Source organism: Homo sapiens, chromosome 12 (assembly GCF_000001405.40).
Source record: "Homo sapiens chromosome 12, GRCh38.p14 Primary Assembly".
Lineage (NCBI taxonomy): Eukaryota > Metazoa > Chordata > Mammalia > Primates > Hominidae > Homo > Homo sapiens.
The window spans coordinates 41,980,651-42,041,598 of NC_000012.12; the positions used below are offsets into that span (position 1 = coordinate 41,980,651).

The 60,948-nt window shown below is 41.4% G+C and overlaps 1 long non-coding RNA gene across 1 annotated transcript, besides 2 other annotated features; it reads right to left on the minus strand.

The window, feature by feature from the left end:
* Positions 1-6,784: 6,784 nt before the first annotated feature.
* On the minus strand, positions 6,785-45,952 carry LOC105378247 (uncharacterized). The gene is made up of 4 exons (XR_944875.4): positions 45,787-45,952; positions 43,639-43,844; positions 8,239-8,530; positions 6,785-6,872 (listed from the first exon to the last, which is right to left on the minus strand). It is a non-coding gene; the product is annotated as an uncharacterized LOC105378247 (long non-coding RNA).
* Positions 36,221-36,270: an enhancer, noted in NCBI's record as "active region_6208". NCBI's record gives its function as "activates an Ori minimal core promoter by ATAC-STARR-seq in GM12878 lymphoblastoid cells {active_cell/tissue: GM12878}" and the evidence as "EXISTENCE:reporter gene assay evidence [ECO:0000049][PMID:35858748]".
* Positions 36,461-36,510: a silencer, noted in NCBI's record as "silent region_4356". NCBI's record gives its function as "represses an Ori minimal core promoter by ATAC-STARR-seq in GM12878 lymphoblastoid cells {active_cell/tissue: GM12878}" and the evidence as "EXISTENCE:reporter gene assay evidence [ECO:0000049][PMID:35858748]".
* Positions 45,953-60,948: the final 14,996 nt, after the last annotated feature.

Sequence of the window (60,948 nt, forward strand, 5' to 3'; positions counted from 1 at the left end):
AGTGAAGGAAACCACAGGGCCTTGACAGTCAAAATATAATTTCCATTAGAAAGCCCTTTAAAAAGTACTCAGGACTTTAAGATGCCAAACGGTATAGTGATGTCAGTTTAAACCAGGTCACAGAAGAAGCTGAAAATTGATTATCAACAGCAGACTGGACCTGCGCATTTCAAAAGTGTTATCAGCATTTAGAATAAGAAATTGTTAACACAACTTGGCATATGAGAAAAAAAACCCTGATGTTTAGATGGACTGAGTAACTTAATAAGGCTCATTTGGATGCAAAAATAAATGAGCATCAAGTTAACATTAACTTTTAATGCTTGCCATTTTATGTTAATTCATATTTTTAAATTATGGCTGATACTTTGCAATCAGTCTATGGCTAATTATATCTCCCACATGTAAATCTGATGGAGTGCTGGGACCAAAGAACAACAAAAAATATCCAACAAAGACTTTATAGATTCAGAACTGTCGCGTGCCTCTGTTAACTGGGAAAATCCAGCCTGCACAGAAAACCTCAAGCTCTGAACTTCAGTCACCATTGTTTTCCAAAGATCAAAGCTTAGCTTGCTTAACCATGAAAACCATATTGATGTATCCTGTTTGCAGATGTTTTTCCTGATGTTTTTCCTTGTAACTGATAGCTCTATCCTAAGACACAAGATTTAGGTGCTGAGTAGATGCAGACTGGACTTGTAGGAAATCTCCAAGCTAAAAATCATCTAAATAAAAAGGAATCAGGAGTCAAATACATTCTTTCACCTAAGAGTCTACATGCTTTTCAACTCCAGACACAAGGATTCTTCCAGTAACAAAAAGGATATCCAGATCCAGTTCTTTTCGTGAGGATGTATTCTAATGTACAGTCTTATCAGAAGCTTAGATTTTAGGAAAACAAAAAATAACAACTACCATTTAAAGAGAGTCTACCCTGAGCCAGCCACTTTGTAAATGCTGTTTTTCTTATTCTTCACAATAACCCCTCATGAGAAAACTGAAAGTCATCTGATCAAAGTTACAAAGCTAGTAAATGATCAAAGGAGAGTTTTCTAATTTAGGAGTTAAGTAGGTCTGGGTTGTTCAAATCCAGATGCATATAACAAATATTTATGTGTTCACTAATCACTACTGTAAGAATCCAACTTCTGTGTTCCATGAATGAAGACACTAAGGTCCAGAGAGGTTAAGCAACTTGTCTGAGTTTACACAGCCAAACTAGTGCCAAATCCGGGACCAGAGCCCAGATCTTCTCTCTGCTCAGCCATCATTTGTCCTCCACCTCAGGGCACAGATCTTTAAAGTACATGTGAGTCACTTGGGGATCTAGTTACAATGTAGGTTCTGATTCAATAGGCCTGGGAGGGGCCTGAAATTCTGAATTTCTACCAAACAAATAAAGTGACTATAGGGCCCAGGACCAATGCTGCACACCACACTCCCATCATCACTGGTAGAAATCAGAGACCTGGAGATGTGTTTCAGGATTTCAATTGGGAGAAATGATTATGTAAAATAATGTTTATGCACCACTAGAGTGACAAACTCCTCCCAATTTGCCTGGAATTTTTCCCAGTTTTAGCATTGAAAGTCCCACCTCCCGGGAAATCCCTCAATCCCTCAATCCCTGGCTAACTGGGATAGTCAATCACTGTATCCTCAATTGCTTTACATGCCATGTGTTAGTTAACACAGCATTAAATGTGGAAGAAAATATGCAACATGAGTTAGGAAGAGAGGAGGCAAAGAGTGAGAGGGCTTAAGAGACCGAAGGCAAGGTCGGCTGCATGAGTGTACATTGGTACAATTGCGCAGAGACCTGAACTCAGAAGGGCTCAAGGCTCCTTTAATGCTCTGCTACTGCTGTCTTGAAATTTGTAATGCTTTCATTGAGATATAATTTACATACCATAAAAATCACCCTTTAAAGTGTGTAATTCGTCTTTTTTTTACATATATTCACAAGGTTGTGCAACTATCACCACTATCTTATTTCAGAACCTTTTCATCACTCCAGATGGAAATCTTGCACCCATTAGCAGTCACTCCCCACTCCCCCATTCCCCCCAGACCCTGGAAACCGCTCATCTATTTTAGGCCTCTATAGATTTGCCAATTTGGGGGCATTTCACATAAAGGTAATCTCACAATATGTGGCCATTTGTATCTGGTTTCTGTCACTTAGCATAACGTTTTCAGGCGTCAAATGCCTTGTAGCATGTATCAGCATTTCATCATTACCTTTTGTTGCTGAATAATATTCCATTGTATGGATAAAATGTATAAAATATCCCGTTGCATAGCTATACTACATTGTGTTTGTTCATTCATCAGTTAATGGACATGAGGTTGTTTGTACTTTTTGGCTATTATAAATAATGATGTTATGAACATCCATGTATAGGTTTTTGTGTAAACATGTTTTCAATTCTCTCAGGTCTATACCTAGGAGTAGAATTGCTGGATCATATGGTAACTCAGTTTAAATTTTAAGGAACTGCCAGATTCTTTTCCAAAGTGGCCACATCATTTTGCATTCCAACGAGCACTGTATGAGGGCATGAAATTCTTAATAATCTTTGAACAAGGGGCCCCTCATTTTTCATTTAACCCTGGACCCAGCAAGTTAGGTAGCTGAGCTAAATAACTATAAAAGGAAGTACAAGCACCTCTGCCCCCAGGAGCCACAGTCCCTCCTTGTTTTCTACAGAGACACAAAAAAGCTGGGGTATGGGACAAACAGGAAGAAACCCACCCATTTCTGACATATCTATCAGATACCCTGGAGGAACTAAGTCAAGGTTATTCTCAGAGGAGACCTACTAAGATTTCAATTCACCCACTGCACTAAGCCTCCCCTGCTTCCCCACCCCACCCAAGCCTTTCCCTCTCTCACTCCTTCAGCTTGGATTCCTTCAAGTGCAAAGGAAACAAGTCTTTCATTATTCATTCAACCACCATCTGTGATTTGCCTGCCAGGAACTGAGCTAGATGCTTGGGCTGCTGCAGTGAGCAACTCAGAGCCCAAGGATTCATAAAGCTTGTATTTATAAAAGGCTTGAATTCAAAGGACTTGTTTGGTTTACCACATCAATTAAAATTCGTTCACATTAAATTAACATTCTGTGTATTAATCAACAAATACAATGGATACAAAACCAATTTCTGATGGAAAAAAAAAAAGGTATGGAGTTCCTTAAGCCAGAAAGAGGGCAGCCTGTTAAAGGGTAACAGAAAGTAAAAGGTAGAGAAACAGAACTTTGAAACATTTTATAAATTTGCCAAGGGGTAGCCCTGTTTGCTTACATCTGGGCAGGGCTAAAAGCCACTCTGCTCAGTTTTTTTTGTCTTGCCAATGCCTAGAGGCAGTTCTGCCTGGCTTGATTTATGAAGGAGATTGGAGCATATTTATTTCAACACTGCCTCTTTCCCTGAGGATTTGTTAATTGAGGTATCACCTTTCAAGAATCATTGAGTAAAACTAATATGTTACATTGTATGTTTCTGATTTCCACCAGAGCAATTATTTCACAATGTGTATGAAAGGGAAGACCTCACTCCTGAGTATGTCAAATAGAAAGCAGCTCATTCAGGACCAAACTAGAAGTTGATTTCCCTAATTTACACACCGGAATTAGACTTTGTTTCATTTCTTTATCTTATTTCTAGAAATGAAATTATAAATTTCTTCTGACAGGTTGGCACAGATTATTTTTAAGTGCTCATAGTTCAGTTATCTTTGGGTTGTCTTTGGCCAGCATTCAGCAGAAGTCCATCAAATAACTTTGTAACACCCAAGATTGTACACTTAACCATTTTTAATATTTTAAGACAGTCACTTCGTATCTAGAAAGATTATAAAATAACCTAGTAATAAGTTTCTTGGACTCACAGAAATTTGGGTAAGTGAAAATGGTGGCCCTTAGGTATTTTTATGTTTCTAAAAGTCCAACAAAAATCAAATGATACATCTGCACAAGTGCCAACAACAACAACAAAAAGTTTATCTGCTTTTGGCGGCAATTGTACCAACTCACATTCATCAGACATCTGATTGACAATCACATGTTGTTATTTAATAAAATAAATATTATTTTTCGCTTAATAAAGACATTTTGTAGACAAAGTATTTTAAAGCCTGAGTACATGAGAGAAGTGTCAATTAAGAAACAGGTCCTTGGTATTGAAAAGTCTGGAGAAACCTAGAATAGATGATAAGACATCACAAAATTCTGTTCCTTTTGCACCCATTGCTTTTGAATGCAAAGCTATTTAGCAGGTTGTATTTCTACTTTCTTATCCCTGCACACAGGTCTCCCTCCACCCCATCACTCCCACCTATGAACTAAAACAAAACACACCAGAGAAGTGGGATTTTCAGGGCAGCTTCTCTTTGCAAATTAAACAATCAAAGTGACTTGTTGCCTGTCATCCCAGCCACCTGAGAACCTGAGACAGGAAGATTGCTTGAACCCAGGAGTTCAAGGCTGCAGTGAGCTACGATCACGCCACTGTATTCCCCACTGGGCAACAGAGTGAGATCCTGTCTCAAAACAAAAATTACTAGCATTGTTGGTATATTTTTGTGGCAACACCAGCCTAGAGTTAATCTTTGGATATTAGTGACGATCATTTTCTCTCTGCTCACTGGAGGGGCTTTTACCCAGCATGAAAGCCCACTAAAATCCACATGGGCATCCCTGCTCCAGAGAAGGTTTGAACAAGGACATCTCTGGTTAACATACCCCTTATGTATTCATTTGTTTGAAGAACAACCAGCTTATTCAATATCATGAAAATGGCCATACTGCCCAAAATACTTCATAGATTCAATGCTATCCCCATCAAACTACCATTGACATTCTTCACAGAATTAGAAAAAACTACTGTAAATTTCATATGGAACCAAAAAGAGAGCCCACATAGCCAAGACAATCCTAAGCAAAAAGGAAAAAAGCTGGAGGCATCACGCTACCTGACTTCAAACTATACTATAAGGCTACAGTAACGAAAACAGCATTGTACTGGTACCAAAACAGATATATATATAGACCAACGGAACAGAACAGAGGCCTCAGAAATAACGCCAAACAACTACAACCATCTGATTTTTGACAAGCCTGACAAAAAACAAGCAATGGGGAAAGGATTTCCTATTTAATAAATGGTGCTGGGAAAACTGGCTAGCCATATGCAGAAAACTGAAACTGGACCCCTTCCTTACACCTTATACAAAAATCAACTCAAGATGGATTAAAGATTTAAATGTAAGACCTAAAACCATAAAAACCCTAGAAGAAAACCTAGGCAATACCATTCAGGACAAAGGCATGGGCAAACACTTCATGACTAAAACACCAAAAGCAATGGCAACAAAAGTCAAAATTAACAAATGAGAGATCTAATTAAACTAAAGAGCTTCTGCACAGCAAAAGAAACTATCATCAGAGTGAACAGGCAACCTACAGAATGGGAGAGAAATCTTGCAGTCTATCCATCTGACAAAGGGCTAATATCCAGAATATACAAAGAACTTAAACAAATTTACAAGAAAAAAACAAACAACCCCATCAAAAAGTGGGCAAAGGATATGAACAGACACTTCTCAAAAGAAGACATTTATGCAGCCAAACAAACATATGAAAAAAAGCTCATCATCACTGGTCATTAGAGAAATGCAAATCAAAACCACAATGAGATACCATCTCACACCAGTTAGAATGGTGATCATTAAAAAGTCAGGAAACAACAGATGCTGGAGAGGATGTGGAGAAATAGGAACACTTTTACATTGTTGGAAGGAGTGTAAATTAGTTCAACCATTGTGGAAGACAGTGTGGCGATTCCTCAAGGATCTAGAACCAGAAATACCATTTGACTCAGCAATCCCATTACTGGGTATATACCCAAAGGATTATAAATCATTCTACTATAAAGACATATGCACATGCATGTTTATTCCGGCACTATTCACAATAGCAAAGACTTGGAACCAACCCAAATGCCCATCAATGATAGACTGGATAAAGAAAATGTGGCACGTATACACCATGGAATACTATGCAGGCATAAAAAAGGATGAGTTCATGTCCTTTGTAGGGACATGGATGAAGCTGGAAACCATCATTCTCAGCAGACTAACACAAGAACAGAAAACCAAACACCACATATTCTCACTTATAAGTGGAAGTTGAACAGTGAGAACACATGGACACAGGGAAGGGAACATCACACATGGAGCCTGTTGGAGGGTGGGGGCCTAGGAGAGGGATAGCATTAGAAGAAATACCTAATGTAGATGATGGGTTGATGGGTGCAGCAAACCACCATAGCACATGTATACCTATGTAACAAACCTGCACATTCTGCACATGTACCCCAGGACTTAAAGTACAATATAAATAAATAAATATTTTTTAAAAACTTCCTGAACGGAGTCTTTACCAAAAGACTTCCATCATTTGTTAGAAGTGAATTCTAGATCAAACCCAGTGTTACTCAAAATTAAATGTGAATGTGTATAGCAAAGTCAAAGAGAGATAGGAAAAAGGCAGGGATTGCCCATTCCCCCCACATAGAAGGCAAGTGAGCAATAGTTTCTTGTACTCTCTTTTAGTCAAGAGTGGATATAATCATAATGACAATAACAATAATGCACAAAACAAGTATTTCATTAATACTTTCTTTCCAAAAAAAAAAAAAATGAAATGCTTCATAGGATTCTCCACAAGCTAGGGTCGGCATCTCACAGGGGGACTTAAGCTAGCATAAACAAACTCACATGGTTAGCCTTGTCTGGACTGTGTTGGGAGTAAAACAGCTCTCCTCCATCCCAAGCAGGGGGACTCTGGCATATGTAGCTTCAGATACTGCAGAGCCAAACAGAATAGAACAAAATGGATGCTGTTTTTTGTACATTCTGTTTATTTCAGCTAGTAAATATACTTACTATGAGCCATAAATACATGTTATTCACATCCTACATTTTTAAAATTTTTTTCTTTATTCCATAGGCAATGAAAAGCCATGAAAATTTTCTGAACAAGCAAATGACATTGTCGAACTTGTGCGTAGGAAGACAACTCTGGTGGCTGTGGGAAGGATAAACAGGATGATGGAGAGACTGAGGGGTAGCCAGATAAGGAGCTCCTTGCTAAAGATGGTGCCAGGCCAAACCAGGGTAAAGACAGAATGCTCAAGGGGGTGATAGATAAAAGAAACATTGCAAAGAATAAAAATCTCTAGCAGTTAGCTCCAAAGCTGTTCAGTAACTTGTGTTTCTACTTTCTTAGCCCTGTTCACAGGTCTCCCTCCACCTCATCACTCCCACCTATGAACTCAAACCAAACACATCAGAGGGATGGGAGAGGGAGAAGCAGAAATGATGCTGAAAAACCAGCTAGAGGAGAAAGACATGTATGGATAAGCTCTAAAGTAAGAAGACATTCTGGGGTGATTTTACAGATGCCTGTGAACCCCTGCCCATGTGCTCCAGTGAATGGTGACTGACCATATGACCTGCTCAAATGGCTGGCTGTTACCTGCCTCCAGCCAAAAGGGGAGAAGAAAGCCCATGGGTACAGCACAGTAGAAAAAGCACAATGTTGGAGTTAATTGCCTGGGGTTTGAATACCTGTATCCACCCTTCTCTCCCCATCTCTGTGTGATCTGGGGCAAGCTATAATCCTCTCTGAGCCAGTGCTTCCTTGTCTGAAAATAAGGATAATACTCTCATTAGGATTGCTATGAAAATAGTCATATGCAGAACTGGCATTCCTCAGGGGCCTCATAATTAGTAATGGTTATTATCAGCCACACAAATGTTTCTGTACTGGGGCTCAGAGACAATGCATGACTTTTCCAGGTTTGCACAATATTATCATTATAAAACCAGAACTCCAAGTCATGGTGTCTATAGTATTTTTCCCCTAAGGCTGTACTTCCAAAAAAAACCAGGGACGAGAGACACTTCCTCCTACATAGCTTCATGTTCTCTGTGTCCTCTGCATACTTTCTTTTGAGATCCTGAACAATGTCCAAGGCAAACCACTAAAGACTTTCATTCCCACTATCAAACACTTTTTTGCTTCTACGGTGTCATTTCCTTTAGCCCATGTTAAACTTTTTGAATGACATAATTTACAGCATTGTTTTATGTACCTATTGTGACACAACAAACTGCCTCAGAAGTTACTAACTTGAAACAACAATTTGTTATTTTTCTCAATTCGGTACCTTGGCTGGGCTCAGGTGGATGGTTCTTCTGTTTCACATGGCATCAGCTGGGATCACCCTTGCAGCTGCCTTTAGCTGGGAGCTCAGCTGGAAAGTCCAAGATGGCTTCACTCATACATGTGGTGAGTCTGTGGGTGTGACTGGGATAGCTGGGCACTGTCTTGGCTTCTCTCTCTACATATCTTTCAGCTGTCTTGCTCAGTCTTCTTTACATAGCAGCTGGCTCCCAAGAAGTGAAGCAGAAGTTGCCAGGCCCAGGCTCAGAAATCCAGAAGGTCACCTTCACTGCATTCTGTTGGTCCAAGCAAGTCACAAGGTCAGGCCAGGTGCAAAGAGAGGAAAATAGAGCATATCTTTGGATGCGGACATCCTTCCACAAGGATAGGGAGAAATTGTTGGGAGGAAGTATTGGTGACCGTCTTTGAAAGTACCCACCAGAAATATTATTTGTAAAATCTGGGTTTCAGAGTCCATAGAAAACTACTCAATTATGACTTTTTAGAAAATATCTCATCCATTCACAAACAAAAGTTATTTTGTGTAAACATTCTAACAACTTTTACCCTTGATTTCCTCGGAAACATTTATTTGAGGATTGTAGTAGATTGGATAATGACCTTCAAAAAGACATCCAAACCCCTAGAATCTGTGAATGTGACCTTATTCGGAAAAAGAGTGAAGATGTAATTAAGAATCTTGAGAGAAGATCTAACTAGATTACCCAGGTGGATCCTAAACCCAACGACTAGTGTCCTAATAAGAGACAAAGAAGGAGAAAACACATAGAGGAGAGGTAACATGAAGATGGAGGCAGAGGCTGGAGTGATGCGGCCTTACATCAAGGAAGCCAGTGAATGCCTGGGGCCACTGGAAGCTGAAAAGGCAAAAATGGATTCTCCCTTACAGCCCCCAGAGGAAGTATGGTCCTGCCAACACCTTGATCCAAGACTTCTGTCCTCCAGCACTTTAAGAGAATACATTGCTGTTGTTTCAGGCCACCCAGTTTTCTGTAATTTGTTATGGCAGCCATGAGAAACTCATACAAGTACCTTCCCTCTTTACGATTAAGACTAAATGTTTGCCTACCATTTGGGGATTGTGATTTATAAGGCAATGGCTGTGACTCTTGGCTCCTATTTCTCCACACACTCAGCAGAGTTATCGAGTAAGGGCTTTACCAGAAAACTCACCTCTGTGGAGGTCCTGAGCCAATCCTGACAGGAACACATAAGATGTTAGAAGTCTCTGCCTCGCCAGATCCTTCTGAAAACATCTTGCTGCTCACAGTTACCTGAGCCACAGCCCCTCCCTACATCACCTTCGCTCATTCCTGGGTGGACTCAAGCTTTGGGATCAGACAGAGTTGAAGTTGCAACAGGATAACATACATGTAAATTCTCAGAGCTCTTGCTTCTTTCTCAGTAAAATGGAATGATATCACCTTCCTCACAGATCTACTTCAAAAATTAAAATTAAGTAAACCATCTGGCACATAGTAGGACCTCAAGAAATGGTGCCCATTATCACTACTACTTTTAAGCGGTACACAGTTGCTTATCTGTTTCATATACCTGATGCTCAGTGGGGCTGGAGCCATACTCTAAACCCCAATCTGATTAGCAAAGCCTCTGACCCCTTTCCTAACCTTTGCCAGCTAATTTGCCCCTCCCAAATCAGCTGCCCTCCATGACCCTCTGGCCTCAGCCTCCCAGGTAGCTGGAACTACAGGGATGCACTATCAAGTCTGGCTAATTTTTGTATTTTTAGTAGAGAGAGGGTTTCACCATGTTGCCCAGGCTGGTCTAGAACTCCTGGGCTCAAGTGATCCTCCTGCCTCAGCCTCTCAAAATGCTGGGATTACAGCCATAAACCACCATGCCCGGCCCGGCTTCTGATTCCGACCTTCCCCTTCACACAGGTTTTACTCTCCAACAAACTTTTCACACTCCTAACTCCAGCTCCTCCTCACTGGACCCAGCTGACATCTACCCTACCACAGTGGTTCTCAAAAATATGTAGTCCCAAAACCAGCAAGCATCATCAGCATCACCTGGGAACCTATTAAAAATGCAGATCTCAGACCCTAACCCTAATCCAGACCTACTGACTCAGAAACTCTGAGGTGGTCAGGCCCAGCATCTGTATGTATGTAACAAGCCCTCTAGGAGACTCTGACGCACGCATTCTAAGAACTGCAGCCCTACTATATTTCAGTAAGAGTTCACATTACCTGATTGCCTCTGCAGTAAATGAATCACCTGCCTGGGGTTCTGTAAGAGATGCTGCTACCCACCTCTGCAGACCACTCAAATAAAGAGGACTACATCGTTTGCTGGGCAGCAAGACCTTGCCAAAACCCAAGGCTGCTTTCTTTTTATTATTATTATTATTATACTTTAAGTTCTAGGGTACATGTGCACAACGTGCAGGTTTGTGACATATGTATACATGTGCCATGTTGGTGTGCTGCACCCAGTAACTCGTCATTTACATTAGGTATACCTCCTAATGCTTTCCCTCCCCCCTCCCCCACCCCACAACAGGCCCCGGTGTGTGATGTTCCCCTTCCTGTGTCCAAGTGTTGACACACTGGATAGGCCCAGTTTCTGTCTCTCCAAACCCAGACTCTCACCCGCCTAGCCACTCCACTGGAAGTAATGGAATCAATGCAGTAAAGTTAACAGCAAGGTCAAAATCAGAGTTTGAACTGTAAAGGTACAATATCTGACATTTATTTTGCCAACTGCTTTCTATAGCATCTCAAGTGTTTAACAAATAATACCTTCTAATATTTAATTTTTCAGGGCTCATGGTGTATTTGATGCTTCATAGGATGTGGATTCAGAGATCAATTTTATCCTGCTCTTAAATTCTGCATTTATCTTGCCAGGACCCCGTGAGCTAGGCTGTAAAAGCAAACCATGTTGACAAAATTCGGAGCCTACTGTAAGCACCCAACCGCTGGGGTATTCCTTGCACTGACCCACCCTGGAGCCAATCCTCAGCCTCTTTGGCCCCTCCTTGAAATAGTTCAAATAGATTCTGTTATTAAAGCTTCCTCCTTAATTACTGACATATGTGCAATTCAGGTTACTTTCTTGCAATTATGTTATTCAGCAATAATTGGATTTCTAGTTTTAATTGGACCCTAAATTAGCAATAGCTTTCATGAACACCATTACAGTGATTTCTAGCTATAGTTTTTGCTGCTTTTTGAGTACATTATATTTCAAACAGAATGAATCACCAGGAAAAGAAGTCACAGCTGCAGTGAACTCTTGCATGGGTTCCTATTAATGATTAAGAGTTGGGTGCTATTCTGTTGTAACTAAACATTTGCTACAACTATTACCCACTGAGCATTGCTGTGTCACAAGGCTGCCTCCTGCCCAGGATGAGAGCACATAATTGTGTTGGGATGAAGATCCAGCCACATGACTAGATATTTACTCAGCTAAACGGGGAAGAGAATCTTTTTCTTACCACCTGCTACTGCAGATAAACACTTGAAAATAAAACAAAAGAAAACCAAACTCTTCTTAAAAGCTGCTGAAATCAAAATTTTGCTGAAACTACCAAAAGCATAATCCCATTGCTATCTTCCTTTCCTAAAGGGACTATTTACTCAAATCAGTGCAACAAATATTTGCTGAGCATTGGCAATGTGCTGGTTATTGAAAAGGATGCTAAGCTAGTAAGAGACAACATAGTGATGTGGTTAAGAGCATGAGATTTGGAGTCAGGCCTCCTGGGTTAGAATTACAGCTCTGCTGCTTCTTGGCGGTATGACCTCCAGCAAATTACTTACTCTCTCCGTGGTTCTTTTTCCTTATTTGACAAATATACCGCAAAGTTCTTGTGTGGATTAAATGACTTCCTACATGTAAAGGACTTTTTAAAGCACCTGGCACATGGTAAGCACTTACTAATGCTCATTTTATTATTCTAGTTCAAGGTAACAAAGACGTCATCTGTCTTGTCCATCACTGTATTCCCTAGCCTCCAGAATAGTGACTGATTGATAGATGATAAGTGCTCAAGAGATGTCTTTTGTCTAATAGGGAAGCCCAACACTACAGGAAGTGCCCAAAGAAGGGGGGAATTTAAAGAAGAGAGGAATTAGATCTAGTTTGGGAGTGTATCAGTCAGGATCTTGGCAGGAAACAGAGCACATTCAAAGGGGATGATTAAAGAGCATTTCATGAAATAGCTACTTAAAAAGTTATGGGGGCAGATTAAGAGAAACAAACAAAAATGGTGAAGGATCACAGAGTCAGCAAGAACAGAGAACTATTACCACCCATCTTAGTCCATTTTCATGCTGCTATAAAGAACTGCAGTATTCTGGGTATTTTACAAAGGACAGAGGTTTAACTGACTCACAGTTCTGCATGGCTGGGAGGCCTCAGGAAACTTACAATCATGGTGGAAGGGGAAGCAAACATGTTCTTCACGTGATGGCAGGAAGGAGAAGTGTCTAGCAAAGAGGGAAAAGCCCTTTATAAAACCATCAGATCTCATGAGAACTCACTCACTATCATGAGAACAGCAGCATGGGGGTAATAGTCCCCATGATTCAATTACCTCCCACCAGCTTCCTCCCACAACATGTGGGGATTATGGGAACTACAGTTCAAAGTGAGATTAGGGTGGGGACATAGCCAAACCATATCACAGCCTCAGACTCACAGGGGCCCAAAAGAGCTGTGGAGAGAGCTCCTGACAGGAGCAATGGCCTTCAGCAACGAGTACAGTCTCTGCTGACCTCCAGCCACACAGGAGGGGAGCCAGGGGAATCAAGACCCTGACCTCTCTCTCATGTCCTCTGATCTTGTCCTGTTGGCCAAACCCAATGGGAAGCAATATATGTGATTCTTTATTTTTGCATTAAATAATAAAATCTAGACACAGGTATAGTAATGACCATAAATTTGAAGTGGAAATAAGTGAAAATGCTATTTTTATACATCTGCTAAACCAATAATGTAATATGGAAAAAAATCCATGGTTTTTATGGCCAAACAAAGTTTCTTGGGGTTTGTTGCCTATATTTATAGTTGAAGAAAATGCTAAATTTCAGCTAGAAGTTAATGAAAATAAAGATGTAGGGTTTTTGTCTCCTCCAAGTTCACGCACTCCTTGAATTAAGTACCCCTGGCCTAGTCCTGTTATGCCTGTTTTCATCTTCCCAATAGGCAGAGGCTACTGAAGGCAAAATTTACAGGGCTTTCCTAGAGGAGTGTTGATTCAGAAGGCCATTACTTTCCTCTTGAAGGGAGACTATGGTTGAGCTAATTAGATTTGTGGAGACTTTTCTGTGTCCCTGTAAAGCCTAATACATAGTATGAGTGAGGTGGTCATGGATAACTTATGAAGACCATCTCATTAGCCTATAATCATTGCTCATAACATTTATGTATTCAGCAAATATGTACTGAGCATCTACTATGTGTCAGACACTGTTCTAGATACTAGGGATACATCAGTGGACAAAAGAGATTTTTTAAAAAATTCCTTGCTCTCATGAAGCTTAGATTGTAGTTGGGGTGAGGGGGTGAAGGTTCAGACAACAAACAAAAATAAATAATATAAATGGTATCATATGTAAAGAGGTGACAAGTACTCTGAAAAAATATATAGAACATTTTAGGAAGTATAGAGGACCATGGGGAGGGTTGTAATTTTAAATGAGGTAATCAGAGTAAAATTTATTATTAATAAGAATGTGAAGTTTGGCCATGCATGGTGGCTCATGACTGTAATCCCAGCACTTTGGGAGGCCAAGGTGGGTAGATTGCTTGAGTCCAGGAGTTCAAGACCAGCCTGAACAACAGGGAAAAATTCCATCTCTACAAAAAATTAGCCGGGTGTGGTGGCACACACACCTGTACTCCCAGCCACTCAGAGGCTGAGGTGGATCACTTGAAGCCCAGGAGGTGGAGGTTGCAGTGAGTCATGATTGTGCCACTGCACTCCAGCCTGGGCAACAGAGAGAGACCCTCTCTCAAAAAAAAAAGCCAGGCGCAGTGGCTCACACCTGTAATCTCAGCACTTTGGGAGGCCAAGGTGAGGTGGGCAGGTCACCTGAGGTCAGGAGTTTGAGACCAGCCTGACCAACATGGAGAAATCCCGTCTTTACTAAAAATACAAAATTAGCCAGGCATGGTGGTGCATGCCTGTAATCCCAGCTACTTGGGAGGCTGAGGCAGGAGAATCACTTGAACCCAGGAGGCGGAGGTTGCAGTGAGCCAAGATTACACCATTGCACTCCAGCCTGGGTGACAAGAGTGAAGCTCTGGAAAAAAAAGGAAAGAAAGGGAGAGGGAGGGAGGGAGGGAGGAAAGAAATAGAGGAAGGGAGGAAGGAAGGAAGGAAGGAAGGAAGGAAGGAAGGAAGGAAGGAAGGAAGGAAGGAAGAAAGGAAGGAAGGAAGGAGGGAGGGAAGGAAAGAAGGAAGGAGGGAAGGAAGGAAGGAGGGAAGGAAGGAAGGAAGGAGGGAAAGAAGGAAAGTTAAGTTTAAGAAAAGACTTTAAGGAGGTAAGACCAATCACACTACCTTAACAAATTAGTTATCTCACCCAAAAGCAGCCACACATTCTTCTATGTCAGTAGGAGCAGCACAAGAATGGATTTAAGAATCCTTGTCCCTGTCTTCTCTTTGAAAGTTGACATTTTCTGGACATAGTTTCCTCATCTCTGAAAGAGGAGAGCTGGACTAGGTCAACAGTTATAGAACTATCACCAGCACACCCTAGGGTGGTGGGGTGCATCTGGGGTGTTGGAGAGAGATGATATGAGAGGCTAAGTAGACAAAGACTTGAGTCACTTCCCCAACTTCAACCTTTGATCTGTTTTATACAATGGGGCCGCAAGTCAGATTTTGTTTTTAAAAAAATTGTTTCCCTACAAACCAAAGGAAAAAAGTTTGAAAGCCATTAAGTAGTGATTGAAGAATTTTTCCTTTTAAATAATTGTCATGATCCAAAAGAAAAATCTTGACAATATTGTCTACTGCTGCCTGCATGTTCACTTCTCACAGCTTGCCATGACTTCACTACTTCTTTTGGTTTTATTTCATTGCTTTCCACACAGAGGTATTTACAGTGATGATCATGAGTTTCAAAACAAGTCTAATGAAACGTGCATTTTCTTAGGATTCTGAGTTCCCAGAACAAACAAGCATTGATTTTGGGAACCAAATTATACACCACCCGGTCGAGGAGGAGGCTGCCCAGGAGGGTAAAGCGTCCTGCGTCTCCTTGCCCTACCAGCACCATGCTACCCCAGCATCCCTACCTGCTCCACTAATGCATTCCCGATTAATTTTAATAAGGAAATATCTGATTATCCCCATTTAAAAGAGTCTTCCAACCTACACACACACACACACACACTCACACACACACACACACATGCTCACCCACAGGAGTTTTCTAATAAGCGATAGATCCTTGGTACAGGGTCCCCTTCAGTCAGATGTCAGACATAGCACAGCCACATAACTGATTATATTGCTCTCCCCATAAATATTCTACCACCAAGGAAGAGATTTATGATATTGTATCTTCAGTTCAATTTTCAGAACGATTTACAGCTCACATATATCCAAAAACTTATTACCAACTGCATTATTTGAAAACAAAGCGATAACCTGCTATCCTCCAAGAGGACCAAAGGAGGCTTCAGCGGCGCCTTCTATCTATCTCCACACTATCTCTGCCACTCCTATTACTATAATAAATATAACAAACATTTTAAGTGAAATTACAAAGCACACGGGCTACATGGTGGGTAGTAGTCTATTAAGTGAAAAGCCTTCAGAGGACCACATATTTGTCTTCAGACTGGGAACCTTGACAAGACTTTTCAAGAAACAGAGGGGCCTAAAGCAGAGATTGTGCCGAGAAACAATGAGCCCCTGGGAGCATATTCCTGCTGATAACAACCAGCTTTCGAAAATGCGACACCACATAGCACAGAGGCTGAGTTTACTCATTCTTAATGTGCTGCATCCACCTGACTTCATGGCTTAGGTTCCATCCCTAAGCAGACCCATGCAACCTTGCAGTGTGTTCCTATTAACCCCAGATGCACATCAGAAGCCCTGAGGGAACTTCAAAAGAATATACTGATTCCTAGCCCCATATTTAGTGATTCTGATTTAATCAGTCTCAGGTAGGGCCTGGACATCAGCATTTTTCCAAAGCAGAACTGCCCCCATCCCCAACCCATGATTCTACCACTAGAGCAGAGTTGAGAACCTCTGACACGATGGCTGTGAGCTTTCAACTCTGCAGCTGTGAAGTACAGCTAGCAGGCACGCACTTTGACAAGTTGTGTGAATGGATATACAGGTCCGGCTTGTTAACCTTAATGGCCCACACCAGTGCCTGGCACACTTTAATAACTCAAAAATATGGGTTGAATTAACTGGTGCATAAACACCAAGTTCTGGGAATGGTATTACATCTTAGTCATAAATAAATGGCAGCTAATATTGTTATTCAAAATGCCTTTTAAAACCTTTTAATTTATAGTTTTCTCCAACAAAAGTGTTTTATTTGACTCTTGTTTTTCCATCCTAAAGGCATTATTTACTTTCTGGACTAATCTTTTTAACATTATCACATACTATCACATGATAAGGAGAACTATGAAATTCAGTATAAGAAATGTACCAGCACCCAGCACTGGCACGCATCTTTCTACCCTGAAATGTTTTCCTATGTCCTGTTTCAGTGGTACATTGGAGAAGAAATGCACCTTATCTCCATTTGCCATTCCTCATGTATTGAGAACATACTTTTAACATACCATGACTAACTTCATACTTTCATGAACATTTATGTCCATAAATTCAACATTCTTGCAAAAACTGAGCAAATATCTGTTTGTAGAAGCAAAATCACAAGAAAAATGTCTGTGTGTCCATTTTCACTTTGGTTTCAACAGCATCAAAGTCCTTTGCCGTTCAAGCAGTAGGGAGACACTGGTCATATCTCTGCTGGAAATGAACCTCATGGTAACACAGTACAATCATTCTGGCCCATTTCATTGATTGGTGCCTGTAGCCACACAATCAATCCCCCTGGGGAAGTAGCTTTCATGATGTGCACTGGTAATGAAGGCAGGTGAAAGAGTTGGTGCCCCTGAGCTGCATTCCAGGGACCATCTTACATTATTGTTTTTGCGGATATATAATTGCAAGCTCAATTATACCAGAGAAGGGGAATTTTGAAGAAGTAGCCGGGGACCTTGCCCACACAATGAATGAACCCATTTCATTAAGATTCATCCCAAATTCCTCCTTCTTTCTCAGTCCAGATTCCTCTCCACTTCACTCAGGCAGCACTGTGATTCCCTTATATTAACCTTCCTTTCAAATCCAAGTACTTCATAGTCACGATTTAAAACTTTTGAGTTTCATTCAGATTTTGTCCCTTTGAAAGCCAGCTTCAGACTCCTCTTTAAAATTTGAATAACGTCTGCCCCCTCAGCCAATCAGGCTGGCCCCTGCCATATCCTTTTGAGGTGCCTGTCCCCCCAGGATTGCCTGTAATGCTTGCATCTTTGAAAAATATCTGTAATAAAAATTCAAATACATTCAAAAATGAACATAAATAAAACATAATTTCCTCCAAATGATTTATAAAATACTAAAACATTCACTTCCCTGTCTTCTGCCTGTCAAGAGCGCAGCGGCACGCATCCTTGGGGTGGCGGAGCTGCTTCCCTTTCCCCTTCAGAGGCCCTTCCTCGGCTCGAGCGAGGCGCTGCCTTGGCAACACAGAACACCCCAAAGCCTGCCAGCCTCCACAGCACCTCGCTCTCACTTTATCCATCAAAGCAGCGGCATGATCCTATCCATGGAGAGACGGGATAGCTCTATCGTTCCTCCTCAGGGGGCTCGAATTTTAGGGGAAGGGCTGAGATGGAAAAACCTGTCGGGACAGCAACAAGTGGGGTGCAGGGGAAAGACACAATCACCCCGTGGGGATTTTTCCTCTACCCCCAATCTGAGTGAAAGGCACTGTGGGAGAGTTTCACTCCTCTACCCACCTCAGCCTTCCCCACTCCCTGCCAGCCCCCAATTCCCTGCCTCTGTAACCATGGAGATGCCTGGAGTGGGTCCAAGGCCGGGAGTGGCACCCACAAAATCCCCTGAAGGGCATAAGAAAACACAGTTGCTGGGGCCCACTCCAGAGTTCCTAATTCAGTTGGTCGTGGTGGGCCTCAGAATCTGCATTTCTAACACATTCCCAGGTGATGCTGAGGCTGTGGGACTGGGAACCACACTTTAGGTACAACTCATCTAGGTTCTCAGGAACCAAGGCTCCCTTGATGGGACTCCAGTGGGAATGCCGTTGTGCTCAAAGACCTTTCTGCGGAATAGGATGTGATCATATACTATCCTGAGAGGATACTGATCATGTCATACTCCATAGAAAGACTCCAGAGCTATGTGATTTCCAGGGAATTCTCTACGTGCACACACTACACACACACACACACTTGCAGGAAGATGCAGGGCATGCTGGGAATAACTCAAATTAGGCACACAACTTATTGGCTTGAACAATTGACAGACTAGCGAAAGAATAAGTATAAAAATAAATAATTAGAGAACAATGTGAAAAGTGCTTTAGAGACAGTATCAAATGCTGTGAGAGTCCCTGGACTGAGACCAGAAGAGTTAGGAAAGATTTCAAAAAGGATGCAGCATTTGACCCAGGACTCAAAGGATGAACAGAAGTGGAAAGGATGAAGCAGGGAGTTCGGCAATCAAAGGACCAGATGTAAAACCAGCCAAGACAGCTGAAAGAGCCTGCTACTCACAGAAAACAAGGAACTTCATGTGTCTTCAAGGGAATGTTTGGAGATTCCTGTATATAAGGCCTTAAATACCAACCTGAGTTGAATCTTGAAATAGCTCAAAGATTTTCAGGTAAGATGTGTGTTTGCATGAGAGACCAGCTCATTATTCTTCTAAAACCAAATTTGGGCTCCAGTCCAGTTCACCGAAGCTGTCTGTGCCCTTCGAGGCCATCCTGGAGTTTGAGGAATGGTTGGCCACAGAAATCAAATAGGCTTAATACATTGGCTGGGAAATTGAGACATCAGAGACTATTCCACACCCTGCCATCTGAAGATACTGAAAGGGTAGGATCTGGCCGGGCACAATGGCTTACGCCTGTAATCCCAGCACTTTGGGAGGCTGAGGTAGGCGGATCACTTGAGGTCAGGGTTTCGAGACCAGCCTGGCCAACATGGTGAAACCCCGTCTCTACTAAAAATACAAAAAAATTAGCCAGCATGGTGGCGCACGCCTGTAGTCCCAGCTACTTGGGAGGCTGAGGCAGGAGGATCACTTGAACCCAGGAGGCAGAGTGTGCAGTGAGCCTAGATTTCACCACTACACTCCACCCTGAGTGACACAGTGAGATTCTGTCTCAAAAAATAAATAAATAAATAAAATCAAAGGGTCAGTTCTGTTCAAGACCCAAGAAGCTCACCTGGAGCTGACCCTGATGGGAGCCTTCAAAGCTTGGCCATGTGATCAGGAACCATGCAAGCCAGCCACCTGAGTGTCCTGCTGGTGATGATGAGGCCATGGAGACCGTGCTTGATGGGCAGCCACTGGACTGGACACACACGTGAGCCAAGTGCATAATAATGATAAAACGTAATAAGATCGCTACTGTACAGGTATAAATTTTGCAGTCACAAACTCAGATGTACAAAAATGGAACTTTAAAAAAATTGTGTCCCTAAAATCCTGGCCACCTTAGCTGTCAAAGTGCATTCCACCTGAAGCAGAAAACTTAGTCTAGTCAGTTTCAAGAAAACTTAATCCAAAGTTCTCACCCTCTGCTTTTAACTCTTTTTTTTTTCAGCCCACCAGAGATTCTTTCAGTCGCAGGACCTAAAGCAGCTGCCTGTTGGAATAGAGCGTCCTTTCTCCATCTCAATCTGCCCCAGTCACACGCTGTGTCCGCTACTAATATAACTAATATATACTAATATAACAGAGGTTCTCACTGTTCTGTCACTAACCACACTGTAGCTGCTGCTGAGCCATGCAGGCTCCGCCCTCCTCTCTGGGCGCCAGAACCATGCTGCTCACCTGGAGCCTTCTTGTCTGGATGGCAAGGCCTCCTGGGTCTCTGGCCACTCTCAGCCACTTCTTCACCCCTCCCAAGACTAGAGAAAACTTTCCTCACTCTTCCACACTACTTCAGGGGCCAGGAAACTTGATGATAATGGGCTGTAAACTCTTCTCTGCTCATGCAAACCACTCCACCATTTTTAATCTACTGGGAACTCCATTGGTGCAGGGGACCCTGGATCTAAGTGGCTTTCTGTTCTCTCAGACTTCACCTAGGAAGAAAATCACAAGCATCCCTGCCTTGGAACTTTCCTCTAGACTTACCTGGGCTTTCCATTGTCTAATCCCTGCCAAGGACTCATCCCAGGAGGTGTGGGATTCCTTCTCCAACACCCACCAGCTGTGGTGATAGCCCCTCCCTCTAATTCACCTCCTACTACCAACCAATTGAACTTTTCTGTCTTTCTAATCAGTAAAATTTGCCACTTAAAAAAAATAAACTTCAGGCCGGGCGCGGTGGCTCACGCCTGTAATCCCAGCACTTTGAGAGGCCTAGACAGGCGGATCATGAGGTCAGGAGATAGAGACCATCCTGGCTAACACGGTGAAACCCCACCTCTACTAAAAACACAACAAATTAGCCGGGCATGGTGGCGGGTGCCTGTAGTCCCAGCTACTCGGGAGGCTGAGGCAGGAGAACGGCATGAACCCAGGAGGCAGAGCTTGCAGTGAGCTGAGATCACACCACTGCAGTCCAGCCTGGGTGACAAAGCGAGACTCCGTCTCAAAAAAATAAATAAATAAATAAACTTCAGCTACTTCCAAATTATTTGGATCATATACCTTGATCATTCATTTGTTTATCAAATATGTATTGAGAATCTAGGTGTTAAGTATGTTCTAAGCACTTAGGAAGAAGCTCTACACTCATGAAGCTTACATGCTAGAGGGAAGAGATGAACTAGAAACAAAAAATATGATATTTATTATTACACAATTACAATTAGCATGTGTATGATAAGATTATAGAGCAGATGTATTGATTAAATTGTGTATTAGAAGATGGTATGTGCTGTGGGAAAAAAATCCCAATGCTAAAGGCTGAACTCAAACCAATAAATGAGATTCTATAGGTTGGGGGCCATGGCGTTGGTATTTTTTTAAAAGCTCCCCACTTTTAATGTGCAGCCAGACTTGAGAACCTCTGCCTTATGTCCATGAAAGCTATCACTATTGCTCTGTGGGAGTTCTTTTATTTATTCATTAATTCATTCAATAAACATTTAGTGAGCACCTACTATTTTCTGTCATTGCTCTAAACACTGGAGATAAATCAATGAAGGAAAGAAACAAAGTCCTTACTCTCATGCTGTTCACATACCAGAGGATTATTTTTTCCTTCAACATCTCATTTAATTCTCAAAACCTATGTATGCAGTGATCATTATTAGCCCTATTTCCCAGGTGAGGAAACTGAGCCTTGATCAAGTTCAGAAACTACTAAGTGACAGAGCCAGGACTCACACACAGGTCTGGAGGACTCAGGAGACCTCTCTCATAATAGCATTTCCCAGGGAAAGGCCTTTATTCATGCTTTTTTCATTTTATTTTCAGTGCTTCATGATGGGTCTGTTTCATGATGTAATTTAATGGATTAAATTTGAACAGCTGGAAATTGTGTAACTGATTACATTCAGCTTCCTTCACAAATTGCTAATTTGATTCACACCTGCTGATGTGACACCTGGAGGGAGTAGAAGTGGGTGGGTGGTTAGGCCTCTCCCACATATGTGCTAACTGATTGGGTAAAATAAAGGTTATTTTAAAATCTCAAATGGGCCATGACTTGTGATTAGGCAGACCACGTAGCTATCATTGGCTTACCTGTTGGAAACCTGGAAATTATTTTAATCAAAGCTAGTGAATTCTGAAATCAATTTTTATTAAATCCCTCTATATATGAGATCATATATTTATAGGACATTCTAACTTTTGATCAGCACTTCATATTCAGTACAACTGTGAGTTATTTTAAAGACACATTCTGTTATGAGCTCAACTGTGTCAGCCTTCTCTCCATAATTCACATGTTGAAGCTCTAACTTCCAGTACCTCAGAATGTGACTGTATTTGGAGATAAGGCCCTTCACTTAAAAGCCTCTAAGGCCCCAAATCTATCTCCAAATACAGTCACATTCTGATTCAGTTAAAATGATTAAGTCGCATTGTGATTAAGTTAAGGTGAGGCCATTAGGCTGGGTCCTAATCCAATCTGGCTGCTGACCTTATAAGAAGAGGAAATTTAGAAACACAGAGACACCAGTAATGTGTGTGCACAAAGACCATGTGAGGACACAGTGAGAAGGTGGCCATCTGCAAGCCAAGGAGAGAGGCATCAGGAGAAACCAGACCTGCTGACACCTTGGTCTTGAACTTCTGGCCACCAGAACTGTGAGAAAATAAATTTCTGTAGTTTAAGCCACCCAGTCTGTGGTATTTTGTTATGGCAGCCCCAGAAACTAACACACATGCATAATACATTTAATTCAACAAAAAATTACCACTCTATACCTGACATAAAACTGTCCTGTTGAGAGATCTCATGGCCCTGTATTCAAGGAATTTGCAGTCTTTTAGCGAGACATACACACGGATGAGACATTTAGAGAATAATAAGAGGTCCAAGGCCCAAATGAGCAGGAGAGGAAGTAAGTGCTACTCCAAAAGGGTCAAAGCCAAGATAGACTGGCATGGGTCACAAAAAGAATAGAGTTTGAAAAGCAGGGAAGTGTCAGGTAGGGAGGGGAGGTGGAATGAACAATAGTATGCATTTGATCCTGCAATCCCACTACTGAGTATCTACCCAAAGGAAAAATCAATATGTCAAAGGGATACCAGCACTTACATGTTTATCACAACACTATTCACAATATCTAGAATAGAGAATCAACTTAAGTGTCCATCAGTAGATGAATGGACAAAGAAAATATGGTATATATACACAATGGAATACGATTCGGCCATAAAAAAAAGAAATCATGTCATTTGTAGCAACAATGATGGAACTTGAGGTCATTATCTTAAGCAAAATAATCCAGGCACAAAAGACAAATATCACATATTTTACTTACATGTTGAAGGCAAAAGGTTGATCTCATGGAGGTAGAGAGTGGTAATACAGATAACAGAGACTGGGAAGGGCCAGCAGAGGGGCAGGGGAAAGGAGAGCACAGGAGAAGTGAAGTCGGTTAAAGGATATGAATATATAGTAACATAAAAGGAATCAATTCAATATTTGATGGCAGAGTAGGATGACTATACTTCACAAAATTATATTGCACTACAGTGAGGAACACCCTGAACACTCTGATGTGATCTCTATGCATTATATGCATGTAACACATTTTCTCATATACTCCATAAATTCTCACAAATAAAAAAAGAAAGAAAAGGGTGAGCTGAAAATAAAAAATAAAATATAGTTGAAGAGTATGTGTTTCGGAGCAGTCACTGCCACTTACTGGCTATGTGACCCTCAGCAATTGTCCTCACCCGGAATGTCAGGTGCACACTTGGTGGGGTGTGGTGAAGCTTCACCATGACAGTGCCACAGGAGCAATTCACTAGCATGCATTAAGCACTCCATAAATGTACTAGAATTATGGGACAACAGTGAGGAGAAACTCAGAAATCAAAGAAAGCCTGGGAAATAATGAAGGATAAGGGATGTCCTTGGTTGAAGATTTGAGACTAACCTAAATCCTCATGGTAAAAAGGATTTTTTTCTAAAAAGAATATTTTGCTTCCAAATTGACAATACATCAATATAATAATATTAAGCTGACATTTGCAGAGCACTCTGTGCCCAGGCACTGTTTTAAACACTTTGTGTGTATTAACTGTTATATACTCATTGCAGCACTAGTCACAATATCTAAGATATGGAATCAACCTAAGTGTCCATCAACAGATAAATCGTCAAAGGAGGTAGGTAGGTCTGATCATAATTATTCTCACTTTATAGATGAAGAAACTGAGCTGGAAAAAGTTGAAGTGACTGGCCAGAATTGCACAGTTAGTAATATTCAAGCACGGGCGATCCTGCCCCAGAGCCACCACTCCATCCACACATTCATACCCATATTCTCCTCACATCACATGCGACGTTCTGTACTGCCAAGCCCTTAGAACCCTCTTGATTTAGTAAGAAGGAAACTGAGGCACAGAGAGGGGTCTTGACTAAGTTACCCAAAATTGCATAGCAGGCAAGTGGCAAAGCCAGAACTTGGAATCCTGCTTGCAGCCCCATGCCCTTCTCTGCTCTTCCCTGACTCTCTTTTCAGAATATGTAAAACTGGGAACTTTCAGAAACTGTCTTATCTGGGGAGAATACATATTCTAAGAACTTCCCAAAGAATTCTGTTGCCTTTCACCAAACTCTGGGTACTTCCTACTTCTCCATGTGACTCGGTGAGCATTAGAACAAAAAAAAGAAAGAAAGAAAGAAAGAAGTTTTCAAAATATAAATTCTGCAATTACAGGAATTACAGGGAGAAAAAGAAATTTTAAATACAGTTTTTCTTATGTATGCATAATAAAAGCTAATGTTTACTAAGGCCTTGACATACACTGAGCACATTAAGTGCATATGTGCATATTTTCATTTAATTCTCACACCAACCCTCACAGATAGATGCCATTATTATGCCCATGGTAGAGATGGCATCGAGGTGAAATAACCTGTCCAGGTCTTAAAGGTTGCCAGTGGCAAAGCACGGAGACTCATGAGTGAAGCAGGTCTGTCAGACCTCAGTGCACACACTCCTCACTCCACACTTTACTACCTCAAACTCAGTCTCCTGTGTACTTCCTTCCACTCATGTATTCCACCTCCACTCTTTTCTTTTTCTTTTTTTTTTTTTTTGAGACAGAGTCTTACTGTGTCACCCAGGATAGAGTGCAGTGGCACAATCTCAGCTCTCTGCAACCTCTGCCTCCTGGTTCAAGCAATTCTCATGCCTCAATACTCATCCTGAGTAGCCGGGACCACAGATACGCCGCCACCACACCCAGCTAATTTTTTGTATTTTTAGTAGAGACGGGGTTTCACCATGTTGGCCAGGCTGGTTTTGAACTCCTGGATGGGCTCAGTGGCTCACGCCTGTAATCCCAGCACTTTGGGAGGCTGAGGCGGGTGGATCACTTGAGGCTAGGAGGGGATTACAGGTGTGAGCCATTGCGTCCAGCCCCACCTCCACTCTTGAATGCCTTCCCCCTCCCTGTCTAAATCCTAATCATGTTCAAAGCACCAGTTCCCATCTTCCCTGCCACACCTGCAATTCTGTACACCAGAACACAGGCATCAGAATCACCTAGAGTGGCTGGTAAAAATGAAGGCTCTTATGCCCCACCCCTAATTCAGTGGATTATAAGGTAGGAGAGTGGGGCTCAAGTCTGCATTTTAACAAGGTCACTGGGGGATGTTGAAGTCCATCAGTGTTTGAGCAACTGGCCCACATTACAGTGCATGAAATTTGTATACTAATTACATACTGACCCAGGAGGCATTTGGAGTCTGGCAAGAATTGTACTAGCTCCAAGTAGGTTCAGTCACAAAGACAGCTGTTTGGCATTTTCCATAAACGCAAGATTACAGATGCCCATTGTGCTCATAGGTTACCCAACCAAAGCTGGGTTATCCATCATATGGCTTCACTAGGGAACTAGTTGAGCCTTGGTACTACTAACTAAAGAAACATTAGGTACAGAACACAAAGAAAGAGAGAACATTGTGGCTTGTAAAACACTGAATTATCCTGGGGTTCATATTTACTACATATTTAGGAGTCAAAAAGTATCCATGCTCTTCTGGTGTTTCCACTTCAAACATAACGATGTGCAGTATAAGAAAGAAAAATGGATACCAGACATTAAATTAAGAAGCCACTTCTAAAAGCCAGGTGGCTAATTCAAATTAGAACACATTTTGTGTCTTTTCTGAATAACAAGGAGGAGCAGAAAAGACACATTTTCAATGACATTTATAAAGCATTGATTTCCTTTTCTCTCTAACCCAGGGATGCTTCATTCACTGCAGAGATAACACCCTGAATATGAACGTGATTAACAGTGATGATTTGGTAAGAGGTATGTTTAGAGCAAAGCAGCTTCTTCAGCGTTAACCAGCATTTATTGAGCACCTACTATCTATAGGGCATACAATGAAATGGAGGTTTGAAAAATATTTAGGTTCTAGCCATGGAGACCTAAGGGTAACAGTACCTAGGAAGGATGAAAGAATGATTACACTGAGTCCTAGAGCAGACCTGGAGTGCTTAAGGAACTTGTACATTTAGTCTACCCAAAAGAATCATAAAAACACTAGAACATAAGTTTTCCTTAACTGCCACATCAACTAGCAGGGTTTGGTGGGCAGGAACTACATTCCCCTGGCTGTCCTCCTAGCTCTCCAGAGCAACATATTTGAACAAACAGTTCCTGGCCCAGTCTATGGCTCTGGCTAATTTGAGAAAGAAAAAAAATTCCTTGCACCCCCTGTTATACTTTTAAAATCATTATCTATTTAAAAATATATATTGTTGAAAGGTATTATAAATTCAATGTGATCTTAAAATAAGTTGTATTAAACATAGCAGTATCTACATTCTACATATATCTAAAAATAGTTAAATTGTGTGAGGCTGGGTGCAGTGGTTGACACCTGTAATCCTAATATTTTGGGAGGCTGAGGTGGGAGGATCCCTTGAGGCCTGGAGTTCAAGACCAGCCTGGGCAACTTGTCTCTCCAAAAAAATTTTTAAGGCTGGACACAGTGTCACACGCTGGTAGCCCCAGCTACTTGGGAGGCTGAGGCAAAAGGATTCCTTGAGCCTAGGAACTTGAGGCTGCAGTGAGCCAAGACTGTGCTATTGGACTCCAGTCTGGGTGACAGAGAGTGACCCTGTCTCTAAAAAGTGTGGTTTATTCGGTCCACAGGCAATGCTTCGTGCACTTAGGAATCTGAAGAACACTTTAATACTTTCGGCCGGGCGCGGTGGCTCACGCCTGTAATCCCAGCACTTTGGGAGGCCAAGGCGGGAGCATCACAATGTCAGGAGATCAAGACCATCCTGGCCAACACAGTGAAACCCTGTCTCTACTAAAAATACAAAAAATTAGCTGGGCGTGGTGGCAGGCGCCTGTAGTCCCAGCTACTCGGGAGGCTGAGGCAGGAGAATGGCGTGAACCCGGAAGGCGGAGCTTGCAGTGAGCCGAGATGGCGCCACGGTAGTCCAGCCTGAGCGACAGAGCGAGACTCTGTCTCAAAAAAAACTTTCAAGGGCCCAGAGTAGAGACCTGCGTCTCACAAGCTGACATCTCTTGTTCCAGCCTTTAATCTCCAAGGTTTTCCTCCCAGACTCTACTTAACTAGGTCTGTGGAAAGAAGTCCCCAGTGCCCTGGTGAAAGCAGAGAGGTTAGACCAGTCAGGAAAAGGGAAACTAATGTTGGATTTCTTCAGATGGTTGACAGCAGCATTTTTGAAAGCTGTCGGTGTCTTCACCGGGTTGAGGATTGGAGACTGAGCCTGGACTGTCTCGGAGCAACCACTTGATTCTCTTTGAAGATGTGATTTCACCTCAGAAGACACCTTGACTGCCATAACATGGAGAGTTGTAAAAGGGTGAAGCAAAAAAAAAAAAAAAAGCCTTATCGGGCAGGTCATAAATGTCCAATTCTCTCTAAGGGAGGCAAGTATTGTCCTTAGGAATATTTACTTTATGAAACTGTAGGCAGCAGAGAAGTGGTTTGAATCAGATCATTCTTAAGGTTTATTCCTCAAAAGTCAAACATGATTTCAGTTTGGGGTCATCCACCAAGCATGAAGGTTGTGGATAACAGTATTATTAATATTCCATAAATTCTTTATACAGTACTCAGTGGAAAATCATCATTTGTAATATTTATCTGGTGCTTGAATGAGAACATGTGATAATATGACAATTCAATTTTCTACTTTGACATTTCAAATATGACCAAGTCATGATAATCAATCAGTAATACGTTTATCATCCACATGAAGCCAATTATGCACCAATAATCAGTGAAATTTTGAACTTGTAACCTAGACCTGTGTGCAGTAACCGACAGTGAAGGTGGAGACATTTGCTGTAATTGTGCTGTTATTGCTTCTAACAAAATGTTTTATACCCGAAAGGGCAGGCAGCGCTTTTAAACCCTCCATTCCAGTCTGGCTCTTTATTACAAATTGCCTTTTGAATCATAAGCTCTTTAGAAGGGCAATGTGAGGTGCAGTCATAGAAGATGGCATGAGTCCATGACTCTGGAGTCGACTAGACTCTGGTTCAAATCCTGGCTCTGCAGTTATTAAGCAAGTAACCTTGAGCAAGAGATTTAAGCTCTCTAAGCCTCAGTTTCTCCACCTATAAGGGGGGGATGGTCATAACTACCTTGCGGGGCTACGGAAAGGTTCACCGTCATGTAGGGCACATGGTGCACAATAAACAGTAACTATCATAACCAAAAGAATGTAACCAAAGCTTAAAAACTAAGATCATGTTTTTAAAAGAATAATTTTTAAACTTCTTATCTAGGCTGGGCACAGTGACTCACACCTGTAATCCCAGCACTTTGGGAGGCCAAGGCAGGCAGATCACCTGAGGTCAGGCGCTTGAGACCAGCCTAGCCAACATGGTGAAACCCCATCTCTACTAAAAATACAAAAACTAGCCGGGCATGGTGATGGGCACCTATAATCCCAGCTACTCGGGAGGCTGAGGCAGGAGAATCACTTGAACCCAGGAGGCGGAGGTTGCAGTGAGCCGAGATCATGCCATTGCACACTAGCCTGGGCAAAAAGAGCCAAACTCCATCTCAAACAAAAAAAAAACTTCCTATATAGATGAATTAATGTTAAGAGAAATATTTAAAACGTAGCACCCATTATAATCAAGTATCTTTTAAAATATTCTGATTACTAGACAACAATTATATGCACTATTTTAATAATATCGTAAAATGGTTGCACTTTGTTCTTTGTTTATTGCATTCTGAAATCCCATGTTAGAATTATAGGCATATAAACCAAGGCTATTAAGAATGCCTGGTAAAAGCACTTACTGATGCATCATTTAGCCTGTATTTTGTCTTTGGAAGAGAGAAATCCAAATGGCTGCTTCTTTCAAATGTCACCCAGATACATACTGTTCATTTGAGATCATCTAAATTATGGGTGTGTGTGTGTGCATTTTAACTCAACTTTCCATGGCACCCCACAGAAAGTTTCCATCCTCTGTGAGACAATTGAGAACACCATCTGGGACAATTGAGAATACCGTCTGGGACTCAGATGAATTATGATGTTGCCAATATACATGATATGCATCACTATAGGAGGCTTCCCATGAGCCTCTTCTCTGGTCCCAAACAGTGGGCCTCAGACCTCATGGGACTGCAGTTATTGCCAGAGATCCTTGAATCACTATGAGCACAGTCATTCACTGTGTGCAGACTACATACAGCATATTATCACACACAGATGTGTGTTTCAGATATCTATTACTGTGTAGCAACCCCCCCACCCATGAGAAGCCAAAAAAAAAAATGTATTCTTCTCTTCTAATTCTGTGGGTGGATTGGTGGTTCCACTGCTCCACATGGTACTGGCTGAAGTGCTAGGATGTCAACAGTCATCTGGGGGCTTGGCTGGGCTGGAACATTCAAGATGTCATGCTCGTACAATTGCCTATTTTTGGTTCTTGGTGGGAAGCTCAGCTGAGGCTGTCAACCACAACACCTATATGTGAAATTTCTATGTACATGGGGCTTCTCAGAGTGGCTAGGTTGCAAAAGATAGCACCCAAAACGGACGTATTTTTAAAAGGCAGAGAGAGGCAGCAAGGCTTCTTATGCCCTAGCCTTGGAAACCACACAGTGTCATTCTGTTGCTCAAAGCACTCACAGGACCAGCCTGTGATTCAAGCAGAGGGCAATTAGACCTCACTTCTCAATGAGAGTTCTGCTGTTTTCCATGTGTCTTTCAATGTGTAATTGACAAAATACAAATTTATTGAAGGGCATATTGGATTTTTAGTAAATGTCAATCATTAAATATTTTTTCAACCAACTCATAAAAGTGTAAAAGCAATTTAACAAGATGATTAAGCATTCACGCTGTGCAGTTAGATGGGTCTGAATTTAAATCCCTATACCTATTGGCTGTGTAAACAGGAGAACATCACTAAGCCTCAATTTCTCCACATCCAAATCAGCAATAGAAACAGACTTCCCAGTGCAGTTCTAAAGATTGCATTAAAAAAATGCGTGGTAGATGCTTAGCACTCAAGATAATTAGCTCTTGTAGTTGATGTGATGCCAGGAGGCTGCTCCTGCTGACCATTCTTCCTCCTCTACCTGCCTCCCTGACCCCATCCTTCCGCTCACTTCAACTGATGTTTACATAAACCAATGGGATGGCTACAATGCCCGACATGTGCTGTGGCTGGAAAGCGTCTATAGCTAGAAACTCACTGGAAAGATCTATTTTAGCACTTGCTTATGCATAATATTTAATAATGACAAACATAATTTAAGGGGCAAAATATTGATAGAAGAAAAGGGAAAAATTTAAAAAGTAGCCCTACTATAATCAAGTTTTTTTTGTTCGTTTGTTTGTTTGTTCATTTGTTTGAGATGGAGTCTCGCTCTGTCACCCAGGCTGAAGTGCGCTGGCACCATCTCGGCTCACTGCAACCTCCGCCTCCCAGGTTCAAGCAACTCTCCTGCCTCAGCCTCCCAAGTAGCTGGGACTACAGCTAATTTTTGGGGCTAATTTTTTGTATTTTAGTAGAGATGGGGTTTCACCGTGTTGCCCAGGCTGTTGGCGAACTCCTGAGCTCAGGCAATCCACCCACCTCGGACTCCCAAAGTGCTGGGATTATAGGCATGAGCCACCGCGCCCGGTCATAATCAAGTATTTTTTAAAAACTTTTCTTAAACCTCATTGCCTGACAAAGAAGTCAGGAGCTAATCCCTACTTAGTTTAGTAATCACAAGTGATGACTTAGTTCTGGCCTACTTGCCATGTTTCTTGGGACAAAACTGACTGAGCAGCAGAATCCAAGGACTATGGTGCATAAAGAGTTAAAAGTAGTATCTGAGTGCACAGCGGTTAGATCAGGTCTCAAGCCAAGGAAAGCAGGGCAACACAGAGCAAATAACCAGGAACCAAAAGAATCAGCCTGTGTGCTTAGGGTAACAAGCAAGAGCAGATTAATTAAATGGGGTAGTGGGGACAGGTAGGAAATCCAACTGGATGGAAGCCAAAGTTCAAATCTCAGAAGCATCAGAAGGTCACAGAAAGAATTCTGCAGCTTCCCTGGGGCTGTTCCCCTTACTGTCTGTTCCAAGCAACTCTTTCTCACCTGGACAGGAAAATGGCCCTGTGTAGCTTCTGATCCAAGTTCAGTCCAATCTAGCCCAAGTTTAGCCCAGTGAAGTTCGTGGTAACCTGAGAGCTTAATGCAGATTTTAAAGTGAGAATTTTGCTCAATTCAAATATTTTCTCAGAAGGAAGTTCTTTGGCCCTGGGCTATTCCAGTGACTATTTCATCAAGAGTGAACTGGCTCTGCCTACAAAATGTATGAGGTTTCTCCTCCATATATGGAAGCCAACAAGGGTTATCCACATGAGAGAAGCTGTGGAATCTTGCTCTGTCACCCAGGCTGGAATGCAATGCAGTGGCATGATCTTAGCTCACTGCAACCACCACCTCCTGGGTTCAAGCAATTCTCCTGTCTCAGCCTCCTGAGTAGCTAGGACTACAGGCACATGCCATCATGCCTGGCTAATTTTTGTATTTTTAGTAGAGACGAGGTTTCACCATATTGGTCAGGCTGGTCTCAAACTCCTGACATCAGGTGATCTGCCCACCTTGGCCTCCCAAAGTGCTGGGATTACAGGTGCAAGCCACCATGCCCAGCCTGAAATCTACTTTATAAAGTGTTTTGGAACCCCTGAGGGTGAAAATATTTATAAAAGTTAAATGAACAGGCCTCCCTCTGGGAGACACACCTCTGGCATGTCATGGTAAAGGTAAAATAGAGGTAAAATAAGGTTCTAACAAAGCTCTCCTGGTGTCCCCAACATAAAGCCTTTTTTAAATGCTGCTGGAAGGATCTGCCTACTTCTGCATTCCACACTGCAGTAGGTGCTGTTATATATTAAGACCCCAATGAACAAAGCATTTTCAGTAATGGTATTTCTCCCAGTCCTTTGTCTATACATACAAATTTGCTGAGCCGCCTGTATTTATCATCCCCATGTTTGGTGCTATATATTAATAATGTTGAACAACAGATTTATAGACAAGGCATTAGACACTGAAATTAGACTCACACTAAGACTTTCATATCTTACTGCACTATTTGTTATACTTTTGAGAGCAACTTTTATATGCCCACTCTTTCTTAATTTATAAGCTAGAAGAGAGAGCCATCATTTTATATTCCTGGTGGTACATTTTATATTCTGTCAGTACCACCAAACAAGAAACAGCTTGCTAGGACTCCAGGTCCCTTGGAGAATTCCTCCAAAGCATTGATAGTCAGGGAAGCCCTCTAGTCACTACTCTGACATGTATTGCTTATATATTGAATTTTTGCTTAAGCTCAAGAGATTGTAGTTGGATGATTGAATGGCTCAATGGAATCTCATTGCTTTTTGCCCCCTCTCTCTGAGGGAGATGCTTTTCCAAAAAGCCTCATTGGCTAGACTACATTTCCACTGAAAAGAAGGGTTTCCCTTCTCTAATCCATGATACAAGCCTGCTAGTAATCCTTTGACAATATTCAAATGGCTATCCCACACCTTCAGGTAGCCATTTACTGCTTAAAGCCATTGTATCACAGAAAACTTGGTTTATATCTGTTGGTTTCTATTTAAATTCCACTGACTCCACCCTGCCTACTACTTACATTTAAATATGCATTTAATTGGATGGGAGTTTAGTCAAGCAAAGGTGGCAGATCTGTACCCGTCAGGCCATGTGGAATTGACTGTCACTCATTAAAGTTATCCTTAAGATAAAGATTTAAATCTATTTCATTTCCTTACTCAGTATCACTAAAGTAAATAGGACTAAGACACGGGTATTAAAGGAGATTTCCCAGCCAAGAACATTGACAGCTGAAATATAATCAGTTTATAAGATTTATAATGCTATTGACTTTTCTTTTGCACCATAAATTTCACTGCTGACTCTGCCTGGGTTTTATTATAATATCATATCATATTAGGGAGATCAGCTTTGCTGTTGATGAATGAAAATCACTGATATGAAAAAAAATTCCCATTATCAGCTCATCACCTAATCATATTAGCATCTTTGTATCCTATTATCAACTTTTTTATATGAAATAACATTTCCTAATGACAGGGATTTCACTAATGCTATATGAGTGTTGCTAATATCATTTGAGGGTTCTCATCATGCATGTCCTACTTGAAGGCAGAGTATATTTGTTTTCTACACAGACTTTGAAAAATGCAAATAGTGTTTAGCAATTCAGGCAAAAAAATTATGTTTTGTGAAAAACTATCCTCTTGATTAGCATTGAAGGCCCTTCACAATTTTGTCCCAACCTTTGATTGATAGTGTGACTCACAAATTTGAAGAAAGTTATAACAGATAGAAAAAAAAAAAACACTGCAAACCTGCTGAATGCAAAGTAGAATATATTTAACTTATTTAGTTGTCACTCATAATAGTTTCAAAGTCAAAGCACAGTAAAGTTCAGCCAAATTAATTCTTATGTGACACCTTGAATGTTTTATACCAAGTGTTTGTCAATGTCATCAAGTAAGAGGGTTTTTTACCTACTTTTTAGCGAATGCCCAACTTTCTCAAAATGAATTGAAACTTGGTTTAAAAACAGCACCTTTGTGAAATTCATTTTTTAGAATGTGATCGAGTCATTGGAGTTGGTGGCTATATCTGCAAGATGCTGAACCAGCCAATCACCACAGCAATTCAGTTTGACAACCAGTCAATGCAGTGAGAAAATCAATTTCATCAGCTCATTGAACTGAACTGATGCCTGTGGACACATGCAAATCAAAGGCCCTGTGTGGCTTCCTCTCACTGCTAAGGCAGCTGCTTCTCTCTTACCATGGTGGGAAAAGGTTCCAACCCAGCTAGAATTCCCACAAAAGGGAAGCTTGGCTCTTTTGTGTATTTTTAAGCTCCCCTGGCATCTGACACCAAGCTAAGAGACATTTGCTAGGCAGCACCAGATATCTCTCCCAACCCACTCCAGCCCAGGGCTCAGGAGCACAATCCAGACTCCTTGGTGCTGTTCCCTGCCTACCCTGCTCATTTCCTGTAGAATTCAGGATTCACTTTTGGCTCTGCTGTGAGAGTATAATCTCTCTGTTTCACAAAATGACAGACAGAACAACTGCTCTCCAAAATTTCTTCCAAGGAGCTTTTTTTTTTTTTTTGAGACAGAGTGCCACTCTGTCACCCCAGCTGGAGTACAGTGGCACAATCACAGCTCACTGCAGCCTTGAATGCCTGGGCTCAAGCAATCCTCTCTCATCTCAGTCCCCCCTGTAGCTGGGATTACAGGCATGCACCACCATGCCCAGCTAATTTTTTTAAAATTTTTTGTAGAGATGGGGTCTCACAATGTTGCCCAGGCTAAAAAGGAGCCTATTTAAAAGGTTCTAATTACAGAGTCTCATACCTTGAAGGTCAGCCAGGAGATTCCAGGATTCCTAGAGTGGTTAGATAATATAACTTGCCTGCTCTGTGGACCCTCCTTATATGTCTCTCACTGACATGTGAGTCCTTGAAATGAAGAGACCATGTCATTATAACCCATAAAATGACTGGCAGAGAATTCAAAGAGCTGAGGAATCAAAAAAGAAAAAAAACTGGCAGATCACAGAGTTTATTAAATATTGAATGGCTAGATTAATTAATTAATTAATTAAAAGTAATGGATCTCAAACTTTAGTTGGCATTTTTTTTCTTTTCTTTTCTTTTTTGAGATGGAGTCTTGCTCTGTCACCCAGGCTGGAGTGCAGTGGCGTGATCTTGGCTCACTGCAACCTCCGCCTCCTGGGTTCAAGTGATTTCTCAGCCTCCTGAGTAGCTGGGATTACAGGCACATGCCACCCCTTACAGACAGGGTTTCGCCATGTTGGCCAGACTAGTCTTGAACTTCTGACCCTCAGGTGATCTGCCTGCCTCGGCCTCCCAAAGTGCTGGGATTACAGGCGTGAGCCACCTTGCCCTGACTAGTTGGCATTTTTTTTTAATCATCTGAAATCTTTTTAAATACAGATTCCTGGACTCCACCACCCCCAAAATCTTGTCTGAGAATAAGAATTTTTGGATTGAGTGCAGGTATCTGAATTTTAACAAATAGCCTAACTGACATACTTTGATAAGTATCAGTTGTCTTCCACCAATCTGACCCATCTCTTACTTCAAACAAACAAACAAAAAAAGACTATACACATGTTTGGTACAAGCCAAATTTTGCACCGAAATTTCTGCTGCAAGTATCTATTTTTGCTGTTGTTTCGATGCATTACTTATTTAAGCCTAGAATAGTCAAGCATTTAAAGCATATGTCCAGCCCTGAGTTCCATTGGAAATTAGTTGGGAAGGCATCCCCAGTGAATGTGTGCAAATATTTTCACACAGAATATCAGAAAGTCTTCATAAATGTCTCCCTTTAGTTGATTTTTTTTTTTTTGAGACAGAATCTCACTGTGTCGCCCAGGCTGGAGTACAGTGGCACAATCTCAGCTCACTGCAACCTTCATCTCTCCTCACTGCAACCTCCATCTCTAGGGTTCAAAGGATTCTTGTGCCTCAGCCTCCTGAGTAGCTGGAACTACAGGTGCGCCACCACGCCTGGCTGATTTTTGTATTTTTAGTAGAGACGGGGTTTCACCATGTTGGCCAGGCTTGTCTTGAACTCCTGGCCTCAAGTGATCTGCCCGCCTTGTCTTCCAAAAGTTCTGGGATTACAGGCGTGAGCCACTGCGCCCAGCCTTAGTTGGCTTTTTGAGTTACCTCTGCATTGACATATTTCCAGATGTTCAGCAGAAGAAAACTGCCCACCTTTAGGAAGAGGTGAGAGGAGTCACAGGGAAGCCTAGTTACACTGTGAGGCGAGTGAGCAGCAGAGAGTGAGAGGAAGCAAGCTGAAACCAGCTGGGAGCAAGACAGTGTAGCCAAGATGAGGAAGCTAAAAATGTCACTCCTGCAGCTTGTTCAGCTCCTCCTAGCAAGAGGAGTCGCTCCCTGTCCGTGCCCCTATTCTGATGTGGATATGTCTCTATTACAGAGTTTTTTACAGCAAAGTGTACTTCACTGTCTCTCCCGGGCAGTAAGCTCCTTCCAGATGGAGCTGTGGCTGACAGTATCATGGTTAAAAGTTTGTTCTCCAGGCAGACCCCAAATTCAAATCCAGATCTGCCACTTATTGGCTGTGAGAGCTTGGCAACTTATCCTCCTAACCTCAGCTGTCTCATCTGCAAAATGGACACAATAATAACTCCCCTAGAGGGACGGTTCCATGGATTAAGTGAGATAATCCACATAAACTTCTTAGCAAGCTTTCACTGTAAGTGTTTAATAAATGTTAGTTCTTATAAATTATTATTTGACATGGTGGATCATGTGATCCACCTGCCTCAGCCTCCCAAAGTGCTGGGATTACAGATGTGCTGCCACCTCGCCCTGCCCAAAGTTAATATTTTGAGTTTCTTGTACTGACTGGGGACACTGTTAGGAGCAGGGTTTAAGAGTCTGTTTAAAACTCTCCAGGGAGCACAGGTGTCCCCTAGCCTCCCTCCAACCTGAGGAAAAGGGGCTTTGATGAGGGTGTAGGGCTAAAGGGGTTTCCAGAGATACACCTGGGCTGCAAGGCTCCAGGGCAGGGGTGTAAGAATGGTGGTGGGGCCAGCAGGTTACAGCCTCAGGGCTGACTGCTACTCTCCCCTGCTAGCCTGTGAGGCTGGTGTCATAGGAAGGCTCGAGCTGCTTCCAAGTTGGTCCAAGTTACTTGGAGGAACTCTTGCCCTCTGATGTCTAGGGACTGGGTAACAACAGAATTTATTATCCAAACCTGGACATGAGTGGGAAAGGGTCTGTTATGAATAATTACACAGGACCGGCCCAGGCAAACCAAGATGGGGGCCACCCTACCTATGAATGTGGTTTAGGGAAGACCTTTGTGATGAATGAAATGGAAATGAGGACCTCTGGTACCCATCCTACCACAGCCAGCCTCAGCTCCAGCTGGGCACCTGAGGAGGATGGAAAACAAGGCCAGTCAAGGGCTCACTGCTGATGAGTCTAAGTATCTGCTGAAAGCCTTATGTGAAATGCCTAATCCTGTTGCACTTGGACCAGAAGCCCAGGCTGGGAGACCCCTCATGGCCTCTTCCCTGGGTCCACTCTTCTCTTAGCTCTTGGGGTTTCACCACGCTGTGGAAAGATGTAAAGAAAAAGGAAGGCCAGGCATGGTAGCTCACACCTGTAATCCCAGCACAGGTGTGAGCTGAGTTGGGAGGGTTGCTTGAGCCCAGGAGTTTTGAGACCAGCCTGGGCAACAGGGCAAAACACCGCGTCTACAAAAACTACAAAAAAATTTAGCTGGGTGTGGTCATGCACGCCTGTAGTCTCAGCTATTCAGGAGGCTGAGATGGGAGAATCACCTGAGCCCATGAAGTCGAGGCTGCAGTGAGCCATGATTGCACCACTGCACTCCAGCCGGGGTGACAGAGCAAGACCCCATCTCAAAAAAAAAAAGGAATAAAAGAAAAAGGAAGCCAAGAAAAAGAGGACCAAGAGAAGGGTCTTCCCTAAACCACATTCATAGGTAGGGTAACCCCCTCTTGGTTTGCCTGGGCTAGTTCTGTGTAATTATTCGTAACAGACCCTTTCCCACTCATGTCCAGGTTTGGATAATAAATTCTGTTGTTATCCAGCCCCCAGACATCAGAGGGCAAGAGTCCCTCCAAGTAACTTGGACCAACTTGGAAGCAGCTCAAGCCTTGCTATGACACCAGCCTCATAGGCTAGCAGGGGAGAGTAGCAGTCAGCCCTGAGGCTGTAACCTGCTGGCCCCACCACCATTCTTACACCCCTGCCCTGGAGCCTTGCAGCCCAGGTGTATCCCTGGAAACCCCTTTAGCCCTACACCCTCATCAAAGCCCCTTTTCCTCAGGTTGGAGGGAGCCTAGGGGACACCTGTGCTCCCTGGAGAGTTTTAAACAGACTCTTAAACCCTGCTCCTAACAGTGTCCCCAGTCAGTACAAGAAACTCAAAATATTAACTTTTGGCAGGATGCGGTGGCAGCACATCTGTAATCCCAGCACTTTGGGAGGCCGAGGCAAATGGATCACATGAGGCCAGGAGTTTGAGACCAGCCTGGGCAACATGGTGAAACCCCGTCTCTACTAAAAATACAAAAATTAGCCAGGCATGGAAGCACACACCTGTAATCTCAGCTGCTCGGAAGGCTAAGCTGGGAGAATCGATTGAACCCAAGAGGCAGAGGTTTCAGTGAGCCAAGATCACACCACTGCACTCCAGCCTGGGAGACGAGACAAGACTCTATCTCAAAAAACAAACAAACAAACAAACAAACAAACAAAAAAACCACAGCTTTTACTTTCCATGGATTTAAGAGCTAATTTGTTTTTTTATAGCTCCAAAACTCTTGGGTGAGGGATAAAACAGTATTTAACCAGCTATTGATGTCCAGCAGTCACAGGATATTAAAGATACAGGTCAAAAACATCAAAAAAGCACAATCAGTCACAATAACTAAGTCCTGTCAAGCAGTTTACATTCACAGTGTGCTTCCATACATACGACCTCACTGTTGCCTTTCATCCCCACCGAGAGATCAGCATTGTCAGCCCAAAGTCTGCAGGTTAGAAACAGGCCACTGAGAAAGGCTGAATTGCTCAAGGTCACTCAGTATGTAAGTGGCAGACCTGGAACCTGAAGCCAAGTCTTTTGATTTCAAACCTTGTGATTCTCTCTAACACGAGGAGTCACATATTCAGATTAACTTGAATTCAACCATAAATTTTCCAGGAATAAAAAGAAAAAGAAGAGAGAAAAATACAGAGAGAAAAAAAAGTGAGAGGGAGCAACCATTTAAATAGTACAGGCAACATCTCTGACCAATCCTTTTTTTTTTTTTTTTTTTTTTGAGACAGGGTCTTGCTCTGTCACCAGGCTAGAGTGCAGTGGTTCACTTATAGCTCACTGCAACCTCAACCTTCCAAGCTCAAGTGATCCTCCCACCTCAGTCCCCAAAGTAACAGCGACTACAGGCACATGCCACTGCGCCTGGCCTATTTATTTATTTATTTATTTATTTATTTATTTATTTATTTTTATTTTGTCGAGTTGGGTTCTCATTACCTTGTCCAGCTTTGTCTCAAACTCCTGGGCTGAAGTGATCCTGCTGCCTAGGTCTCCCAAAATGCTGACATTACAGGTGAGAGCCACCACTCTTGGCCTCTGACCTATCCTTTTAATGCAAACATGACATGGAATGCGCAAGTGAGCTGAAACATGACAACATCGTTCACTCCATGGGACTCCATTCTCAGATGCTTTCATCATGAGACCGTCTCGTCTCACTGAACGTGATTCTAGGATTTAAAGGCATGTGTTTTTGGATAACACAATCCCTAAACACAAATGAACACCTCTAGGTCATCTGGTGTTCAACCCAAGGAAACAAGCATGCTGGAGGAAAACCCTTAGGGTGGGACAATGTCAGACCCCACATGGCATCTTCCACCGGTCTCAGCCCCCATAGGAGCTGTGACTCCCGCAGCGTCCACCATTTTATAACTGAAAAAGTGTTCGCACAGACCCAGCTCACCCAATCCTTTCAACATCCTTGAGAAAGGGAGAGTAGGACAGATGTCATTGTCCCTATCCCATAGGTGGGGCAGGATAATATTTTGAAATACTACACTGTGTATTTCTTCTGCGTATTTTATGCTACAGGAAAGGAAGGAATGCAATTAGTGAAGGCTCATTCAGGTCAGGCCTCTGAATGTGGGGCTCTCTGAGCTGGGCAAGTTTCTTGTGCCTGAACTTAGCCCAGAAGTCACAGAGCTGCCTGCCACCAAGACACATGGCTTGGGCAGAGCAGGTGCCAGCTGTGACCATGCTGGACTGAGGCTGGATGATCCTCCCCATAAACTAAGGCACCACTAAGGCGCCTTTCTTCTTATATGTATTAGTCTGTTTTCACACTGCTATAAAGAACTACCTGAAGCCAGGCGTGGTGGCTCACGCCTATAATCTCAGCACTTTGGGAGGCCTAGGCGGGTGGATTACTTGAGGTCAGGAATTCGAGACCAGACTGACCAACATGGTGAAACCTCTTCTCTACTAAAAATACAAAAATTAGCCAGGCTTGGTGGTGCATGCCTATAATCCGAGCCACTCAAGAGGCTGAGGCAGGAGAGTAACTTGAACCTGGGAGGCAGAGGTTACAGTAAGCTGAAATCGTGCCACTGCATTCCAGTCTATCATGCCACTGCATTCCAGCCTAGGCAACAGAGTGAGACCCTGTCTCAAAAAAAAAAAAAAAAAAAAACCCTGAGACTGGGTAATTTATGAAGAAAAAGGTTTGACTCACAGCCCCACAGGTTTAACAGGAAGCATGACTGGGAGGCCTCAGGAAACTTAAACAATCAGCAGAAGTCGAAAGGGAAGCAAGCACTTCTTGATATGGTGGCAGGGGAGAGAGACAGCAAAGAGGGGAGATGTGCCACACGCTTTTTTTTTTTTTTTTTTTTTTTTTTTGAGCTGGAGTCTTGCTCTGTCGCCCAGGCTGGAGTGCAGTGGCGCGATCTCCGCTCACTGCAAGCTCCGCCTCCCAGGTTCACACCATTCTCCTGCCTCAGCCTCCTGAGTAGCTGGGATTACAGGCGCCCAACACCATGCCTGGCTAATTTTTTATATTTTTAGTAGAGATGGGGTTTCACCATGTTAGCTAGGATGGTCTCGATCTCCCGATCTCGTGATCCACCAGCCTCGGCCTTCCAAAGTACTGGGATTACAGGTGTGAGCCACCGCTCCCGGCCATGTGCCCCACACTTTTAAACCCCATCAGATCTCGTGAGAACTCACTCACTACCACAAGAACAGCAAGGGAGAAATGAGCTTTCATGATCCAATCACCTCCCACCAGGAACCTCTTCCAATTCAACATGAGATTTGGTTGGGGACAGAAATCCAAACCATATTATTATACAACCCAAGGGAGTTGGAAGGATCCCCAATAATGACTGTAAATTTCTTCCAAACCCTGGGATATAGAGCACTCACAATCATGTTTCTGTTGAATTTTTTAAATGAAATATGAAATCTCTTGCAGAACATATTTTGTGATTGCAAATTTTTCCCATTACACAAATAAAAAAAGAACAGGATGACAAACATCCATAAACTATACATTTGAGGTAAATGGGCTAGCCTCATCTGGAATAAGACACTTGGTTTATTAAACAGCCTGTTGGCTAATTTTTGGTTTTTCCTTTGTTTCCTGTAGAGACCACAGTAGTTTAAAGTGACTTCAGGGACCCCTGTCCTTCACTGACTTACTGGATGGTCTCTACCATCAGTTACCCTCCAAAATATATAAAGCCAAAGCAGCTTATGTGGCACCTTGGAGGTCCACAAAAGAAGGGGTTCCAAAAGCATGCAGTCATTAAGCAACTTTTTATGCCCTAGTTCCAGGGCCTTGCATCCAGATATAAAACAAAGCTCAGGTACATAGAATGGCTGCCTGTCCTGTAAGGTTCTATGGATATAAACTCACTTGCAATTCATCCTGCTGAAAATGTCTCCTTTCCCGCCACCTACTTAGGTCCTGTTCTGCTTCTACTCTGCAACACTCTGAATTCTGGCTGTTGCTTTTGTTTTTTGTTTTGTTTTGTTTTTAGCATGTAAGGGTGTCTTTTCTCACTTTCAAGCTGAGCTATACATTCAAGGCTTTCTCTTATATTTCCAGCGTGTCTCTATGTCCAGAGCCTGAGGAGGGCTTCCCACCGTACCCTGGTTTGCTATGTTCAAGGTAGTCTCCACCAAAAGTTCATTCATTCAGTCAACATTTCTGAGAGCTTATGAGGTGTCAGGCACTACGCAGGGCACAGAGGGCACAAACATGAGTGAGATGGCATGCCTGTTCCTAGCAATCTCATAGTCTAGAGAGGAAACTCCAGCACAACGGGGCTAGTGCCTGGTATAGGTGTGAACAAAGGGAACAGCAGCAAAGAGAACCAAGCCACTGACTCTGATGGGAATGGTGGGGAGGGATTTGCACGTATGGCTGTGCGATGAGTGTGACCAATATCCATCCATGATCCGCATGGCAGGGAAATAAATTAACCTTGACATTTATGATCTGTACTTGTTTAAAAATATAATCGAGCATAACATCAGATGGGTTGTTAGACTGATCCTCAAGAAACCTGGGTCAGAGTTCTCACTCTGCCTCTATGTGAACTGAGCACGGCATTGCACATGGCCAGGCGTCACTTTCTCACAGTATTATTTAATCAGTTGAGTTAAATAATCCCTAAGATCCCAACTAGCTGAAAACTACATGATTATTATACTTAATGTCATCACTTTCCCACCCAAAAAGCATTTCTATAAGTTATTTAAGAAAATAAAGCTAAATATATCTGTTTGCCACGGTCAACACATGCAAATTTAGCCAAAGGAACAGACCTAGAAGAAGAAAGCAGACACAAACCAAAAGACTAAAGAGCGGAGAGATTGCTGGGGAGCCCTGGGCACAATGAGTGGATGAAGCAGGAACGCAGAGAAGTGTGGCTGTGGTTGTTTAGTTTTGACTGAATATCTGCAGGTCACCTTCTTGACCACAAACTTCTCAAAGTTCCAAATCACATCTTCTCACTGCAGCCCACTAAAGAGCACCAAGGGATCTTTCATAAATACAAATTGGTTATGATGAAGAAGAGAGTGTCCGTTCGCTGATGTTTGTTGAGTGCTGCTGATAACAGTCTTTCAACCTGCCCCGAGCTGCCTTCTCCTGACAAGCAATTTGTAAGACGTAATGAGCCCGGTTAATCCAACACACGCAGCCCCCTGGATCACATGTAACAGAAACTGCACGTCCTCCAGAGCACAGATCAGTATGAAGCGAGGTAAACTGTGATTCTAAATGCGTAGTTTCCTTTGCTCACCCAGCTCGGAATAGGTCGCTTGCAATCTTCAACTCAGCTCTGCCAAAGTTGGATTCCTGTCCCGCCACCGAGGCGGCAAAATGGGAAGCGCAGCGCCATCTGCTGTCCGTCGAGGGGAGAGTCGAGGCTGCTACGGAATTGCTACGGTGTATGGAAGGGGGTCCTTCCGGTGGGACCTGGACTCCTTTGCAAAGCAATTCTCTCCACTATAAAGGAATACATGAGATTTATTTGTTACAGTGCGAGCTTTCGTATTTATTTTGTTTTCTTTAGGTATGATAGTCTAGATAAAATTTCTTTGATTTCAGACAAAAATGAAATTAGAAATTCAAACCTAGTTATAATGTTTTAATGTATGCACTAAACTAGGGCATGCATTTCATAATAAAAGTATCTAACCCCAATTACAGAGCTTTCCTTCACATTCATTGTAAGTACCATAAAATTAATGGCGTACACACAAGCTGATATTTATACAAATATAAAGAGAACTATTGAAGAAGGAAAATGTATTCAACTATGTTATAAAAGAAACAGCACCTTTTGAGTTATTAAATATTTTTACAGTAACATTAGAATTTAAAGCAAATGGTTCAAAGGATGTCTTGCTTTCCTAAAAAAGCTGAAACTTTGCACCAAGTTGGCTGATTTGTTCTTAATTGCACTTGGTATGTAATTCTATTTTAATAGTCTATTTTCAGAGCTGACAGTGGGACACTGAGTTTCTTTCAACTATGAATGAAAACGTAATGTTTAGGACTAGATATTGGCTTTCTAATGTAGATGATTTGGAGCTTGTGTGTTATGACCAGAAAAAAAAAATGGTGGACAGAATGTCAAGGACAGCCACAAATATCTCGGAAGTCTCACCTACAGTACCGCCATCCCTAAGATTCTAGAAAGATACTATGATGGGGACCTGGACAGTGATACCCAGAGGCAGCTTCCTTTGGCCACTTTCTCCCGACATCTGATTCCAGTGGATATTTATTAATTAAGCTTCTATTACTATAATTTCAGGTAGGAGAGACCGAAACAGGTAAACTATGCTTATTTTTTATTACAAATATTCCCAAAAATATTTGGAAAGAAAAAGATGCTAGAAATAGCATCTTCAGGAAACAAAGTATAGGTTACGCTGTAAGAAACTGCTGCTGCTTGGCTATTTTTTTTTTTTTTTTACCAAAAGCAAAGGAATTTCATATAGTTCACCCTAATACTTAGGACACTCAAGGGTGCACTGACATGGATGTGATAGGGAATGACATCCCTTGTAAACGCAGTCTTTACATAGATGCTTCTTCACGTCTGAGGCTAGGTTTATGAGAAGTTAGTTTGGACAAATGTTTTAGTCTGTGACATGAGTTTTATAAAAGAGCACCATCCCTCAGCAGAATGCAGTAGCTCAAATGAGCTTTCAATAGGGGCTGTTGATTTGGTTGTTAAGACTTAGATTCTTATCCTTGTTCACCAGTTAAGTCTCTGTCCAGCTTTTCTTATTGTAGAGTAGATAAGAACTATATATAAAATTAATATTTTCATACATTGACTAGTAGACATGCTGCAATACAAAAAGCCCATTTTTAAGTCAGTTGCTTAAATGTAAGCAAGCACTTCCTCAAAGAAATAAAAAGTGGTCCTAAAAAGTGGTCAAGTTTTCAGGTCCAGTCACAGGGGTCTACATAATTCACAATTCAGCCACACTCATGTTATTTTACAAATCTGAATTATAAGCCAAGGAAGCAGAAAGACAAAACGAAGAAGAAAAGTGATCAAAAACTGATAGTATGGTACTTAGTGTTTATGATACCATGTTCAGTATTCTGGTAAACCATGATATTCTTAAGTATTGAAATACATACTTAGTTCTGAATGATGCTGATATTTTCATACTTCCAAAAAACATGAAATCTAAATCCTTTATGTATTCAAAAATCAATGACTCAATTTTTGATGTATGCAACAAAACAAATCTGTGTTCATTTTTTTACATCTACACAGATCTACACCCATAAAGGCCGCAATGAGCAAACAGATGTGCAACTGGAGCTTCCACTGAAAGCATAAGTCTCAGTCTGTGCATGATGAAACTAAGAAAAACAAAGACAAGCAGAAATGCTCTCTTCAAAACAAAATAGAACAGCTTACCATAATAAAAAGACTGTCACTCTAAAAAAACAAAGTACGAAATTTTCAAAAAGTACTCTTCAAAGAGATGGGGTGACTTGAAGATAGTCAAAAGAAAATGTCTGAGCCAGGAGTGGTGACGTGTACTTGTAGTCCCAGCTGCTTAGGAAGCTGAGGCAGGAAGATTGCTTGAATCCAGGAGTTGGAGACCATCTTGTGCAATATAGCAAGACCCCATATCTAAGAAAAAGCAGAAAGAAAACAAGACACTATTTTATAGATTTTATTGATGAATAATTTATACTATTATAATGTATGCTTATTTTCATAAATTTTTATATTACTTGAGGTTTTCTAGGTTTATACATTTTTATATTTGAAATGTATGAAATTTTGAGTCCCAATGAAATTTTTTAGGAATTCTAAAAATGTGTTTTAAATAATTTGAGGCCCAGCGCAATGGCTCCCACCTGTAATCCTAGCACTTTCGGAGGTTGAGGCGGGCGGATCACTTGAGGTCAGGAGTACTAGACCAGCCTGGCCAACACGGCAAAACCTTGTCTCTATTAAAAAATAAAAAATAATAATAATAATACAAAAATTAGCCAGGCATGGTTGTGGGCGCCTGTAATCCCAGCTACTCGGGAGGCTGAGGCAGGTGAATCACTTGAACCTGGGAGGCGGAGGTTACAGTGAGCCAAGATCACACCACTGCACTCCAGCCTGGGTGACAGAGCGTGACTCCATCTCAAAAATAAATAAATAAAATAATAGATAATGTGTGTATTTCACCATTCATTTCACTTAAAATCAGAATAAATAGTGAAGAAACAGAAATATCATTTTCTGCTGATGTATTGTAATGTCTAGTGGTGCTCAAACAGAGACGGCATGTGGAGGAAGAAGGAACAAAGCATTAGGTCAAGAGACCTAGATTTCAGGCTGAATTAGGCCCTACAGAGGCTGTAAACAGTGAATGGTGATCCCTCACCATTATGAAAATAAAAATACAAATGACATTATACCATAAACTAAGTCCAAAAGAGTCCTTATTTTTCCCATAATGAACAGTAAATATTTTTGTTAAATATTTTATTTTTCCCCCCTAGAATTATTCTGGTGCTCCTGATTTGTTAGTTGCCTGAGAATAAGACATGCTCCATCAGACTCCAAAAAGTTCAGTCCTCTCCAGCCTGTTCTTCTGGTCAGCTCTGCCCATCGGTCATTAACCTCTCTAGGCCTCTTTCTCCAGCAACACAATGAAGGGTTTTGATCAGGTGGCATCTGGGCTTCCACCCAGCTCGGAAGAATAACTCCCTGCTCCGGTCACTGCAGAGCCAGCCCTAGGCCGTGTTTCCTGAACCTTTGAAATCCTGTCACCTCCCTTTTTAAGAGCATGCTGTTGAGCTAACTCATGGGGCTGTGTGAATGAATGATAGCCTTAACCTTGCCGGGTGTGTCTTTATTTTAATATTACAAACCATGAGACTCTAGTTAAGGGAATTTCAGACATTTTTAAGAATGATTTTTGTTTTTTTTCCAGGGGTGGTAAGTGTGGTGTTTCCTGAGAGCAGAGGCTTTGGAGCATGACTGATAAGGGTTTAAAGGCTAGTTCTACTGAATGGGTGAAGATGCTGATTTGGTAAGGGCATGGAAAAATAGGCACTCTCAAGTACACCTCTGTGGAAAGGAGTTTGGGTTATAGCTTTCAAAATTTCCTGCTTATCTACTGTCAGGGCAATTCCACGTGAGGAATTTTTCCTGAAAATATACTCAAATAAAGGCAAAATATGAGTTCACTGCTATAAAGAACTATCTGCGACTGGGTAATTTATGAAGAAGAGAGGTTTCATTGACTCACTCACAGTTCCACAGGCTGTACAGGAAGCATCACTAGGAGGCCTCAGGAAACTTACAATCATGGCAGAAGGTGAAGGGGAAGCAAGCACATCTTACCATGGCAGAGCAGGAGAGAGAAAGAGAGCAAAGGGGGAAGTGCCACACACCTTCAAACAACCAGATCTCATGAGAACTCACTCACTATCACAAGAGCAGCAAGGGGGAAGTCCACCTCCATGATCCAATTACCTCCCACCATGCCCTCCCCTGACATGTGGGGATTACAATTCAATATGAGATTTGAGTGGGGACACAGAGCCATACCATATCAGGGTAGAAGAACATGGATGGGTGCCAAGGACTCTAAGGCACAGATTGTGCTGGTCAGTGACCCACTGCTCCTCAGCACACAGCCACTCTTCTAGACTATGCTTGTACTCCTAGGGCTGGGAGTGTGCAGACCACATTTTTCAGGCTCCCTTGTCAGCTGCTTCCTGTTTGGTTCTCCCAATAACAGACTCTAGTGGTCTTTTCTTGGTCCAAGAAGAGACAAACATTCTGCTTCTGGCCCTGGCAGTGTGGTAGTTGCTGGGGGAGGCTGGCAGGAACTGTAGTGGCAACAGGATTCCGACCCCCCAGCATGATAGGCAGCATCTTTTCAGCTATTTCAGTTCTAATCTAGGTGCACAACTCTGGCAGAGCCAGAACCAACTGGCTCAACATTAGCTCCTACAGTGCCACCTCTACCCTGGGGGTATTAGCAGCTCCTGATCTCAGATTATCACACCATCTTCCTTTTTTTCCCAGGGCCCCTAAACCTTTTTCCTTTTGCTCTCCCAACACTTCTAAGACCATTCTAATCGGTTACCTATATTGAATTTTTCTCTGTTTGAAATACTAAGCAAATTCTGTTTTTCAGAATGAACTTCAAATGATACAAAGATCATTCATTCCAGTATTGTATTTAATTTAAAAAATGATTTTAGAACAATGTGTCACTCAGTAAGGAACTGGTTAAATAAATTATAGCACAAACAAACACAAGAATACTATACAGTTGTCAAAAAGACTGATGCAGTTCTGTATGTACCAATATGAATCATCTTCAAGTTGTTATAGTTAAAAAAAAATAGGTACAGAATACCACATGTCAGATGCTACCACTTGTGTTGATCTCTCTTTCGGTAGAATTTTTAAGTTCACAGGCTCTCTACACTGGCCAACTGCCATGATTTAATTGGCTCCATGGCCACACTGTGGCCGAAAAAACCTTTCTCATCTTCTTTCTACCATTTCCTCTGTTTACCTTCTTTCCCAAAAAATATTAAGTTTTTGTCATGATCTATGGCTGATAAGATTCATGTAAATCTAAAATGTAATACAATTAGATTCTCAGATCATTTCAAAATCCAGTCAGAGATTAGGAGTCCACATTGTAAACTGCTACTTGAGCTTGTTTGATCTGCAGATTTATTTGTGTTTTTTAAATTCTGTGGGTGGGGACTGATTCAGAGTTCTTATGTGTGCACGACCTATGAGACTAGAAAACTGTAACACATGGAGAACTCTTTTTAAAAGAGATCTAGGGTAAGACCGAGCACCCCATCATGCCTGAGAAATAGCCAGCCCTCTTCCTGGTCTATGAGGAAGACTGTGACTGAACAAAATAACATGAGATTGGGGGAGAGAGATTGTGGAGCCGTAATTTTATGAAGATGCCAATCCACTTTTTGCACTTTATCTGTTGAAAAAAAAACAGAAGATTGAATAGCCAGGTGTGCTTTCACTTTTGTGGGGAAGAAGACAGTATTAATGAGAGGAAGAAGTTAAACTTCTCTGAGAAATAGAGGGTTTTACTTGACAGGGAAGGGAAACTCACAATCAAATTTTGGGTATTTTGTATTGCTGGCAGATTGTCCAAAGAGCTAGAGACAGGAGAAATGTGTACATTCTCCGAGGTAAAGGAGTTGTGTAGCCTTTGGGTTTACTTACTTAATGTTTGTCCTTGACTCATTTCAGCATTTCTTGGAGAAAAATGAACGAGGAATTTAAAAAGGCAGTCAGGGGCTCTACTGCATTTTAAATCCTAAGAAGTGTCTAGGATTTTTGAAGTGACCCCATAAAGATCCAAACAATTTATCAGTCTGGATTTGGTCAGAAAACAGTTACTACAAGTATTAAGAAGTAAGGGGTTTAACACAGGAATTAAAGACTGCAGCTAAAGAAGGAAAACAGTCCCTAACTTTCTTAAAACATTATGAAATTTATGCATGGGCCTTTTTTTTTTTAGCTCATCAGCTATCGTTATTGTTACTGTATCTTATGTGTGGCCCAAGACAATTCTTCTTCCAGTGTAGTTCATGAAAGCCAAAAGACTGGACAACCCTGCTAGGCCCTAAACTAAAGCAGTGAATAGGGAGAAGCAGCCAAAGTTCACAGGAAAACCAGGAAACTTCCAGGTTGCACCTGAGTATCACAGCTACCACGCGGGAGCGCTGGAGAAACCTGCAAAGCCATCGCAACTGGTTGCCATGACTTCCTGTGAATAATGGCTTTTGCTTCACTGCTGTCTTCCAAATCTCAATGCAAGTTTCTCTCTTGCCCAGCTAAGAACCATACAGGGAAGGGGATTCCAGGGAAATGTAGTTCCAGCTTTACACGATGCCAGGCGGGCAATTGACAGTCTAGTACACACAACTTCACTATTATTCCTTCACTAAAACCTTTAGCAGCCTGGGTCCAGTGGCTCCTGCCTGTAATCCCAGCACTTTGGGAGGCCGAGGAGGGAGGATTGCTTGAGCTCAGAAGTTCGAGACCAGCTGGGCAACATGGCTAAACCCCATCTCTACCAAAAAAAAAAAAAAAAAAAAAAAAAAAAAGAGCTGGGCATGGTGATGCACACCTGTGGTCCCAGCTACTTGGGAAGCTGAGGCAGGAGGATCACTTGAGCCCAGGTGGTCAAGGCTGCCCAATCGTGACCATGCCACTGCACTCCAGCCTGAGTGACAGAGTGAAATCCTGCCTAAAAACACAAACAAACAAACAAAAACCTTTAGCATTTGACATGTTGGCCACTTCTTTCTTTTCAGAATACTTTTTTTCCCTTGGATTCTGAAATGCCACTTTCTCTTGGATCACCTTTTACCTGGTTTTTCTTTCTGTCAGCTTTGATGCTTCCTGTTGCTCTCCCAGAGACAGTCCTGGGACCTCCTTGCTGACCTCATTGGGTCTCATGACTTTGAGTAGGTCTATGTTCTGATGACTGCCACATATAGATCCCCAGCTCAGATTCGGCCGCAAAACTCTTGACTCCTGTATTCAAGCGCCCTCTTGACTTCTCTGCTGTCATCTCTAATAGCCAAACCAAACTCTAATCCCCCCACACACAAAAAATTTATCACTCGGTCTTCCCCATCTCAAGAAATAGCAACTTTCTTTTTTCAGTTGCTCGGGTCAACAAAATCATCCTTGATTTTTCTCTTTCTCTCATCCCACATCCAATCCATCACCAAATCCTGTCAGCTCTATGCTCAAAATATATTAAGAATCTGACCACTTCTCATTACCTCTGCCTCTGTAGCCCTTTGCAAACTCCTGCCTGCATTTCTGCAGTGGTCTTCCAACCCACCCCACCTCCAAGTCTATTTCCAATACAGGAGGCAAAGGGATTCACTTAAAACATAAGTTAAATCACATCACTCCTCTGCCCAAAAGTCAACAATGATTCTCCATGTCAGTTAAGACTAAAGTCACAGTTTACAATGTCACACTATCAGAAAGGCATTTCACGACTACCTTACATAACACAGCAGCCCCATCAACACTCTCCCGGGACCTTGCTTTATCTTTCTCCGTAGTGTATATTACCATCTGGGCCATTGTGTACTTGCTTATTTAGTATTTTATATCCCTGCTATGGACAGAATTATGACCCACCCCCAAATTCATATCTTGATATCCTAACCCCTAATGTGATGGTATTTGGAGATGGGGCCTTTGGGAGGTAATTAGGTTTAGATGAGGTCATGAGAGTAAAGCCCTCATGAAGAGATTAGTGCTCTTACAAGAAGAGGCATCAGTAACATTCTCTCCCTCTCTCTCTCTCTCTCCACCCCCCCCTTTCTTCCTATCCCCACACATTAAGAAGGCATTCACCTGCAAGCCAGGAAGAGAAACTTCACCAGGAAAGGAATCAGCCCGCACCCTAATCTTGGACTTCTAAGCCTCCAGAATTGTGAGAAAATAAATTTCTGTTGTTTAAGCTACCCAGGCTGTGATATTTTGTTAGAGCAGCTCAACTGCCTTGGTTCAGATTTGGAAAATCCCACTGTTTCCAACGAGGTTATAAGATACATAAAGAACAAGATTTTCTTTTTGTTCACTGCTGTATTTCCAGCCGCTACTTGCCACTCAAAATATAGTATATCCACAATGAATAAATGACTGAATGAATGAGTTGCCCAATATCATGGCTAGAATGTGGCATAGCCTGAGCTAGCTCAGATGCTAGCTATAACTACACAGTGAAGTAGGGATAAGTCTTAACCTGAGCCTTAATTGTTTAAGATTAAACAACTGTGTGAACCTGATTTGCAAATAGCAATATAAGCAACCCATCTTCAATATTCTAGTACATTCATAAAATGCAGATACAAATTCTGCCCCTCCAGGTTTCTCCTAGGTGAAAGGAATGATCATTCACTTAAGAAAATCTTATAGCACATCTGTCTTGACATAATCTTCACCTGGTAAACAGCATTTGGGAATTCAGAAAACACAGCATTAAATTCTGCTCCCCATCCAAACCACAGAAGTGTGTTTATTTCTTGAAGGCTATTGCAGAACTAACTCCCCAGTATAAGGGCCAACCAGCACTCCTGAGGTCTTGACTTTAAAACCAAGGCAGTGCTTTTTTAATTCCCCAAGAGTGAGAGCATGTTGGTAAAGAAACATAACTCACAATGTGAATTAGCTTCTGATAGTAATTCATCTGGTTCCCCTAAAACAGAAAGCTCAAAACCATTCAGACATGTTTCCTTGAGACTGCTGAAATCAGATTCTTTTAAAAGCGGTAAGTAGTAACCATCCCTGAAAATCAAGGCCAAATGGGCCAGAAATGAGAAGCAGTTTGTAAATTCTGAGTTTTGGCCCACTGGAGCCAATTACTCTAACAGGGACAACCTTGGTGTCTTTATTTGAATGTTTGAGATAGCCTGTTTACTGCAAGGTAAGTGATTGATGTGTGCTCTCAGTGTAATTGAGGAGAAACCTCTCGGATCACAAATTCAACCAGTAATTACTTTAGGATTCCTCTGAGAAAGTGTCTACATAATTTCCTTTGTATGTGTTTTCCAAAAGGACTTATGTCTCCTATCCAGTGTTCTCTAAACCACAAATGTACTCCATTGATTTTCTCAGGCTACAGTGTGTTGATTTTCAGCCCATAGTGTATAAGGTGAAAGGAAACAATAACTGAATATAGAAAATATTGATCTGCAACCATTGATTCAAGGCCCCGGGGTGTCAAAAGATTAGTTACTTTTAAGAGAAGTCCTGAAGGTGACTTTCAACTACTTTTTATTGACCAACACAGACCAGATAAACCCTTCTATTCAAAGCCATGGGCTCTTCTCCAAGAGCCATAATGAAAAACCATTTTACTCCCTTGCTTGAGATCCAGGTAAGACAACACAGTTTCTAAGTACATATAAATGATGTACTGTTACCAAATGATTCATGGTATTCTAATTTAACTATAATAACAACTAGTACATTTATTGTTTACTATGTCTCAGGAATTGTTCCAAGTGATTGACATATATTAACTTATGTAATCATCACAACACCCCCTCTGAGGTAGGTACCAATATTATCCCCATTTTAAAGAAGAGGAAACTGAGGCATAGAAAGAGTAAGTTACTTGTCCAAGGTCAAACAGCTAGTAAGTGTCAGGGCCAAGCTTTGAACTCAAATAGCTTGGCTCTAGAAATTATACTCTTAACCACTGCATGAAGATAGCACTCAAATGTTAAGGGAAACCTGAGAAACTTCACTGAACAAAGTCGCAAATGAAAATTATTGAAATATTGGCCATTATTCTGCATCTGCAGAAGGTGAAGAAGGAAAAGCAATATTTTGAATTCTAAGTACTTTTCTGGTTTTTTGTTGAAAAAAATAATTTAGAATAAAACTAAATTAATGTATCATCCCATAGCTGACTAAAATACTCTAGGGAGATTTCCTATCATCATTTATACACTTTTAATCCTGTAGACTATAATCAATACACATCAAAACCACAGTGAGATACCACTTCACACCCATTAGAATGACCATCAGAAAAAAAAAAAAAAAACAGAAAGTGCCCATCATAGTGGTGTACCTATAGTCCCAGCTACTCAGGGGGCTGAGGTGGGAGGATTCCTTGAGCTCAGGAGCTGCAGTTCAGCCTGGGCAATGCAGCAAAACCAGACCTCTGAAAAATATTTATAAAAAATTAACAAAACAGAAAGTAACAAGTGTTAGTAAAGATGTGGAAAAATTGGAACACTTGTGCATTGTTCGTGGGGAACATAAAATAGTGCAGCAGCTATGGAGAGCATTATGGAGATTCCTCAAAAAAGTAAATATAGAATTATCATATCATCCAGCAATTCCACTTCTGGGTATAAAACCAAAAGAATTGAAAGCGGGTATTCTAACAGATATTTGTGCATCTATGTTCATAGCAGCCAAAAGGTGGAAACAACCCAATGTCCATCAACAAATAAATTTATAAACAAAATGTCATATATACATATAATAGAAATTTTATTCAGCCTTAAAAAGGAAGGAAATTCTGACACATGCTACAATACAGATGAACCTTGAAGACATTATACTAAGTGAAATAAGCCATCACAAAAGAACAAATACTATATGACTGCATTTAAATGAGCATCTTAGAGTGCTCAAATTCATAGAGATAGAAAGTAGAATGGTGGTTTCCAGGGGCTGGGCAAAGTGGGAATAAGGAGTTTTTAATGGGTACAGAGTTTCCACTTGAGAAGATGAAAAAACTTTGGAGATGGATGGTGCTGATGGTTGCACAACAATGTGAATGTACTTAATGCCACAGAAATGTACTCTTAATGGTTAAAATGATAAGTTTTATGTTATGTATATTTTATAATAAAAATACTATATTTTTTCATGAGTACCTGTGTGCATATATATGTGTATAGATAGTTACTGTCTTTTTAATACTAATCAAAGCTGTAAACACTATTCTGTATCTTTTTTCTTCTTATAACAACATATCTTAGGGATAATTCCATATTAGTACATTCTTTTAAATGGCTTCCTGATATTCTATGATATGGGATACCATAATTTAAGCCACCTGAGAACAATGATTATTTAATTGTCCACAGTCTCATTACAATAAACAATGCTGCAAAAACAACTACAACAACAAAAATTTTCGAGAATCAAAAGCACATAATAGTTCTTGCATTAGGATAGATGAGGTAATGTGATGCTAAAAAGCAACCCCCAAACCTTCTATTAAATAGGAAAAAAACTCTCAAATCCTCTTACCACAAGAGTCTATTTCTTACTCATGCTACATGTCCTGCAGGAGTCAGCAAGGGCCTCTGCTCCACACGGTTCCACCATCTTCTGACTGTATCATCGAGATGTAGCTTCCCTCCCTGATGATTGGGCTTTCCACTGTCTTGTTCCAGGAGACTCATCTCATTATCCAAAACTAATATTTGCTCTTTGATGAGTATTATGACTACCTCTTCCACACTTCAATCACACAAACAGAAAAATTTTCTCACTATAGGTAAAGCAAAGTTCTACAAATTATTTATGGAATTCTCTCTGTAACGTTCCAGTGATAATTTTCACTCAAAAAATATTTATATCATTCCTACTACATACTAAGTGCTGTCACATGGGAGGTATTCAGTAAATATTTGCTAAGTGAAAAACAAACAATCCCTACTTGTCTAGTAATTGCTGCTCTTTCTTCCAGAGCAATCAAACCACTAGAAATAGGAAGAGTAAATAAGAAATTACTTCCAATTAAATACTTAGAAATTAACTTAACCAAAGAAGTGAAAGATCTCTGTAATTAAAACTGTAAGACACTGCTGAAAGAAATTGAAGAAGACACACACAAAAAATGGAAAGATATTCCATGTTCATGGATCGGAAGAATCAATATTGTTAAAATGTCCATACTATCCAAAGACATCTACAGATTCAATGCAATCCCTATCAAAATACCAATCACATTCTTCATAGAAATAGAAAAACAATCCAAAAATGTATATGAAACCACAAAGGACCCAGAATAGCCAAAGCTATCCTAAGCAAAAAGAACAAAACTGGAGGAATCACATTACCTGACTTCAAATTATACTGCAGAGCAATAGTAACTAAAACAGCATGGTACTGGCATAAAAACAAACACATAGACCAATAAACAGAATAGAGAACCCAGAAACAAATCCATACATCTACAGTGAACTCATTTTCAACAAAGATGCCAAGAACATACACTGGAGAAAGGACAGTCTCTTCAGTAAATGGTGCTGGGAAAATTGGATATCCATATGCAGAAGAATGAAACTAGACCCCTATCTTTCATCATATACAAAAATCAAAATGGATTAAAGACTTAAATCTAAGTTCTCAAATTGTAAAAGTACTAAAAGAAAACATTGAGGAAACTCTCCGGGACGTTGGACTGGGCAAAGATTTCTTGCATAATACCCCCAAAGCACAGACAACCAAAGCAAAAATGGACAAATGGGATCACATCAAGTTAAAAAATCTTCACAGCAAAGGATACAATCAACAAAGTGAGCAGACAACCCACAGAATGGGAGAAAATATTCCCATCTGACAAGGGAGTGATAAGCAGAATATATAAGGAGCTCAAGCAACTCTATAGGAAAAAATCTATTAATCCAAATAAAAATGGGCAAAAGATCTGAATAGCCATTTCTCAAAAGAAGACATACAAATGGCAAATAAGTATATGAAAAGGTGTTCAACATAATTGATCATCAGAGAAATGCAAATCAAAACTACAATAAGATATCACCTCATCCCAGTTAAAATGGCTTATATCCAAAAGACAGGCAATAACAAATGCTGGCAAGGATGTGGAGAAAAGGGAACCCTCGTACACTGTCAATAGGAATGTAAATTAGTACAACCACTGTGGAGAACACTTTGGAGGTTCCTCAAAAAACTAAAAATAGAGCTACCATATGATCCAGTGATCCCACTGCTAGGCATATACTCAACGGAAAGGAAATTAGTATATCAAAGAGATATCTGCACTACCATATATATTGCAGCACTGTTCACAATAGCCAAGATTTGGAAGCAACCTAAGAGTCTATCAACAGATGAATGGATAAGGAAAATGTGGTGCATATATAAAATGGAGTGCTATGCAGCCATAAGGAAGAATGAGATTCTGTCATTTGCAACAACATGAATGGAACTGGAGGTCATTAAGTTAAGTAAAATAAGCCAGGGACAGAAAGACAAACTTTACTTGTTCTTACTTGTTTGTGGGAGTGAAAAATCCAAACAGTTGAAATCATGGAGATAGAGAGTAGAATGATGGTTACCAAAGGTGGCAAGGGCAGGGAGCAGGGAAGTGGGGATGATTAATGGGTACAAAAAATAGTTAGAATGAATAAGACTTAGCATTTGCTGACACAACAAGGTGGCCATTGTCAATAACAATTCAATTGTACATTTTTAATTAACTAAAGTAGTACATTTGGATTGTCTGTGACACAAAGAATAAATGCTTGAGGTGACAACCCATTTACCCTGATGTGATTATTACACATTATATGCCTGTATCAAAATATCTCATGTACCTCATAAATATATACATCTACTATGTACCCACAAAAAATTAAAAATTTTAAAATTAAAAAAAAAGAAATGACTTCTGGCTTTCTTCTCACCTAGTCACTTGGCCAGACCCCAAACGAGTTTAACTTCCTCTTTGAGAGTAAACCATCACTGTCGGGAGGAGAACCAGGAATCTAACTGAGCCCGAAACTACAACTAAGTCATAATCACTGCCCAGTTCAAAATTCTCATTGTTTCAAAGTCAAACCAGTGTTTAAGGTTGGCACTTACACATTTCAGCTTAGAGCTTCCATTTGCATTTTGCACAAATATTATGCATAGGTGAGAGAAAAGAATATGATACAGGCTAATCCAATAGCTAATTAGCAACACCTGCACCAAAGCAATATTAGCATCTTGCTATTAGGTTACTGTTTGCATTACAGGATAAGTGATTATACCTGTCAAACTATGACAGAACTTGCTTCATTTTTCAGTTCATGTATAAATTTAAATGCCATTTTTAATAGCCCCCCCAAAAATTTAGATGTGACATTTTACTATTTTTGAATTTCAGTAAAATGACAGAATTTCAATTCAATTCCTAAAAAATTAGAAAGTCATATTTACATAAATAAACATATCCTTTTAATTATTTCTATCAGGGTATCTCCTTTACTCTATCTACCTGTTCTCCCTGAGGCTCCAACAAGTAGATACAAACTCTAAAGGTAGTAACACATGCTAATGCTCATAATTTTATCCCTATGCTTAACAGAACACTCAGTTCGTGCAGGTGCTCTATACATATTTGTTGTATTAATTAAATTCAATTTCTGCCTCTATGTTGATGACTCCCAAGCCTCCAGTTCCAACCACTTTCCAACCTCCAGGGTCTACTCACTTAACAAAATCTCTCTCTTTGAATATTTTACTATTCCACAGACACTACTGTAATCCCCCAATGGGTTCATTTTGCCAGCTGCCCAGAAAAGCCAATGCACTGAGAATAGCAGGGTTTTGCAGCAAAGAAAGAGTTTAATAATCACAGAGCCAAGGAGAAGGATGGGGCTTCCTACTCAAATCAGACTGCCTAAGAATTCAGAGGCTAAGGTTTTTATGGATAATTTGGCAGGCAGGGGTTCAGAGATGGGTGCTGCCGATTGGCTGGGAATGATATCATAGGAAGGTGGAAAACAGTCCTCACGCACTCAGTCAGCCTCTGGGTGGAGGCACAAGGCCAATTGATTCATGAGTCACAGGTCCTGGTGGAGTCAGTCGGTTGCCAGAATGCAAAAGTCTGAAAAACACCTCAAAAGACCAATCTCGGGTTCCGCAACAGTGATGTTATTTATAGGAGCAATTGGGAAATTCACAAATCTTGTCACCTCTGGCCACATGACCCCTGAGCTATAAGGGATTCTTCAAAACTACAACTACATTATAGCAGAATTCAGGCCCCTCCCATAATCTTGTGGCCTTTCATTAGTCTTAGAAAGGCAGCTTCAGACCCCAAGCAAGGAGGGGGTCTGTTTTAGAGAGGGAATATTATCATCCCTGCTTCAAAGTTAAACTACAAACTAATTTCCTCCCATGGTTAGCTTGGCCTACACCCCAGAATGAGCAAGGAGAACCAGCCTGTGAGGGCAGAAGCAAGATAGAGTCAGTCATGCTAGACTTCTCCCACTGTCATAATCTCTGCAAAGGCAGTTTCACTACCTGCTCTATTATGATCAACATTCATATTATTTTCAACATTGATAGTCACTCAGATCAAGATCAAGAATTCACAGTATTCCTTGTCCACACATGAGAAAATTCTTTCTCCAGTCTTGGAAGGAGTGTCATGTTGTGAAATTGATTTTGGAGCAGAAGTCCTAACCTGGGAGCAGAGGAGGGTTCTTAGGGAATGTAGAAACCCCCTAAAATTCACACAAAATTTATGTTGTATGAATATTCTCTCTCCATCTCAGAAGTAGGGGTGGGGTTGCTGTAAGACCCAATGTGTCCTAAAAGGGAGAAGTCAGAATATGACTTTATAGCATGGGGCCTGCCATACCATCATTAAAATTTTGCGTCATTGTATTTGCCTTCAAATGTCTAAAAGGCTTTCTGACATGAAAAAAAAAATGGATCAGATTTGTTCTGTGAAGCTTCAGAGAACAGACCTAGCATGAGGAAGTTAGAGAAAAGCACACATTCACTCAAGAGAAGAAGAAATTCTGCCTCAGCTGTCAAAACCGGCATGAGCTGACTGGTGTGATAGGGAGTTACTTGTTGAATCGTGTTCAAATGAGGCTTGTCTGTGATCCTTTGGATGGGTGTCTCCAAAGACCTTTATCTGGCCGGGCGCGGTGGCTCACGCCTGTAATCCCAGCACTTTGGGAGGCCAAGGTGGGCGGATCACAAGGTCAGGAGATCGAGACCATCCTGGCTAACACGGTGAAACCCCATCTCTACTAAAAATACAAAAAATTAGCCGGGCCTGGTGGCGGGTGCCTGTAGTCCCAGCTACTTGGGAGGCTGAGGCAGGAGAATGGCGTGAACCCAGGAAGCGGAGCTGGCAGTGAGCCGAGATGGTGCCACTGCACTCCAGCCTGGGCGACAGAACAAGACTCCGTCTCAAAAAAAAAAAAAAAAAAAAGAGAGAGAGACCTTTATCTAGGGTTGACTAGGTGTGGTGGCAATGGGAAGATTAAAAGATGGATAAGAGGTAATTCCCTCAAAACCATCCTATTTTTGAAATGTTATTTCCCCTAAATACTAGCATTACAAGTCCTTATGTATTAAAAAAAAATCTTCAAAATATTTTGTATTCCATTTTTCAGTTAAAATAGCATTGATTTACTTAACATACTCAAACCCACACCTTGACTCTTTATGATTGAAAAGCTGTTCATTGTGCATACCACCGTGGGAACTAATCTAATGATCAAGGCTCCATGTTTTCTGTGAAATGGACTCAGATTTTGCCTCCAGCTGTACAATATAGAACCCTGTAGACAACATTTTTTAAACTACCGTTAAAGGTATAAGAACATTTTCCAGACTCTACAGAAAACTACTCTTTCAAACAATGGGAGTCATTTTTCTTCATAGCATCAAGCTGAAAAAGGTACTATAAGTCAAAGTCATTATACTCAGAGAGCACATATATGCATTTATTTCAACGTCCATCTAAGACTGAACTGTAGCAGGGCGACCTTCAATTTCTCACAGACAGATTTATTGTGAAAAGATCCAAAATGGCCTTTCTACTCAGTGCACATCTACTCTTCTATTGTGAGAATCTCATCTCTGATGCATACTTTCTCCAGGCTATGGATATTCTTTGCAATCTTCACCTGACTTTGATCACCAGTTTGATCATTCAGTCTCTATTGCAGAAAATATTCTTCAGTTTAAAAATATAGTCTTGGCCAGGCATGGTGGCTCACACCTGTCATCCCCACACTTTGGGAGGCTAAGGTGGGA